The 72089-nt window shown below is 47.3% G+C and overlaps 1 protein-coding gene across 1 annotated transcript; it reads right to left on the bottom strand.

The window, feature by feature from the left end:
- Positions 1–32130: 32130 nt before the first annotated feature.
- On the bottom strand, positions 32131–38610 carry LOC119453568 (protein TsetseEP-like). Its single transcript, XM_037715616.2, has 3 exons — positions 38488–38610; positions 35638–35826; positions 32131–32366 (listed from the first exon to the last, which is right to left on the bottom strand). The coding sequence occupies exons 1-3, from the start codon at positions 38552–38554 to the stop codon at positions 32242–32244; spliced, it is 381 nt and encodes a 126-aa protein (XP_037571544.1). The 5' UTR covers positions 38555–38610; the 3' UTR covers positions 32131–32241.
- Positions 38611–72089: the final 33479 nt, after the last annotated feature.

The following is a 72089-nucleotide window of genomic DNA, read 5'->3' as shown; positions in this document are numbered from 1 at the left end:
CACGTTTACTGCGCTTGTAATTGCCAGTTCGGCTGAAGGTATGGCTGGTAAAGCTTGCCGAGCAATAGGCAACCGTAATATACTGTAGACATATTTCATCTTCAGTTGCACATATGTCAAATGGCTGGGGTATTCTGCTCCTGCGTCTTCCGCGAATGAACATAACCTATTTTCGACATGCCACTATGAGACAAGCATTGTCCTTGAAATATCAGTCAGCGTCACTTGGACTTGACCGGCCTGACAACGCAGCGCGATGGATAATGGACAACATATGTCACGAGTAATTCATTCACTGTCTACACAAAACGGGCGTGTGTGCTTTTATTTATTCACTTATTTCACTCGTTATGCCGCGTGTCTATTTATTCGAAATTTAAAGCCAGCAAATTTGGCTATCAGGCAACGGCAAGCGATAGCATATTGTGCTGTATGGCAGCTATAGAAGCTGATCATAAAGGCGCTCCACTAATCCACACCAGTTATCTCAGTGATTTACAATTCAGGAAATGGTTCTCCAGATTTATATTCTTGAGTAATAAGAGCATGCGAATTTTCCCCTTGTTACAATATGCAACACCGGTAATAGTGTGCTCACAAACCAAACTCCATAAAACACCGATTTGTGGCTTGCGCGTCATGTCCTGACGGGTTGACCCGCACAGAACGGGCCATAGCGATAGCACAAAATCTCATCCAATTTGCTGGGGTACCCCGATTTTTTTTAACTGTCGTCTCCACCGGCTGGATCCTACACTGAAGCTGCAGATTCTATCGAACTTCCCCCGCCGTGATGCAACTTTACTTTGCCGCCTCTGGTTTGGGGTGGCTTTTACGAACGCCTACTCATTCCAATACACCAATCTGTGACTCGTGCAACTGTGAGGAGACGATCGAACACGTGTAGTGTTTTTGTCATCTTTATGAAATCGAACGCGACATTCTTCGGACCTTGTTAAACCGATTAGAGAGCAGACCGTTTTCAGAGACAAAGATTCTTGGACCATGGCCCCATGCGTCGCAGGCGCACAAAGCGACGTGGGCATTGTTACAGTTCATGAAGTCGACTGGCCTCAGTGACCGATTGTGAAGTGTTGGACAACCGCACGCGTTCATACTGCGAGTACTTTCTTCCCTCTCTCTCTCTCCTTTCTTTCTTTTCTTTCGTTGAAACACCTTCCCCGTGTAGGGTAGCAAACCGGACGTTAGTCTAGTTAACCTTCCTGCCTTTCCTTTCTTCTTTTTCTTCCTCCTCAGCTGAAGTCGCCATGATATGCTTTGTATGTCGCGGCAAGTCGGTTGAGCTCTTTACCTTTCTGCCCAGACAAAGCTCATTGAATATATTAGTAAGGGCATCGCGCTGAGGGCGTCTGCATAAGTGAAAAACAACTGAAGGAACATCAAAGCAGAACGAACTCATGTGGATAAAGCACGGTATATTTCTCAAGAGCCAGCGAAAACGTTCACCTGAAGGGGCACAAAAGAGACAGTAAAACAGTTTGCACTAGCAAATAACACAAAATAACACATTCATAACTTTTTTTTCTTAATTGCGGGGAGAATGTTTATTACATAAGGAAGAAAGAGGCAGGAGGCCGTCCTTCCGAGCGTATCCTGTTTAGTCTGACTTCCTCTTTCTCTCCTTCATTACTCATTCCCCTACTCTGCCCTGTGAATTTCATGCTTACAATTAATACTTAAAAAACTTGGGGTACAACTTCTCTCTTTTTTAATATTTCGACGCTACCTCAGCGCTCGTACGTCGTTCTGTCGTGCACGGATTTCACTGTGTTTTCTTGTTGAGAGGAGTATTTCGGTTTTAAATAAATAAATTTTTTGAATGTCCCCAGGATCGGAACAGCCACCAAGAAAGCAATCTTCCCATTGTGTGAACCCCCTCTTCTTCCAAGTCGGTACTGTTGGCCGAATCACGCTCTACGGAAACGCGACGATCCTCTGCGTTGTCCATCGCCACTCTTGAAGGCTACGCCGCTGTCTGAACCTTCTATCTGTAGAGCACGCAACCCGCAAACAGCCCTATTCGAAAGCATTCGAATAGGAAAAAAAAAACACTGTTGAGATATCCCAAATATCAAAGCGTTTTCACGTTTTTCTGAAAGGTAGTCGCGATAAAACACCTACAGGGTAATATTACACAGCTATAAGAGCTTTCAGCAGCCTAATGAGAAGGCAAGGACGAAGCTACACATGACATACTATGTGTAATAATAGCGCACCTGTACATGTCACTGTGCATTTAGAAACACTCTGGTTAAAATTAGTTCGTTTATTTTTATTTTCTGAATCAACATAAAAAATGCACGAAATTTATCGGACCAATAACCGAAGGGTATAATCACCGTACCAGAGCAGAACAGCCGAAATATTTGTAGATGGAGCAAAAAAAAAAAAACAACGTTTTAAGCACCACTATAAATATGACATCAGCGAAAATAATTTTCTTAATTTGTAATGAATAACAATGTGGTGGGAGTCAAATTACATACAAATTGCAAGACTCTCTGACGACAACAAGGGGTCACTATGTGGCACACTGTAAAAGGTGTGTGCACGAAAAACGTTACGAGAAAATCAGGCAAGTTTTCACTCGGTCGCGCAAAGCTTAGACACAGCGTAGCTTACTGGCTGCTACTGTTAGGTATGAACTTCGTTGCTGCTAGGTCTTAAGTTGTTTTAACTTACCTACGCATGTAGGAATGTATTCTCGAGCAATCATTTTCGGAGGTAGCTTGCCTTTAGCGAAATTACGCGTAACCAGCGCTGGACGCGTGGGCTACTACGAGCGACAGAGCTCCTGGCATGCCAAAAACGCAGGCAGGCTAACCAAATTTGGTGCAATGCCAAGAACGCTGTCGCTTGCCGACGCCGAACGCGTTGGCGACATTTCGCGTAACTAGCGCTGGACGCGCGGGCTCCTACGAGCCACAGCCTTCCTGGCATGCCACAAACGCAGGCAGGCTGACCAAGGTTGGCACAAGAACGCTGCTGCTTGCTGATGCCGAACGCGTTGGAGGCTAGCCGCTCGATATCAATCGGCCAGCTTCACTGTGACTTGAGCTTTGCGCGGCCTAGTGCAAGCTTTCGCCTTTTTTTTTCTTCTGGCTCAGCGCGCCGCAGAGAGAAGAGAGGCAGGGGTCGGGAAGGCAGGCTGGCGAGGAGGAGACCGCGTGCGCATGCACGTGGTCTCCTCCTCCTCCTTTTCTGGCTTGCCATGGCTACCACGGCTACGCACCACAAATTACGGCTGGCTTAAGCAGTTTCGCTGTTAAAGAAAAAGACAATTATACCACTCAGAAATAGAGCCCAATAACCTATTTCTGGGCAAAACCACTGAAGTTTGTAGACTTTGTATTCTGGCGGAAAACACTTATTTGAGTACATGTTTTCCAGAATCATCCTCGCTCGGTGTCAGGTTGAAATTGCCATCAAGAAGAAATGTCATTTGCGGTTACGTGAAGAAAGTGTGGCATAAAATGAGCGGTTGTGTCTATGTCGTCTGCTCTTTTTGACATTGTCGTTTAACAAATCATGTGGTAGGGTCTGTAATTAATAAAAAAAGAGGCATGCAACTCTCCCTATAGTTCGAAGAAGTGATCATTCTTAGCGCTCATTTCTGTATTCGTCGAAGAGGATCTATGTATGTACTGTATGTAGAACCACAAGAAATAAAGCAATAGGTAAATTGCTATTGAAAAGAAAAGCCGAATAACAAATGCACAAGTAGTTCGAACCGAAATACTCTCCCGGATGTTATAAGATTCCATCGTGAGGCCTACACGTGCTAAACGTGTTAACGTTGTCAGATCGATGTAAGTGCGTATCAAAAAATGTCGCAGTTTTGCCCGAAAGGCGAAGCATCAGTTGCGATAGCAAATTAGTAGAGAGCTATTCGGAGTAGGGATAGTGGTTTTTTCGGCTGCATAAACATGGACAAATTCGCTTACTAACTGAATTAACAATCGTGGTGTCAGCGCGCACAAGCAAACATGAATAGATAACACTGAATGACCACAGGCAACGACTGTGAAAACGCTGGCAGCAAGCGCAGCCGCCGCAGCGGGCGAAGGTTCGTGTGGTCTGTCGCTTCAACGGAAACTGAGCGATGAATGCAGAGCGCATACAAAGGTCAGAGCCGTGTGGAGATGAGAGACGGTGCGGGCGATCGTCACCACAGCCAGTACAAGCGTAGTTGTGCGTTGCAACACTTCATTCAGACTACTGCATTTCTGCAGCGTCAGAGTCATGATATCAATACTCGAAACGTGGGAAAGTGGCTTATACCCCGTTTTCGTACCGACTATAAACACCAGTCTTTGAAACATAACCTTCCATATATTCTAAATAAACATAATGACTTAGAGAAACCCACAGTAAATATATTACGTGAAATGTTTCTGAATTACTAATTTATTTATTCATTCAATTATCTATCAAACACGGTCATTTGTTTCGTTCTTGTTACTTGCTATTGATATATAACTGATGTTATTTTGTCATATTGCAGTTAGTTCTTGTATTAGTGGTGTTATCATTTCTTTCTCTTAGTAAATGAGAGTGTTGTATACGTATTACTGTAGAATTGTGCTTTGTTAGTTGCTTGAAATAATGTTTGTTTTGTATTCTAACACAAATGCATTGTTTTTCTTTTTTTTTGCCCTACCAGTAAGAGTACAGGTTCTCAATGTGTAATCATGTCTACCATCTGCGTAAATAACTTGTTTATTTTTGTGTAATATGCTTTTAAACATCTGTTATCTGTTTACCTGTCACTTGTTGCCATGTATGTATGGTCTCCTGGGCCCCGTCAAGCTGTATTCTTGCAGCTTTTAGCCCAGGAGTCCAGCCAGAATAATTTCTGGTAAATAAAGAGAATTGAATTGAATTGAATTGAAAAGCTGCCCCCCTCCCTCCCGCGCTGCCTTCCCGCTTTCTTGCTTTTGCGTGGGAGATTGAGTGGCCAGATCCCCTTGCGGCCGGTTGCAAGATACGCATTTGGGGCCGTAGCACAGCGTCGGCCCACCTCCCTCCCTCCCATACCTCCACGGTCTTTCGCGCGACGGTCCCGTTTTCTATTCGCCGTGCGTTCGCTCTCCGTGATAGCGCGCGTCCCCCGCCCGCTTTCACTCACGCATACGGCGCGTGGCGACGATTTTATCGCCCTTGGACTTTATACGGAACCTCACGGCGACGGCGACGGCAGAAATCCGGTTGAAGTGTCCATTTAATTGCTATCGCAATAAAATTACGCGATCGTATTTATACGTATAAGTCTGCTCTATCAAACAATCATTATTCACAAGCTCTGCTCTCTCTGTGTCGATTTGATTAAGTCATGATTTGAATATGACATACTTAGTCTTGTTAGTGTCAATGGTGAGTTTTCCGCGATACACCATTCGAACATATTTCTAAACTCTGCATTAGCCTTATTCTTCAATTCTTACAATTACAATTAGGCCTGTATCCCCCGAAAAGCAAGAGTTTAAATTTGAGGCAAGTGCATATCAATAGCGAAAACGAAAAGGGATCCAATACCTTACCGAGTACTGGCTCAGTAAGGGATCGAATACCCAATACCGAGCCAGTACGAAAAGACTCTTTAGAAGAGCAAATTTCGTTTATTTATAACCAGTATTCGAGCATGATTTTTAGTATAACGGAAGAATAGTCTAAGGATCCTGTCTCGTGAACCGTACGATGTAAGTGTTTTAAGTCTATTATGGTCAAGCCTCCTTGAGATCTAAAAAGTGGTCGCAGTTTCACCTGAAAGGCGAAGCATCAATTGCGATAGCAAATTTGTAGAGAGCTATACGGAGTAATGATGTTAGCTTTATCAGCTGTATAAACTTGGACATGCAGCAGCATCGGCAACACGCAGAACTGTTGTCGACGCCATCGGCGTTTTGCCCGCGTTCGCTCAAAATGCGTGCGGCGTTGGTGACTGTTGCCGGAGCCTGTGATATAAATAGGCACTTGGTGCCGCAGCTAAACGTCGCCTCCCTTCCCTCCCCCTCCCCCACGGCTTCTCGCGCGTCGGAAGAAGGTGCGTTTGCTCTACATATATGGTGGTTGTAAAGGAGAAAAGAGACGCCTACTTCTGCAGCCCTTAAGCGAGCACGGCGCAGAACGCGCGTTTGTTCTCCGCCGTGCGTTCACTCCCCGTGAAAGACGCGCCCCTCGCGCCCTTTCACTCGCACATACAGCGTTCGGCGCGCGGCGACGATTTCTTCTCCAAATGACGTCATACGGAACCTCACGGCGACGGCGACGCCGACGGCAGAAATCTGCTTTTGAGTGTCCATATAATTGCTATCGCAATAAAATATTACTCCTACCAGCGGATTGTGTTTTAGCGCTGTGTTTATTTTCTGAGAGAAGATCAAGACGGCAGTATTAGGATAGCAAGTGACTTCATATGACTTCATATGAAACGTCATTCATTCTGTAGCCAAGAAAGGGTGTTGTACTTATGCAGAAAGTCAATGTTGATAAATAAATAGCTTACAAACATCGATAGTGTTGAGATATTTATCTGCGGAGGCCAAAAGTGTCCCATGAACACTGCACACTTTTATTGCGAAATGAGGCACTCTCCTTATTGTGCAACTGGGCTGGGTGTGGGGATAGTGAATTCTGTATGGCTGGACCAGTCGACATCTCCGCGTTCGTAAACTCCAATACCCCTAGCAGGCCCATGAGCCAGCCACATTTCAATAAAGCACCATCATCAATGCCATAATCATGAGGCCCATGTCGCCAAAGGATGCTCCGTTGAGATTTGGTCCGTACTGCGACAGCGAAAACTTTGAGAACTTGCTAACTTAGATGACAATGCATTTTTCCGCTAGTGTGCGTACTGAGGGATATATCGAAACTGGTGAGAAATGTCAGTAAGCGCATTCTTACTAAATGATCAGACCTTCAGCACAATTACGCTACTGACACCTGCGCACTCAAGCAAACTAGTTGTGATACCTAGATTTTCTTCCTTGATTATTGAGTTAATCAGTTATTAGCACATTTACTGGCATCCAACGACACTAGCAGTATGCTGTAAAAAATGATGTTGTCTCCTTTGGACTGTCTTTAACAATTTCGGTAGGTTCAGCGCCGACATAAAGGACAATCCTGCACAACTTGTCTAATACCTCTGTCACACGAGCACGCCAAAACTCTATTACACAAGCGGTCTTTTACGAAGCTGAAAGACTTTTGAATGAAGAGGTGTTGCGCAGCAGACACACGGCGCCGATGATCTTCTTTTAGTGTTTCCTTCTGGACACACTACCGAAAGCGTGGTGCTAACGTTCGAAACAATATCGGCCAAAAAAACCATTTATCTCAAAATATAAAGCGAAAACTTATTGTTTACACGTTTTTCAATTAAATTTAACATAAGAAACGTTAATATAAAGATTTATTATAGTAGTTTAAAGAGCGTCATCACGTGACATCCCCAGCCCGTTCGACCTGCTTACGATAGTATAGAAGAAAATGAGCATTACTGGGTTTACTACACCTTCTGCGAGACATAAAATTATTTTTTATGGTGAGCCTAGGCGAGAGAAAATTACGCATTCGATTATTTTGTTTAATATATGATAATTGTTCGTGCCCACTGGTTTCGAGGCTACTCCTTTTCGGCCGTAAAGGAGATCGGCGAACTCCTTTTCCAGAAAAGACCGCTTCTGAAAAAGAGATCGCTCCCTGTCGTGTGTCTGCAGGTGAAACTCTTTTTCGGGAGAAGTCTTTTTGCTCAAAAGACTTTCGAGTGCCCGTGTGACAGGGGTATTAATTTCGCAATGTTGGGAATAGCATAGTTACTATATTGAATTTGGACACACAACTCTCTATGGGTGTACTTTAAGTTCCACTTTATGGGTGGAATCGGGCATAACACATCTGTTATGCCCGATTGCTCACATTTTATCGACGAGAATTATATCTTGCAAAGGCGTCCTTATGTCACAGTCGTATTGGTCAATTGTTCATTGAGGGAAAATGAAGATTGCTACTCCTGACAACAACTGTACTGCGTGTTCTTAGGAAATCCCGATCATATCGACTACTCGTGTTTTCCACAGTGTTATCGCAACACCCCCTTGCTCGGCCCTGTGTTGAGCCAGTCGGCTGTTGATAGCATTATTGTAAACGAAGATACTCGCACCCGTGCCACTGGTACTATAAGTGCTCGCTGCCTTATCGTTATCGCTGCTTACTCTGTGGGGCAGAACAATGTATGCAGGTGTCATTCATGTAAAGATACCTATCAGGGGGAAATACAAAACGCTTTTGCGCGCTGATCACAAACAGTGAGCAATCAGCGCTCTTCAAGAAAAAAAAAGTACGCCACTTTTTGCCCTGCTGGCGGGAATGGAAAAGATTGAAAAAGTCTGGTCTCCAAGCTGTGACGGCAATGCGCGGACAATGTGGCAACTCTTTAGAGGTAGTGAGAATCTTCCCTACACCTTCGGATATCATGACGCATTGTCTCAGCGTACCATGTCCGCCTCCATTCGTGATTCGAGGCGTTACTGGCATTACTGCTTGCTTGTGCTTCTATGTACATAGTACTTTGTGTCTACGAGTCGATTAGGAATCGAAACCAAGGTAACCTGGCGAATTATTCGACCTTGCAAAAGAACAATTCCAATTCAAGCGATGTACAACTCTACACGAAGCGGCCGTGGTGTCCGGTGTGTCAGAACGGTTTCCCAGAAAAAAGGCGTTTCTTACTCCTGTGAAGGAAGAAATCAAGAGAAAGGCAGAAGGAAGGGAGGTTAATTACTCCTATGGATCTGTCTCTAAGTCCTTATACATCCTGCTCACCGCGCCCGTGTATGGGCCCAGGCACAGCTGTAGCGCTGTCAAAGTTGTACGCGCGACCACCTAAATTATCAATATCGAAATAACATTTTTTCCACAGAAACACAAGCTGTAAAATAACTTACACCCTCGATGATGAAAATTGCGGAAAAGGGCACTCCTAAGGGGTGTTTCCATTCGAGAAACACCTCATGAACAATTTCATTTGCGAAGCATTGGGGGGTTTTTGATGTCGAGTCATCCTCACACCCGCCCAACAAGTGCACTCATAAAAAGAAATTCGAGCATACAAGGGAACTTTCATGGATTTTTGTTTCAATAAGAAAGCTACAGCTCTCTGAAAAAAAAGAAAACAAATCCCATGCGATTACAAACCTCTATTTGGAGCAGTAGTACCACGCCATAGTCAGGTGTGTGTACAAATCTGAAATGACTTGCGCACAGTCCACGGAATGCAAAAGCGAGCACGGACTATTTGAATATCATATATTTGACCAAAGTGTGCCTTGCAGTATTTGGTGCCTCGAAAAAAGAAAGTGCTATAAACGTTTCAAGCGAAGGGAAATTTTCACAGCGCTTTCTTTTGGGAAATCAGAAGCACAGACGAATCGAACATCCGAGGTGACTGCATTCGCTGAGATACGCTGCGATTGCTCCTAAACGACGCAGGCGGGGTAATATCCTGACAAAAACGCAACAAGTTAGGCGCATTAAAAAATAGGGCACCTAAGTATGCGACATTATAGTAAATCTTGACGAAATCCCGATGCACTATATCGCTGCATCTAAGTTTTCGATTTTGTCTACCCAGTTTTAGTTTTACAGGTAACCCGCAGGTATATTTATGTTTGTTATTCGCCCAAAATCATTAAATATGCCTGATGACGTGGTATCGGGAGGTAATTCGAATATCTGTTTCGTAAACGTTCTCACTTCAAGCTTTTCAAAGTTCGCTGCGATTGCAATTCATGCCATCGTCCCCGCCGTGCAGTCCCGCTGTCGACGGCGCATGCGCAGCCCGTGCGTGGGTGGCTGCAGGGTCCACAGAGACGCGGATCGCGTTTGGCTGCAAGCACGACACGACGAAGCGGAAAGGACCACACCGTGAACATTCGGTGCAAATGGCTCGGGGTTTGGTTGACTTGGCCAGCGTTCAGCGGTTCGCTGCTGGCAGAAGCGTTATGCGCAAGCGCTATAAGCGCACTAGTTTGCCTGCCGAGTTGCTGTGTGTGTATGCACTCTTCTGAATGAACGAACAGTAAACGCCAAGCGGACGTTATCTAGTATTTCACTGAGCGCTGACTCATGCCGAAGTTTCCCTTCGGTCTGACCTCGTGCACAATCCAGGTGTGATATGCCTGCAACTCGACTAGCTGTACACGATTTCAACGTGGGTTTCGCATTAGTACATAATGGCACGGAATGACACTTGAAGATGTGCACAGCGTCGGCAAGACAGACAGCTGGACAAAATGGCGTGGATACTATAAAGCCTGCGTCCTCAGTCTCCACTTCCTCTTTTTCTGGGCCCGCATCTTGCAGAGCGCGCGTCCCCCTTGTAACGTCATTCTTAGCGGTGGCTCGTGACGAGTGTGAGCAAACACGTGTATGCGTGTGAGCGACTGCTTGTGAGTATTATTACTATTATTAAAGCGAAGCTGCTGAGGGCCCAGCCTTCGATGGTCGCGCCCGGATGTAGAAAAAAACTCTCATTGGCTGTATGCTGTATGTGCGAGTGAAAGCGCGAGTGAAAGGCTAGTGGGTGGCAGACTTGACTCCCACCCATTTTGGGTGGCCTGTCCTGGCAATCCCACGTAATGTGGGCTAGAGTTGGCCGGCCTCCTCACCACAGACAGTGAGTGCTGTACTGTGTAGGGTGGCCTCGACCGCGAACATGGCGCGGGAACAGGACGCGCTGGTCTGGATACTGCTTGAGTAGGTGGCGACGAATGAACAGACGAGCGTCATCAAGCTTGCACAAAATTTCAGGGCAAGCACTGTCGTTATGAGTCCAAGTTGAAGCCAGCCGATCAGCCTCTTCATTTCCGACGATCGCTACGTGTGAAGGTATCCATTGGGCAACGAGAGATAATCCACGTGATGAAATTTTTGTTGGCAGAGTCAGTAATGCTGAGCACAACTGGACAATCAATCTGACTGCGTTGTAATCTGCTAAATGCAGCGCGGGAGTTCGCAAAGGTGACAATCTTCGATGTGGTTAACTCCTGTTGCATGTATTTCAGTGCAACAATAATTGCTGCTAGCTCCGCAGTTGTTGACGAGGAAGGATGGGGCATTAAATATACGACGTACTTGAGTAGGAGGGCTGAAAAAACTGTCAGCCCTTCGACTGGGCTGGAGATGGTAGACCATTGAAGCTGTGCTATGGTGGGAATCATGTTTTTCCGATTATGACTATTAAGATGTGATGGTGTAATTGGTTATTTGAACTAATAAAGAATGAGAAATATACAGGGTGTCCCAGCTATCACGCAGCACGATTTAAAAAAATAGAGGAACGGTGTTGCGCAAAGCAAACCTAGTGCGTATTGTTGCCAGTACAGTGGAGTAGAAGCCAGTAATTTTTTCGTTGCTGATATTCAATTAGCTAATTGTAATTATTATCTAACTCGAGAAGTACTAACTCAAAGTGTCAATGAGAAAATTGTAGAGCAACATGAAAAACTACCGATACAGCTTTCTGTAGCTCAGTACGTGCTACATAAAAGTGTTTTTACGAGCATGAAAGAAGCCTGCGAATACACGCAAAGTGCCTCGAGCGTCTAGTCGCGCGGCAATTCTGCGTGTATTTGCGGGTTCCTTTCATGCTCGAAAGGACCATGGTGCAGACCAGCTTCTATACGGCCTGGGTGGCTTCCCCTGCGTGGTGGGTGCAATAGACGGCGCGCATGTAAGGATCCTGGCACCGGAGGATAAGGAGGAGGCGTATGTCAGTCGTCATTTCTACCATTCTATCAACGTTCAGCTCGTCGTCGACGCCAACTGCCGGATCCTTGACGTCGTCGCAAAATTATTGTCTGCCATTAGTATAGTATGCACAGTGCGCCATGTTCTGTCAGGGGGACAGGCCTGCCATATCAAAATTTCAAATATTGCTCATTATCATTGAATTATGACATGTTTCATGTTTGCGCAGCCATTGCATTTTATTAGCATTCTTTTCTTTTTTTCTAAATGACGTGTTCAGTATTAATTGCTTGATGGTCTTGCTTCTGTGCAAAATAAACTTTCCCGTTTCTGTGTATGCTAAAGGTGTCCTTATTTCATATGTGCTCTTTCATATGACCTATACTGTCCGAGTGCGCAAGATGTTGCTGTACGTGTGCTTACAGAGCACGGCAATTACAAGCAAGTTGTTATCTGTATATATTACTGTCTACACACATGCAAAGTAAGCACTTGATTAGGAAACGGTATTTGATTCTCGTGCTGCACGTCGCACTAGAGCGTTGTCTGCGCGACTGCTTGACATACCGTTATGACGCGTTCTGGAGGCGTCGTGCATATTTACCGTGGCGGTGATCGACGCGCTGAAGCCGCATTTATCACCGTTAGCGGTTCATCAATACTTCTTTTTGGGCGAGTTGGTACCTCTTGAAACTTTGGGTAACAGCGCAAACAGACGACCACAAGAAGGGAGACACGGACACACAGGCGCTGACTAACAACTGGTTTTATTGTGAAGGAAAGCACACCTTATATATGCCAGAGTGAAGCAAGGGAAAGGGGAAAACATAACAAGGGTAACATCGTGCCAACAACGCAAGCGCAAAACAGCCAACCAAGCGCAACAAGACGCAAACAATTATTTTTCTTTCTAATCTGAACCCCCGATAGCCGCATCCAGAAGATAAAATTCAGCGTCAAAGAGAGCAAGGGAAGGGGTGCTGAAGCACTTGCTACCGAACTTCCTGATGTGGTAGGCTTCCAAACTGATGCGCGCTGTCTTGTCACTACTCTTTCCTAGAATCGTCGTCTCCTTTAACCGGGCCACACAATCAGCGCACTTGCTAACGTGCGCAACTATATGTGCGTATTTGTCATCTCGTTTTTTCAGTTTTAGAGCGTGTTCCCCTAAACGGTCATTGACACAGCGACCAGTTTCGCCGACGTAAAACATCCCACAAGACATGGGAATGCAATACACCACTCCAGTGGAACATTTAACGAACGGCGGTTGGTGGTTCTTCTGGCATCCACGTTTACTGGTGTTGCAGATACGTGGGCACAACTTTCCCAGCTTGTTAGGGGCAGAAAAACATATTGGCACGCCGTGCCTACTTGCCACCTTCTTCAGATTGTGGGAGAGTTTATGGATGTAGGGGACCACCTCAGGTCTATGTGCCTTCCGGTGATCCTCCGCCGTTGTAGTTCCCGTTCCACGCTTGAATTTTTGAAGGAGGGTTTCAGAAACAGCAGTCAAGACCGAGACGGGAAACCCTGCAGCCAAAAGACGGCTTACCTGATTGTTAAAACTGAGCATCATCTGATGTGGGCACGATTTCTGGAGAGCCGATTCCATACACATCACCGCTATTCCTCTCTTAATTGTCTTGGAATGTGCCGAGTCATAGGGCAGTAGCTCCTTCTTAGCCCGTGGGTAGTATCCCCAGCAAACGTGTCCATCACAGAACGTGATTTTAAGGTCTAAAAACTGTAAAATTGAAGAGTCCGGAAGTTCATGGGTGAAACGGACCCACGTCCATGTTTGCTAAAAAAAGATAAAACTTCACCTACAGTAGAGGAGTAGGTGGAGGCAGGCTGCTTTTTTAAAAGCACTAAAAAATCGTCCACATACCTAAAAGTTTTTAAAACCGGCCCCCCATTAAACACCTGTTCTAGTGTGTCGTCCACCTTGGCCAGAAAAATGTCACAAAGAATAGGGGCTACGCAAGACCCTATGCAGATGCCATCACGCTGCAAAAAAGGCTGATCGTCAAATACAATAAAAGTAGAATTCAGGTAAAACTGCAGTAAAGACAGAAAATTATCAACGGACACGCCGGCGGTGTTCTGGAAGGATACGTCGCCGTTAGCTTCAATGCACTCTTTGACACACGCTAACAGTTGATTCTGCGGGACAGAATAAAACAAGTCCTGCACGTCAACAGAAAAACCAAAACCAACATGATCATTTCCCTCTAGAAACTGTGCTACTGCGGCTGAATTTTTGACCAGAAATGGGTCGTTCACAACAAGCGTCTTCAGTTTCTTTAACAAAAACTGGCTGACACACTTCTGCCACGATCCCTCTTCACTAACAATAGTCCTAAACGGAACTTCGGGCTTATGTGTCTTGGTTGTGAAAAAAACCCTCAAGCTGTTTCCCCTACTGTTGGAAATGTCCCTGGCAAGCCTGCCGAGGTCTAACTGCTTACAAAACTGGACAAACTTGGTTTTAACGCGCACTTCACATTTCTTCATGGGGACAAAGTTCTTATTTACCGCCGCTAAAGCTTTTTCATTGTAAAGTCCCTTGGGTAAAACGGCGAACCCCCCCTCTTTATCAGCTTGCGTAAGCATCAGGTTGTTGCGCTTGAAAAAAGATACTACGTCGTTCAACAAAATACTATGCTGCGAGTCCGTGGTTTTAGGAGCAAACTTTCGCAGGCAGTCAACACCTTCAAGAAGGCAGCGGTCCCGATTATCATCTGTAGCCTTATCGGCCACTTTTCGATTCATAGCAATGAGATCATGCGCGGGAACACCAGGTTGGACACCTGGTGTTCGTCTTCTGCAGAAAGGACCTAAATTCGGTGTCCAACCTGGTGTTCCCGCGCATGATCTCATTGCTATGAATCGAAAAGTGGCCGATAAGGCTACAGATGATAATCGGGACCGCTGCCTTCTTGAAGGTGTTGACTGCCTGCGAAAGTTTGCTCCTAAAACCACGGACTCGCAGCATAGTATTTTGTTGAACGACGTAGTATCTTTTTTCAAGCGCAACAACCTGATGCTTACGCAAGCTGATAAAGAGGGGGGGTTCACTGTTTTGCCCAAGGGACTTTACAATGAAAAAGCTTTGGCGGCGGTAAATAAGAACTTTGTCCCCATGAAGAAATGTGAAGTGCACGTTAAAACCAAGTTTGTCCAGTTTTGTAAGCAGTTAGACCTCGGCAGGCTTGCCAGGGACATTTCCAACAGTAGGGGAAACAGCTTGAGGGTTTTTTTCACAACCAAGACACATAAGCCCGAAGTTCCGTTTAGGACTATTGTTAGTGAAGAGGGATCGTGGCAGAAGTGTGTCAGCCAGTTTTTGTTAAAGAAACTGAAGACGCTTGTTGTGAACGACCCATTTCTGGTCAAAAATTCAGCCGCAGTAGCACAGTTTCTAGAGGGAAATGATCATGTTGGTTTTGGTTTTTCTGTTGACGTGCCGGACTTGTTTTATTCTGTCCCGCAGAATCAACTGTTAGCGTGTGTCAAAGAGTGCATTGAAGCTAACGGCGACGTATCCTTCCAGAACACCGCCGGCGTGTCCGTTGATAATTTTCTGTCTTTACTGCAGTTTTACCTGAATTCTACTTTTATTGTATTTGACGATCAGCCTTTTTTGCAGCATGATGGCATCTGCATTGGGTCTTGCGTAGCCCTTATTCTTTGTGACATTTTTCTGGCCAAGGTGGACGACACACTAGAACAGGTGTTTAATGGGGGGCCGGTTTTAAAAACTTTTAGGTATGTTGACGATTTTTTAGTGCTTTTAAAAAAGCAGCCTGCCTCCACCTACTCCTCTACTGTAGGTGAAGTTTTATCTTTTTTTAGCAAACATGGACGTGGGTTGCGTTTCACCCATGAACTTCCGGACTCTTCAATTTTACAGTTTTTAGACCTTAAAATCACGTTCTGTGATCGACACGTTTGCTGGGGATACTACCCACGGGCTAAGAAGGAGCTACTGCCCTATGACTCGGCACATTCCAAGACAATTAAGAGAGGAATAGCGGTGATGTGTATGGAATCGGCTCTCCAGAAATCGTGCCCACATCAGATGACGCTCAGTTTTAACAATCAGGTAAGCCGTCTTTTGGCTGCAGGGTTTCCCGTCTCGGTCTTGACTGCTGTTTCTGAAACCCTCCTTCAAAAATTCAAGCGTGGAACGGGAACTACAACGGCGGAGGATCACCGGAAGGCACATAGACCTGAGGTGGTCCCCTACATCCATAAACTCTCCCACAATCTGAAGAAGGTGGCAAGTAGGCACGGCGTGCCAATATGTTTTTCTGCCCCTAACAAGCTGGGAAAGTTGTGCCCACGTATCTGCAACACCAGTAAACGTGGATGCCAGAAGAACCACCAACCGCCGTTCGTTAAATGTTCCACTGGAGTGGTGTATTGCATTCCCATGTCTTGTGGGATGTTTTACGTCGGCGAAACTGGTCGCTGTGTCAATGACCGTTTAGGGGAACACGCTCTAAAACTGAAAAAACGAGATGACAAATACGCACATATAGTTGCGCACGTTAGCAAGTGCACTGATTGTGTGGCCCGGTTAAAGGAGACGACGATTCTAGGAAAGAGTAGTGACAAGACAGCGCGCATCAGTTTGGAAGCCTACCACATCAGGAAGTTCGGTAGCAAGTGCTTCAGCACCCCTTCCCTTGCTCTCTTTGACGCTGAATTTTATCTTCTGGATGCGGCTATCGGGGGTTCAGATTAGAAAGAAAAATAATTGTTTGCGTCTTGTTGCGCTTGGTTGGCTGTTTTGCGCTTGCGTTGTTGGCACGATGTTACCCTTGTTATGTTTTCCCCTTTCCTTTGCTTCACTCTGGCATATATAAGGTGTGCTTTCCTTCACAATAAAACCAGTTGTTAGTCAGCGCCTGTGTGTCCGTGTCTCCCTTCTTGTGGTCGTCTGTTTGCGCTGTTACCCATAGCGGTTCATGTTCCCGTGTGACGCAGGTGACGACGGACACGGGGAAAGGAGCGTGCTACAAGTAATCTGGCGACAAAAGCAATGAATATCAGACATACGTAGCTAGTGAGGACAGTTTGTATTGTAGCTGAACAGAAAAATAACACATTGCGTCTAGTCACGGTTTATTCACGGAGAAAGTTGACGAAAATTGCGGTGTTTTGCCGGATATTTACATCGAGCGACGGCCACCGATTGGTCAGTTCGAAGCGATATGGACATCGCGACCGAGTTCGGCGCGTTCCCCATATCATTCCCTGTCAGCGGAAAACATTACCGCCTAGGTACTAAAAGTACCTACCGGCTTCATTAAGTCTGGAATGTAATTCATTCTTGTCGGTTCGTGCAAGCGCACTACGGCGGCCTCGAAATCCAGTCTTTGTTTAGGTTAGGGTAAGACGGCATTAGGAATTAAGTCTAGACTTGAGGCTCGCGTTTGTGCAAGCGGGCCCAGTATTTTCAGTGGGGGCTTTGCTTAAACAATGCCTCCTTTACTAGATGCCTGCCGCGTGGTCCGGTAAACCCGGTTCCGTGCCCTCTCCCATTTCTCTTCTCCGCAAAAAGGCAACGCGCGCCGCTTGTGGCGCACGTCTGCAACTTAGATCACGTGCTGCGGCCTCTGAGATTACTGTAGCATCTGTTACCGTCTCGGAGTCGGCAGGCGTTATCGAAGCGCCGGCGGAAGTCTTCGACCGCCGCTGCCGCCGCCGCCAGAAGTTGAAAAGGCAACGAGCGCCGCCTCACGGAAGTTATGCTGAACTAAGGGAACCGCCGCCCCAATGGGAAAGCGAGCAACGCGATGGGCATCTAGTAAAGGAGGCATTGGCTTAAATCCATAGGGCCACTGTCCCTATATGGCCACGGAGAGCCAACCCTTGTCGCCCGGCAAAAAAAAAAAAAAAAGTTGTCGCAGTTTCACCTGAAAGGCGAAGCATCAATTGCGAAAGCAAATTTGTAGAGAGCCATACGGAGTAATGATATTAGCTTTATCAGCTGTATAAACTTGGACATGCAGCAGCACCGGCAACACGCAGAACTGTTGTCGACGCCGTCGGCGTTTTGCCCGCGTTCGCTCAAAATGCGTGCGGCGTTGGTGACTGTTGCCGGAGCCTCTGATATAAATAGGCACTTGGTGCCGCAGCTAAACGTCGCCTCCCTTCTCTCCCCCTCCCCCACGGCCTCTCGCGCGTCGGAAGAAGGCGCGTTTGCTCTACCATAGCCTCCACATATATGGTGATTGTAAAGGAGGAAAGAGACGCCTACTTCTGCAGCCCTTAAGCGAGCACGGCGCAGAACGCGCGTTTGTTCTCCGCCGTGCGTTCACTCCCCGTGAAAGCGCGCTCCCCTCGCGCCCTTTCACTCGCACATACAGCGTTCGGGCGCTGAGCCGTGCTCCCTCAAGGGCTGCAGAAGATAGCGCCAACCTTTCCCTTTCCCTCAAGAACCACTTATCATATCATCATCATCAGGCGACGATTTCATCTCCATTGACGTCATACGGAACCTCACGGCGACGGCGACGACGCCGGCGACGCCACGGCAGAAATCTGCTTTTGAGTGTCCATATAATTGCTATCGCAATAAAAAGAAAAAAAACTTTCTCAATAATAGGCCGTTAACTTTCTTCTGTTTACTCTGATTTTACTTTTTCTGCCCTGGTCCAGCTGATTGATCAGATTAGACACGCTTCCTGAAAATGTTGGGGAAAATTATCAGCTGCCAGCTGACAGTCACGGTGATATTTGGTATTTTCGTGTGTGTGGAAGACTGCGAGCGCGTGCTTCCATTTCTGGAATGGCTTGGACACGACGGCTCCAGTGCGCGCATGTTGGCCCAAGTTTATAGGAACATTAATTAAACCCATAAAGTTTCAGAGTTTAAAATCGAAAACATGCCTTTGGAAATGTCAGTGCGCCTTTCGCGTCAAAAGTTTATGATAACTTTATACCCATAAACTTCTGGAATTGAAATCCATGCGCTCCGCAAATTCTGCAGCCGCTGCGAGATGCAGCGACGCGCCCGCTCGCTATCGAAAAGCCCTTGAAACTTTGCGTTCGGATGGAACTCCTTGCGTTACGAGACTCCAGATGCTTGGGCGTTGCCATGAAATCCAGCCCGAGTTCGCAACGTTCGTGCCGAAATGTCTTTTCGAGCGTGAAAGAAGGCATTGTAGGCAAAATACAGAATGATTCCCGGTGCCAGTGGTTGTCTTGGTCGGAGGTGCATGGCAGCACGAAAAAAATTAGGTGGGGGGGGGGGGGGGGGCTTAAACCCAATCAGACGCCCCCCCCCCCCCCCCTCCCTGGCTACGTCCCTGATCATGCCTGAGAGTACATATGACTGGTACACCCGTAGTGCCGTTGTTTGGTCGCAGCCAGAGCCTCTAAACTCTAAAAACTATAGCAGTCAAGGCGGCCACATACTTAAGGTTGGATTGCGATTTGCGTCGTACTAAATTAACGGCAGGATACCAAGAGATGCGGTCATCTACAATTAAGCCCAAATAACGGTGTTGTCGCACCCTGCTTATCGGCGTTTCGTCAAGGTACAGTCAGCTCATTGTTCGACGAGCGCGTTGTTTAGGGTGGTATGCTATTGCAGCAGGTGATACCTGCAGGTCAACTTCACCTAAGTACTGCGAAGTCGTGTTCAGAGCTTTTTGCAAGTTTCCACGAAGCCGCGGGCCAAGGTGCGGAGGGCCGCTTAACCACAGAGCATAGATATCTATGCATAGATCATCTGCATAGATAGTTATGCTCACAGGGAAGTCACTGTTTCGAGGCAAGCGACTTCGAAGCGCGGTAACGTACGGTAAACAGAAGCGGCGATAAAACACTGCCCTTAGGGACACCGCACTTAACAGTGCGAGATTCACTTGTTATTCCTCCGACACGCGCTTTCATCCGGCGCTCCGATAGGAAATTGTGTACAAAGCGGAGCACACGACCCGAAATTCCCGCGGTTGCAAGGGCGAAAATAATCCCCGTATGCGGAACCATGTCGCAAGCCTGCTGTATGTCTAGGAAGAGCGTGTACGTAGGCGGAGTACTTGTTTCTTTTAGCCAATTCAAGCGCAGAAACAAGGTGTGAAATGCTGTCCAGAGCTGAACGACGGCGACGAAAACCACTCATCACATCAGGGAAAAAATTCAGCTTCTCTAGCGTGTCATCTAGGCGAAACAGGACCATTCGCTCCATTAACTTGATGACATTTGAGGTTAGGGAGATTGGTCAGTGGGCCTTGAGGTGTCTTGCAGGGCGCCCGGGCAATAAAATTGGTATTACCACGGACGATTTCCACTCAACAGAGACTACACCGGTATACGCTCATGAAAATTCTTATCAGTGTTCCTTAATGCTTGATAGGTCACACCGTCTTCACCTGGGGCAGTGCAGCTTTTGAAGAGGCTGAGCGCGTGTCGCAGCTACTCAAGAGTGAAGTCTCCCTCGTCTATGCTGGACCATAGGAAGCAGTTATAGTACTCTGACTTGTCAAAGAAGGTAGGTCGCCATTTGTGGTGTCACTGGACATAGGAGAGACGAAAAGGTCTGCAAATTCCTCCGCTAGAACTTTTGGTGACTGGCCAGTCGTTATGCACAATTCATCCGTAGGCTTCTTCCAAATTTCGGCAATGCGGAGAGCCTTCAGTATGCACTATACACTTCTAGAACCACTTCCAGCATGCAGCGAACTACATAGGGCTGTCCAGCTCTTGCGACGAAACTGTTTTGTATGCCGCCGTATGGTTGCATCAGTGCAATTATACATAGTCCAGTCGGTGCGTCGTTTAGAGCACTGTACCCGCCTATAAGCGTGGAGCCGCAAAAGTTTACGATCGGGTTTGATTTGCCGATACTCCCTCGTCCTTGTACTGTAGCTTCTCGTCAACACTCATTCACCAATATGAACAGACTGTCTTGAGATGGTGCCTCTGAAATCAGCTGACGGAACTTGTCCCATTTAGTCACAATATAGACGGCAGTCTGGCGGCTATGTGTAGGTGTTGACCAAATGGGCAGGTGATCTGACCCCACGGGTCAGCTTCACATGACCAGGCTAAGCACACATTTCTCGTTGAAATCGCAAGGTCTATATATGGAATGCTCCTTTCCTCTACCTATAAAGGTAAGTGAATCATAATTCAGTATTTGCACATCATTCTCGATAATAAGCTCGTTAATGTCTGGCCCATGGTTGTCTTGGGGACGGCTACACCATCGCGGATGGTGGGCATTAAAATCTCCGCATAACACAAACGATGCACCACACCGAGGCGCTAAGCACTCAAGTATAGTGAGGTACCTGAAGAACGTATAGGCCGGTTGTATATGCTTGCCACCGTCGTAGTCATACCCTATCTCTCGGAAGTGCAACACATTTCTTTAAAATATAGGCGCAGGTGTTATCTCAGAAAACCATTTCTACGTTTTTTGTGTATTTGAATAGGCGTTGTCGGAGTTTGGCCCGAGCTAAAGCTTCTTCTTAAAATAAAGCTTTACCTCCGAAGTTTCTACCTGAAGACATGGGAACTTAGGAATTGTTTTCATCGGCTTCAACTTCATCAAATTCGATTAGCTTTGTTAAGGGAAACTGAGACTTCCACCCAAATGTAGCAATTTGCTACAATGGAAACCCAACCGGGTTCCTCGAAAGAAAGCCTCGCAGTTGAAGAAAAATTCGTCCTGGTCGGTTCAGCTGCCCCGGAATTCGGCTGCCCCAGAAAGGCGGTGGTCCCGGGTTCGAGTCCCGGAACAGGACGAATTTTTCTTCAACTGCGAGGCTTTCTTTCGAGGAACCCGGTTGGGTTTCCATTGTAGCAAATTGCTACATTTGGGTGGAAGTCTCAGTTTCCCTTAATTACTTATCTCCACCTAGCGGATTTCCGCTGAACTATTACATCAAAGATTAGCTTTGTTGCATGTGAAATAAAAGTTAAGACATGCCCAGTGTACTGACTAGGTGCCGAATTTGCGCAATCAATAATTTACAGCCAAGTCGTAATGGCCAACCGATCGAATTTGCTACGGCCGTGCGTATACACGGTCGCGTCGACAAATCAAAATTTTCGTCCCCAGAGCTAGTGTAATTTTCAGCTTCCGCGTAAGAGAATTGTGTTTTCTGGTATGTTCAAATTACAATCCGATGCTAGTGTTACGGGGAGAAAATATATGTATTTAGAATATTGTACCGCCTTGGTTGAGACGAAAGGAAGAAGAGGAGGACGACGGATATTTTTGGGTGCGGAGCGCAGAACGAAACCGGTGCTGGACTGTTTTACTGAACTCTCATCCATCACCTGTAAATAAACACGCTTCATTCGTAACAGTTTGGTAGTGGAAGGTGCTGGGTACTCAACCACGCGACGCAACACGGTTCTGCAACCACCTGATCTGCGCCGAAGCCGCCGCCTTGCTGGACTGCCGCCCTTGCCGCTGGTGGTCGAGATGTCTCGCGGTGAAGACGGAACCCGGACTGTACCAGTTCCTACAGCTGCAGCCCCTGCCCTGGTTACAGCGGCCCCTTCGGTAACTGACATAAGAACCATCTTGAAATGCAGCGGAACGGGACGGCACAACAGAGAGGAAGACGAACACAGGCGCTAGCTAACAACGGATTTATTCAAGCCAGACCCACAGGTATATATGTCCACAAGCTGCGCAGGCGCATCGTTACAACGTATATGGAAGCCATCAAAAAAGAGGAATTGATTACACCAGGTGCGAAAGGAATTTCATTTCTGCATTGTATGGTGTAATCGATGTATCGCTTACACACTCTTGACCTGCTTTCCTGATAAAGAAAGCCTCTAACGTTTCACGAGCGGTTTTCTGCTTGCGTTTACCTAGGATTTTTACGCTATGGAAAAGTGGTTCACAAGTGGGACAGCTACTACAATGGTCAGCAAGATGCGTTTTCTCCTTATTAGCTAGATTTCTTGCATGCTCCCTGAGTCGGTCATTGATGCATCGCCCCGTATGGCCGATGTATACTTTACCGCAGGATAGGGGGATCTCGTACACGACATTGTTGGCACACTTAACAGGACGTTTTTCATGGTTCTTTTTGCAGCCCACATTTTTGTCTGCACAAGTGGTGCGACGGCTTAGCTGAGCAAGCTTCTTGGGGGCTGAAAAAACTAACGGCACGTTAAAAATTAAATTATGGGGTTTTACGTGCCAAAACCAGTTCTGATTATGAGGCACGCCGTAGTGGGGGACTCCGGAAATTTCGACCACCTGGGGTTCTTTAACGTGCACCTAAATCTAAGTACATGGGTGTTTTCGCATTTCGCCCCCATCGAAATGCGGCCGCCGTGGCCGGGATTCGATCCCGCGACCTCGTGCTCAGCAGCCCAACACCATAGCCACTGAGCAACCACGGCGGGTGACGGCACGTTAAACCGAGTAGCCACTTTTTTCAGGCAATGTGTGACCTTGTGCATGTACGGAACAAATTCTTTCTTCTGGGAGCCCAGCACGGTTTCCGCGGCATTCTTGCAAGAACGGCGCTTCATTTTTTTAGGAGCGTTTCAGCAACTGACACGACGACCAACTCAGGGAAGCCGGCTGAAAAAAGCCTTCCCAATTGCAAGTCAAAACTAGCTTGCACATTGTGAACACACGACTTCCGAAGCGCGGATTCCAAACACAGTGCTGCAATGCCTCTTTTAATTATCTTAGAGTGAGCTGATTTGTATGGGAGGAGCTCTTTTTGGGCCCGTGGGGAATATGCCCAGCACACGTGGCTTTCGCTGAAATTCAGGCGTAAATCTAAAAACTGCAGCTTTTCTTCTTCTGGAAGCTCATATGTAAAAGTCAGCTCTTTGCCATGATTATTGAAATCATCGAGAACACACTTTTGCGCATGCGGATACGAGATGGAGCATTTCTTGTTAAAAAGTATTAAGAAGTCGTCCATATAACGAAAAACTTTAAGGACAGCGTCATTGCTAGCATAAATAAAACGATCGTGTTAAGAGCGATCAATGGAAGATAAAAAGATGTGGCACAACACAGGCGCAATGCAGGAACCAATACAAATGCCTCTTTTTTGAGACCCCAGGATGGTGCAACAGGACCAAGCAAGGCACTTACTTCCAGTGGTGTAAAGCCCTTTCTGACACAGAATGTGATCATGTGATCATGTGATCAATGGGTCATGTGAAAAGACTGGTGAAAATTTTACGTTCCGAACTTTGGCGACAAGTACGTTTATACTTCGACTGGCTCAGGGTTACCACCTTTGCTCGGTACCCAAGATGGCTAGTGGAAAATCAATTCATCTCTCTGAAACGTGAAGCCACGCGTTTGACGGTACTCTGGTGGCTCTACAACCTAAGGTGGATCCTTGGAACTGTGGCGAAGACGAAGGATCCAAAATGTCGTAAGAGAAACCTAATTCTGATGGGTGGAGCTTCCATTCCCCCCAATATCTCGCATCTTCTAGACAAGGGTCCCAAGTTTGGACTGGAGCCTTCTGTTCCTCCCCATGAACTCGCGGCGTTGAATCGACGGATTGCTGCGAAGGCCCCGCAATAAGACCGTGAACCCTGTCTCTTCGAAGGGATTGACTGTCTCTCTAAGATTGTAAAAGAACCTGGTCCTATGTTTGCTAAAGACACTTTGGAAAATGTTGTGAAATTTTTTTAATGATAATGACCTTTGCATTCTGCAGGCAGATAAGGTAGGCGGGTTTGTCGCCTTGCCAAAACCATGTACAACGAAAAAGCTGTTTTGGCTGTCAACAAGAACTTTCTTCGTGTAAAAAAAGGTCAAACAAGAATTAAGAGTAAAGCAGTAAAACTATGCAAGCGTTTAGATTTACACAGGCTCGCAAGAGAGATAACAAATAGTGAAAGTGCCGCGTTGCCGGTTTTCTTCAGTGTTAAAACGCATAAACCCGATTCACCGTTTCGCACTATTGTGAACGAAAGGGGCACGTGGCAGCATTGTGTTAGTAAGTTTTTGTTGAATGTCTTAAATAACCTTAAGATTAGTGACCCATTCCTCACAAAAAGTTCTGATGATGTGCGTTTCCTTCAAGACAACAATGATATTGGTTTTGCCTTTTCTATTGATGTGGAAGAGCTCTTTTACGCTGTGCCTCATCGTGCACTGTTTGTTGCCGTTAGAGATTGCATTGATGAAAATGGTGCTGTTTCTTTACAAAATGCTGCAGGCATGTCGGTAGAGAACCTTTTAGCCCTTTTAGAATTTTACCTTCAGAGTACTTTTATCAAATTTGACGACCAGATGTATCTGCAAAAAAGAGGCATTTGTATTGGTTCCTGCATTGCGCCTGTGTTGTGCCACATCTTTTTATCTTCCATTGATCGCTCTTTACACGATCGTTTTATTCATGCTAGCAATGACGCTGTCCTTAATGTTTTTCGTTATATGGACGACTTCTTAATACTTTTTAACAAGAAATGCTCCATCTCGTATCCGCATGCGCAAAAGTGTGTTCTCGATGATTTCAATAATCATGGCAAAGGGCTGACTTTTACATATGAGCTTCCAGAAGAAGAAAAGCTGCAGTTTTTAGATTTACGCCTGAATTTCAGCGAAAGCCACGTGTGCTGGGCATATTCCCCACGGGCCCAAAAAGAGCTCCTCCCATACAAATCAGCTCACTCTAAGATAATTAAAAGAGGCATTGCAGCACTGTGTTTGGAATCCGCGCTTCGGAAGTCGTGTGTTCACAATGTGCAAGCTAGTTTTGACTTGCAATTGGGAAGGCTTTTTTCAGCCGGCTTCCCTGAGTTGGTCGTCGTGTCAGTTGCTGAAACGCTCCTAAAAAAATGAAGCGCCGTTCTTGCAAGAATTCCGCGGAAACCGTGCTGGGCTCCCAGAAGAAAGAAGTTGTTCCGTACATGCACAAGGTCACACATTGCCTGAAAAAAGTGGCTACTCGGTTTAACGTGCCGTCACCCGCCGTGGTTGCTCAGTGGCTATGGTGTTGGGCTGCTGAGCACGAGGTCGCGGGATCGAATCCCGGCCACGGCGGCCGCATTTCGATGGGGGCGAAATGCGAAAACACCCGTGTACTTAGATTTAGGTGCACGTTAAAGAACCCCAGGTGGTCGAAATTTCCGGAGTCCCCCACTACGGCGTGCCTCATAATCAGAACTGGTTTTGGCACGTAAAACCCCATAATTTAATTTTTAACGTGCCGTTAGTTTTTTCAGCCCCCAAGAAGCTTGCTCAGCTAAGCCGTCGCACCACTTGTGCAGACAAAAATGTGGGCTGCAAAAAGAACCATGAAAAACGTCCTGTTAAGTGTGCCAACAATGTCGTGTACGAGATCCCCCTATCCTGCGGTAAAGTATACATCGGCCATACGGGGCGATGCATCAATGACCGACTCAGGGAGCATGCAAGAAATCTAGCTAATAAGGAGAAAACGCATCTTGCTGACCATTGTAGTAGCTGTCCCACTTGTGAACCACTTTTCCATAGCGTAAAAATCCTAGGTAAACGCAAGCAGAAAACCGCTCGTGAAACGTTAGAGGCTTTCTTTATCAGGAAAGCAGGTCAAGAGTGTGTAAGCGATACATCGATTACACCATACAATGCAGAAATGAAATTCCTTTCGCACCTGGTGTAATCAATTCCTCTTTTTTGATGGCTTCCATATACGTTGTAACGATGCGCCTGCGCAGCTTGTGGACATATATACCTGTGGGTCTGGCTTGAATAAATATGTTGTTAGCTATCAGCTATCCTCGTCAGCCGGCCGCTACACACCAGGAGCCGTGTGAAGATGCATTTGTCCCACAGCGTCGCGGCAATGCTTTTCAGGACTACAACGCATATCGCCAACCTCCTGTGTGTTATTGTTGTGGTGCTACCGGACACATAGCTCGGTTCTGTCGTCGGCGCAGGGAAACATCCCGATACGATCCGCCATCAACGTTTCTTCGCGCCGGCAATGGTCACAACAACGATCCCTGGTCCGCCTATTCCAGGAGAACTTCACAAGAGAATCGGCGCAATAGTTTTCCCCGCTTCTGACCGTAGTTTGACACCTCCGTCCGCCCGACTGCGTCGCTTGCCTTCACCGCGACGGCGGCTATCACCACCGCCACCGCCGGGAAACTAACCGGCGCGACCGATGGAGGTGAGGTCGCACAAAATGACTTACCTCAGATGCCTCCGCCAGTTACGATGCTTAAGAACAAGATAAAGGTGTTAATAGATGGAGTATGTGCTACGGCTTTAGTGGACACTGGTGCAACCATTTCTGTTATGAGTCGTTCTTTCAAAGATCAAATTGGCCGCAAAGTTATGTTTTCTTGGCACGAATCTACAAGATTTCGTGGTGTCGGAGGAGAAATACTTCATCCCCTGGGAATTTGCGTCGTTAATGTCTTGTTGGCCGGAAAGGTATTCCCAACTGAATTCCTGGTTCTGCAGCGGTGTACACACTAAGTTATTCTCGGTATTGACTTTCTCCAAGAGTGTGGCGCTTTCGTCAACTGTGGCACCGGTGAACTTTCAGTCAGTTCATGCCCTCTCGTTCATGCCCCTGTGACGAGCTGCCACCCGCGGAAGACACACTGGTTGTTTCCGATGAACTGACAGTGCCACCATGGTCCATGTGGTTAGTGGCTGTGTTCGCTTCCGTCTCTCGTCTCTGCCGCATCTCCCTTTGATGACATCGTTCAACCTCTGACCGGTCAGTGTGCTAAGAAAAACATCTTAGTGCCTCGCTGTATTGTGTCGATTAGCAACCGAGCCACGTCTTTGTGGGCACTTAACTGTTCGCCAGTGCCTGTTATACTTCCTCGCGGAATGAAGCTCGCCATCTTTGATGGTGCCAACGGGAATTCTGTCGCTGCCGTTGACGACGAAGATCAAAAACGCTTGGCCGTTGGCGAATGCAGTTGCTCCTACGAGTCGCAGATTCTGAGCATGATTAGTAAAAACCTACGCTCACACGAGCGACAAGGATTGGTTGAGCTATTGGAAAGACATGCTTCTGTGTTTGACTTCTGTAAAAAGGAGAAGCTACCATCTTTACCATGTTCTCGAGCTCAGCACAGAATTGATACAAGCTCTGCTCATCCGGTCCGCCAAAAACCTTACCGAGTGTCGTCATCGGAGCGGAAAGTTATTGCCGAACACGTTCAGGATATGCTGCAGAAGGGCGTTATTGAAGAATCGTGCAGCCCTTGGGCAGCACCTGTAATTTTGGTTAAGAAGAAAGACGGTTTTTGGAGGTTTTGCGTTGATTATAGACGATTAAACGCCCTCACCAAAAAGATGTATATCCACTACCTCGGATCGACGATGTTATCGACTTTCTACATTCGGCTTCCTACTTTTCTTCACTAGATCTACGATCAGGGTATTGGCAAATCCCTATGCAACCTGCTGACAAGGAGAAGTCTGAATTCGTGACATCCGATGGACTGTATCAATTTAACGTTAAGCCGTTTGGGCTTTGCAATGCCCCCGCTACTTTCGAAAGATTTATGGACTCGATTCTGCGCGGTCTAAAATGGGAGGTATGTTTATGCTATCTAGATGACGTTGTCATTTTCGGACGTACTTTTGAAGAGCATAACACCCGTTTGAACCTCGTTTTAGACTGCGTCGAAAAGGCCAGCTTGGTTTTGAATTCTAAGAAGTGCCGGTTTGGCGAACGACAAGCGTTAGTTCTTGGTCACCTGGTTGACAAAGATGGTGTCAGGCCAGACCCCCGGAAAATAGAAGTAGTCAGTGCCTTTAAGCCACCTCTGTCACTAAAAGAACTCCGCAGCTTCTTGGGATTACGCTCCTACTTTCGACGGTTCGTGCCCAAGTTCGCGGACATTGTTTACCCATTGACAAGTCTCTTGCGAAAAGACAGGCCGTACGAGTGGACACCTGAATGCGACGCGGCATTCTCTCGACTCAAGTTTCTTCTAACATCAGAACCCATTCTTCGTCACTTCGATGCGTCTGCTTCTACTGAAGTGCACAGTGACGCCAGCGGAATCGGCATCGGTGGAGTGCTTGTTCAGCGCCATAATAATGAAGAGTATGTGGTGGCCTATGCGCGCTGTTCTCTCAGCAAGGCTGAACGAAACTACACTGTGACAGAGCAAGAATGCTTAGCGGCTGTATTTGCTGTTCCGAAGTTCCATTGCTACCTCTACGGGCGTCCATTTACAGTTGTGGCTGACCACCATTCCTTATGTTGGCTTGTTACCCTCCGTGATCCCTCCGGTCGTCTAGCACGCTGGGCTTTACGGGTCCAAGAATTTGATTTCAATGTTTCGTACAAAAGTGGAAGACGTCATGCCGACGCTGATTGCCTTTCTCGCCTTCCTCTGTCCACAACGGAGGATAACACGGACAGTCTCGACACCTGCTTTGCTGCTGTCTCTCACTCGCTTCCTGACGCCACCGTCTTCCAGCGGGAACAGCGCAATGACTTATGTTTGGACCCCTTGTTCGCCGATGCCTGCAGTCCCAAGGCCAGTGGTCGCTTTTGTCTTCGCGATGAACTGCTATATAAGGCAAATTACTCAGCAAGTGGCGCAGGGTATTTACTGGTTGTTGCGAAAGTCTGCATTGCGACGTTCTCCGTGTCATGCACGATGATCCGACATCAGGCCATCTTGGATTCATTCGCACCCTACATCGAATACAGGAGCGGTTTTACTGGCCTAAGATGCGACATTCTACTAAACAATACGTGTCGAGCTGCGACAAGTGCCAGCGTCACAAGCAACCTACAAGCGCTCCAGAAGGCCTTCTTCATCCTGTAGCGCTGCCTACTACACCTTTCGAGCAAGTTGGTATCGACCTGTTAGGACCGTTTCCACGGTCTTCGAACAACAACCGTTGGGTCATCGTCTGTGTCGATCACCTTACTAGATACGCGGAAACCGCTGCGATAGTTTCCTCCACCGCTGCCTGCGTCGCTGCCTTCTTGTTACGCTACGTAATTCTTCGCCACGGTCCGCCCCGCGTAATCATCAGCGACCGTGGTCGCCAATTCGTCGCCGATGCCCTGGAAGAATTGCTTAGACTCTACACTTCGCAGTTCCGCCACTCAACACCATATCATCCCCAGACGAATGGCCTTGTCGAACGTACGAACCGCACCCTGACCAACATGCTGGCTATGTATGTATCATCCAATCACAAGAACTGGGATGACATCTTGCCATTTATTACGTATGCCTACAATACAGCGAAGCACGAAACTACGGACTTCACACCTTTCTACCTACTCTATGCTCGGGCACCGCGCTGCTGTCTCGATACCATTTTCCCCTTTACCCTCCATGCAGAAGATTCAGTTGCCGAAACTTTGTGCCGTGCTGAGGAAGCCCGACAACTTGCTCGTCTGCGTACACTGGCATCACAAGATCGCTCCAAGGAGCGGTATGACTGCCGCGACGACTCAGTTTCATTCGAAAAAGGTGACTTGGTGTGGCTGTGGACCCCTAAGCGCAGACGCGGGTTATGCCAAAAGTTCTTGGCTCAGTATACCCGTCCCTTCACCATCATTGACCGCATTAGTGATTTAACATATGTGGTCACCCGTGTAAGGTCACCAGGACGCCGCTCTAGCGCTACTCAACTTGCGCATGTTACGCGCCTCAAGCGATACCTCACTATAACTCAACCCTAACTCGCATGATGGGCTTCGTCTGCGAAACGGGGAATGTAACGCCTTGGTTGAGACGACAGGAAGAAGAGGAGGACGACGGATCTTTTTGGGTGCGGAGCGCAGAACGAAACCGGTGCTGGACTGTTTTTCCTGAACTCTCATCCATCACCTGTAAATAAACACGCCTCATCCGTAACAATATATACAGTTAGAAGGTTGTAGCTCTGGGTACCACCATACACCGAGTTCCCAGACACTTCAGCCTCTTCTTCACCAACCATCGTCATTTTGTCCATAGCGGTAAAGAACTCGTACGTGACATTAACCCCCGGCGGCAGAAGCATCGTCTCGATGCTTCTTAGGGTGTCGAATCAGTGTGCGAGTAATAGGGCTTTAGTCGCGAAACGACCACGATATCAGTTCCTGGTGGTGTAGAAGACTTTGAAGTGACAGGTGATGTCTCATATGTGAGGCTGGTGACTTGGCGAAGAACTCGGTATGGTCCCACGTATCGCGGCAGCAGTTTTTCTCGAAGGCCGACGCGACGGGAGGGTAACCAAAGCAGGACAAGGGACCCAGGGCTGAAATGAGCGTCCCGACGACGACTGTCATAACGGTGCTTCTGGATAGTTTGAGATGCCAGAAGACGGTCACGGGCAATACGACGTGCTGTGGCCGCGAGAACAATGGCGTCGTGAGCATAGAACGTGGTGGTGGTGCATCAGAACGGAGCAGCGAGTCAAGAGGCAGAAGGGGTTCACGGCCATGTAGTAGATAGAACGGGGAATAACCAGTGATATCGTGACGTGACGAATTGTACGCAAACGTCACGAAAGGTAAGGTGCAGTCCCAATCCCTCACTATCATGTCTGCATGTTGTGTGTAAGTCGTCGTACTTTACAAATTTTGTGAGGCACTTTAGTTTGAGAAATTTAATTAATTCAATAACGCACTTGCGCGAGGTGGAGGGTCCACTAGAATGAGGAGATATGCTGCACTCCGGAACACCTGCGTGCGCTCGTGACGAACGTGTGCACACGATGTATCTGTCCTTGATGAGTGGGTGCTCTGTCCGTTGTATCGGTCACGCAGAGTGTGCTGTGACCGTAATCGACAAAAATTAGTGACGTTCACTTCGTCCTCGTTCACGGCCAAGCATGTCGACGTAGTGAACGTACACCGCGGCGTCGAAGCACCAACGGAAAGAGCGCTAACGAGGTCGTGGATGCTACACCGCCCCATGCTACGCCTTGTGGTGGTGGTGCGTGTGTAACCTAAGCAGCAGCTTCGCTTGACATTTCAGGGGGTGAAATGGAGGCAAACATTTTTTATGAGCAATTATTATTATTGTAATATGAAACTATTAAGAGTATCAAACTAAAAACGCCTATTCAGCAATAACAATTTCTTCACAATTTTTGTGAACTGCTTCTAGTTAGAAAAAAATCATAACTTCACTATTACACTGTTTTCTAAGACGCCACTGAATTGGGAGTCGCCACTGACAGGGGAATCCACACACTCGGAAATAGAAAAATACTTTCACGTAAACTACAAATGCCTGTCGTATTTGTTTGCGAGATCTGCGATATCAAATTGGTGGCAGCTAACTTATGCATTTTTGAACATTGTGCTACTGTTCCTTTCTTAAAGTATCAAATTTTCGCCAATTTTGGCATAAAAGACCCTTCCCATGGAAGGGTCCTTGATCAAACGAGCAAGTAGACAACACCCAAAATTCAGGAGACAAAGCGCATTTAACGCTTCTCTCAGCGTTTAATTGACTTTACTGGCGATCTGCTATTCGCGCTCATTAATCCCAAGGTCTGGGGAAAGGCCTGGGCCACGGCTAGCGCCCGGGACGAGGAAAGGGCCTGGGCCAGGGGCGGAGCCAAGGCCTAGGCTTAAAGATGATAGCTCGACGCTGCCTCGTCTTTGGCTCTTCCTCGGCGGAAATGTCCACTGCCTGCAGGTCTGCATAGAAAGAAGATTGACCGACACACGGACACTTCAGTTGACGCCGTGAAGAATGAATGAAACAGATAATGCTCGATATTTAGGTTCGCTGAATAATTAGCTACTTGGTTTGGATGTTCGAAAGCTGCAAGAGTGGCGTATGGGAGGCACCTGAGCCTAAATATAAGTGTTATAGTATACATCTGAGGCCCAGATATGGTGTTACAGGAGATTTAGGTACAAAGCCAAGAGTGACAAAGCAAAGTACAAAGTAAAAGTTACATTGAGCCACACATTTCTCTACAAAGCAATTACCAAACAGAACTCTAGCAGCAGCGTCAACGGGAGTTGCCAGCATGGCGGTTCAGCCAGAATTTATATGATAGGCTGTACATGGAATGCCTGGAATGTCCACAGAGTGCGGCCACAGTGTGGCCGCACTGAAGAGCAGAAAGACGACGTGTGCCCGCTTGATATAGCATCGCCATCTTGGCCTCCGTTGGCTTCCGTGTAAATAATTTTTTTACAGTACCTTACAGGCCTTCAAGAAGGCATTGGGTAAGGGGGATGTACATAGTCATATAAGCATAAAAAGTAATTAGTAGACAAAAGAAATGTCCAGACTGCGTAAATATATCAGAAATATTATAACACAAAGATAAACAGCAATAGCCCAAAAAACACAGGCAGCAAAAGTAAACAGAAATAGCTTAAAAAAGAAGGAAGGAAAATGTGATATTACGGTGACCACATCACATGATATTAACGCCACTAAGTGCACGTCTACATAATCCAAATTATTGCTTGAAATATTTAATAAGCACGAAGAAAAATTCAGGCGAGACAAGAAAGCAAAAATGTGTTATACGGCTGAAACGTCAGAAAAATGTTCGAATAGAAGATCATGAAATACACTGTGTTTTGAGTGGAGGTAATGTCGTCTAGTAGAGCGTTCTATAAAGGTATCGTATGAGGCAAAGCTGAAAAATTGAATGCGTATGTATTGCCATAAACTCGAGTGTAACTAAAGGTATTATGTAGCCGTTGTGACGTTGACGATGCTTTTTTTCAGGTTTGGTAATGACAGACCAGCGACGTGAATTAATTTTTGAAACAATTATAGCAGAGCAATGTCACGGCGAGTAGATAGTGGTTGCAAAGGAGGTCGAGCTTTATTTTGGTTACACTTGACAGAATGCTGTAGTTGCTTGTAATAAAACGGCTCGCTCTATTCTGGATGCCTTCCAGGAGGTGGACGAGATATTTTTGATGATGATTCCATATGGAAAAGGTGTACTCAATTTGCTGTCGGAATAAAGTTAAATAAGCTAGTTTTCGTAGTGTGGAAGGCACAACTCTTAAGTTTCGACGTAGAAATCCTAATGACCTGGAAGGGCGGTATGATATCGAAGTGATGTGACTTGTTCACGAGAGATTGTGCTTGAGAAAGACGCCTAAGTACTTGTATTCTTTGGTGTAGTCAACTATGTTAGTATCAAAATGATATGAAACGTGAGAGTTAACAGTTTTTGGGGAGAATGACGTTACCTTGCATTTTGAAACGTTCAGGGTCACGAGCCACTTAGCAAACCAATCACTGATACGTTCAAGATCAAATTGTAAATAGCCTTGGGCATCAGCTGCATGTAACAATATTTGGTGGAGGTGCAGGGTACCAACAATATAATGAATATCGTAATACAGTAATACTGCAATTAATACACGTAACAACGTAATTACTATCGCAATAAAAATAAATTCAGGCAGAACACATCTCACTGTCGGCGTTAATGCGAATAACATTCAAGCGAAAAACTATGTCGCTAGAAAATGTGTAACTGGAGACACCTTTAGTTAGAATCTGTGGTAGTCGGTCTGCGATTTCCGCTGCTTCCGCTTATGCGACATGTGCCGTCTCCGGTATCGGCCCACTCTGCTTAGACACTAGCTGGCCTGGGTTAGCCATGACCATGAAAGCATCACGATACCCGCCGTGGTAGCATAGTGGCTTTGGCATTGTGCTGCTAAGCCAAAGGTCACATGATTAAATCCCGGCGGCGGCCTCCGCATTGTGATGGGGGCGAATTGTTAAAACGCCTATGTACCGTGCATTGAGTGCACGTTAAGGAACCCCAGGTGGTCGAAATTAACCCTTAGTCCCCCGCTACAGCGTACCTCATAATCATATCGTCGTTTTCTCAAGTAAAACTCTATAAACCGCCACAAGAACAGCCCGACGATAATTATACGATGACGAGGCCTTAACGAAGAAGGAACGATGTGGACACTCAAATATACAAATATACTCAGAGTTCCTAAAGTACGCAAACAATGCTAATCACCTTAAAAATTCACTTCGCAGCTACCCCATTCTAAGCACCGGCTTATTCTGCTCTTCTTGAATTGATGGTGGGGCAGAGTTAGCTATTCATGCGTAAAACGCTACTAAGGAAAGCAGTTGAACCCTGACGAAGACACGTCCAGTTGTAACGTTTGCTCTAGCAACATTCCGTGTTCGAGTACTGGTCATCAATGCTTGAAGCTCCTTCAATATGTGGTCCTAAAGACTTATTCTTTCACAATGGCAACAATACAAGGAACAAGGTGGTTTTACTGTTGGCTGTTGTTCTGGAAGAAAGAATCCAAATAAAATTAAGGCAGCAGGAATTAAGGGCTGGGCATTTCGGGTGGTTGACAGATGAGCCCCAAGGTTGTGAAATTAATTGCGTTAACTTATTGAAATATGAGAGAATATTTTGAGAAAAACGTGACTCGAAATCCTGCTTCTCATTATGAAGTCTCGAAGGCCAAGAGTTAATCTCGTCGTCACGCTGGCATTGCGAGCGTATATATAAAAGCTAAAATGGCCTTATCAATGCTAAACTGACCCAAGCGAATAGGTGCCATATTTGCTAACAGGTAGTCCATGCCGCCGTTGCCAAGGTGCGACTTCAATTATTGGCAGCACGGCGGGACTTAATATAAATACAGACAAAATGAATTGAAACGGTGGGAAATTAGGGTCCAGGGACTCTATTTTGCAAAGCTTGATTTCATTTTTCGCTCTTTTCGTCTTTCGTCATCACCTTGGATCGCGCCGCTATCATCGCTAGGTTTTCGTCCATTCGGGGCTATACGTATATCATACGAATGGAAAATTAAACGGAACATTAGAAATATACGCCCAGACTTATTTACTTCGACTACCTGGCGTGCATGATCTTTTCGTGGTTCAATCGTTTAGGGCACATAACACGATGCACATAGCATGGCAGTTCCATCTATTTACCTTTCACCGTGAAATCCATCGGCTCAGGCAAAGGCCTGGGCTGAGGCCAAGGTAGAGGCTCAGGTTGTGGCCAAGGTTGTGGCCATGGCCGAGGAAGGGGATAGGGCCGGGGGTAGGGCCATGGCCGAGGAAGCCAAGGGGCCGGGTAGAGCTCGCGAATCTGGTTGACGTTTTCCGCGGGCTCGGCTGCTGCGTCATTAGATCAGTAACGAGGCTACATGCTGGATGCGTGTAAACTTCAACGTCGTGCGTGAGAATGCGCCTTGTTTATGTGGGTTTGTTGTTTACGGCTTATTGGCGCTTCTCGAAACAAACAACGACACCATTCTCGAAACAAAGATCGACGGCAAAACTAACCGACGTAGTTAAAAGATTGTGCTACTGCACGAATCATGCAAAAAATAACAAGAAATTAAAAAAACAGAAGCTGGCGAAACAGCGTGAAAAGGAACTCTGCAGGCTTTCCCTATCATGCAAATCAAGTGTGAAATGTGCTGAATGAACAGGTGCGGGTTTATTTTTTGTGCAGCAGAGCTTACTTGTATAAAGTATAACCTGCGCAATGAATACGAACACGAACAAACACAGATATGAGCATGTTAGTATTTTTCGCACCGGCTATACCGTGTCATTTGGGCACCAATACTCCCATTAACAGTCATTGATAGCAGAGCTGAGTTGCTCGCACGAAAACAGAAATGATTTTCAGAATCAACCATTTTATTTTTTAATACAATGTTTTCACTTATCAAGATATTCACTGGGCAATTCGTCCAAGTAAAAAGAATTTACGAACTATAGTCTGCTTTGTTTATTATTGCATCTACAGTATTTATTTATACATAACTGTGATGCATCAGTCATGTTTTGAAACGAAGATACCATATTCCTTTGCGTCTAGTGTTGACAATTCATTTTAGGTTGTCTTCTAGTGTCATGTGCATTGAGGGCTTGTACAGAACTACTCATTTCATCTTAGTTACAAACCGTTTGCTGCTGTCATTCAAGTGCACGCGGATAAACTTTGCTGATGTAAACATGCTATAAATTAGGAAGGAAGGAAGGAGGAATAGACGCAAAGACAGGGAGGTTAGCCAGTTCTCAGACCGGCCGGCTACCCTGTGCTGGGGAAAGGAAGCAAGGCACTGAAAGATAATAGAAAAAAAGATGCCGAAAAAAGTGTAAAGAAGAGCACAAAAATTGAAGAATACGGCACTGCTTAAAGTCTGTCTCTGACACCAATTCTCCGCAAGAAGCGTAAGAACGCGTTCAAAGCCTTCTGCGCTGAGGACGGTCTCGGCCAGTGTCTCAGGATCCTTTCATCTGACAAAGGGTATTTATCAAGTCCATTCAACACTATTAAAAGTTCATTCCTGGGCGCACTGAAGCGGGGACATTCAGAGAGAAGGTGGCATTTATATTAGAAGGACTAGCCTGTTTTCTAAACCTTGTAAGAAATTGCGGACGTAGGTTTCGAGCAATATTCGTTTACGTCTTGACTTCAGGAATATTCGCAAGAGTCTGATAACGTGTCATCATTAGCAATCATACTGGCCCCGCGCACCAGCTCTCGAGGGGTTTCCTCAGAGCAATGGTGTTGGCTCCGAAGTAGACGTCACAGCACAATAGTGACGTCGGCGGTTGACAAGCGGCGGTTGGCTCACGCGGCCGCCAGAAGAATATCATAATGAGCGAAAGAGAGGGAGAGAGAGGAAAGGGGAAAGGCAGGGAGGTTAACCAGATTGGACGATCTGGCTTGCTACCCTACGTTTGGGAGGGTGGGAGGAGGAGGTAAAGTGACAGGAAAGTACAGATAGAGAAAGGAGCACAGACGCACATCTAGATACATCTGATCAGGCTATAGCCACTTGTCCAAGTCTGTTGCCGTTAAAAAATGCAACAGTGCCCTCATCGCCCTCCGCTGCGATGGCTCGAGATGTCGGCATTCTAAAAGAAGCTCCTCTCTTCGATGCTTTTGGTCAAAGCGCGCTATCGCGATTGCGAGCGATCGTCTCTGTAAAATGTAGCGAGGATAGTCACAGAGAAACTGCCAGAAAAATGTCATACCGAGCCAGAAATTGAATAACGCGCACGGGCTGTTAGTGCCCGTACAACACAGCCGCAATTTAGCCTCATTTCTGAAGCATCTGGCTTGTACGCTGATATTTACGTCATCTCATCGGACTCAGCGCATTACTGTAAACACGACGTGGCGCTGGGATCGTTGGCGACCTTCAGAAATTAACATGTGCGCGGAATAGACATCGCCAAGAAGAGGTAAATCACAGAGCGCTGCCACCAACAAATTTTATTGCTGGTGCAGTACCAATATATATATATATATATATATATATATATATATATATGCAAGGAATCAAAACACGAGAAACTAAAAATCACCAAATGGCCAAATAGGACGCCTTCCTTGACATCGCATCGCACATGAACATCATTTCTGTGCCGCGTAGAACTACAGAAGAATCCCGGATGGACCAGCTTCCTGTTTCCTTGCTGAAGCGGGCATTCTAACAATTCTCTAGCCTTGACATAGAATTTGAGGATGTCTGTTAGCTTTGGTTCACATTTGCAAGATTCACAACGCGTAACTGGTTCTCCACCGCCCTTTTATGTCCGGCAGCTCTTCCATTTAGGCCGCGCCTAGTTTTTTTCTACTTACACTTTTACACGTCTGCGGAATTTGATAATAGAGTATTGATATTGACATTGCACTATTACTGCTAGACAAGCCGACGATGTTTGTAGCGAAGTTTGACGCAATACATTTGTTTTTTTTTCTTAGGCTCACAAAATGTAGTAACACAATCCGCGTGATATTACTGAAAAACTCACCTTGATCGGCAAAGTTGGACTGGGCGAGAAGCGCCAATGTGATGGCGATGACGGAAACGGACTTCATGGTCGCTCCGTTCAGCCTGCGTCTGCTGCTGTGGGTTACTTTCGCAGTCTTTAAGTACGCAGCGTTTTCTTATCGGATCGTGGTGATCCGGTAACACTGCGGACCGCCACCAACGCAAATATGAAATGTCCCTATACTGTCAATAACAGAAATTTATCTCCAGTAATGGGAGATGGCTCCACACGTGCTGCCGACAATGGGCCATTGTCTCGGCCCATTATTAGCGTCTGGGATTCCCGGTGACCGCGCGTGGGCGATATGGGGCTCGTGTAGTGTTTTCCGGAGAACCATCGAAAATCCTACTTGGCCACCCTAGAAAATTTAGAGACGTTTCTGCCTAAAGACATGTAGAAGCGTGTATTTCACTGGCTGTTCACAGACTGATCGAGTCAATCATCTGCAGACGTATATAATTCTTTCCACCAACTTCATTCTATGCAATTTATGTATGTTATGCAGTGTTCGAACTTTAAAAAAAGCCTCACAGGACTATTACAGATGTTTACTGTGAATGTTTAAGCGTGAGCTGTGATGCGAGCTCGACGTTCTCTCTCCCGATATCGAGCTCGCCGAATCGCTTTGGTGGTTTGGAGGTCCGGCTTCTTCAATGACATTTCAGTGCAAAGGTTGAAGTACGTGGTGATCATTTTTTTAGTTGTTTTCAGGAAATTTTTAAAGTCGCCGGTTCCAGATAACCTAATTCCAGTCCATGAGCTGAATTATTGCGAGAGATGGATATGCTTGCTCGGGAAATCGAAACACACATTCCACTAATTAAAAACATCACTAATTAACTTCTCCATTATTCACTGTACAACACATATTGCACCCTAAGTGTTGTAAACAGTGATTTTGCGAGACTTATCTACTTTGAATTAATTTCCAGAATATTTGGGTAATTAGAATAATATGTGTATCAATTTCTCGTGCTTGTAATGTCCGCCGCTTCGAAGAATCCAGCTCAGGAACAAGAATTATGCCATCTCCCGTAAAATGTTTTTGAAAATTCTGTAAAATGTAAAAATGATCACCCTGTATAGCATTCTAGATTAAAATGCTACGACCCGCCGTGGTTGCTTAGTGGCTATGGTGTTGGGCTGCTATGCACGAGGTCGTGGGATCGAATAGGCCGTTTCACATGGCGCGATTTTCACACAGCGACACAGCGAATTCCGTCGCTCAGCGACCGCCGCGACGGGATTCCAACATGTTGGAATTTCCGTCGCTGAGTCGCAGCGATCGGCGCGATGTGGGCGGAGCAACGTGACGTAACAGCAAGCGCCGTCGAAATAGGCACTTTCCTGTTTTACCGCGTGTTGGAAGCAATGTCGCGCACCAGTTTCAATGATGTTTTAACAGAGCGTACCCACCAGCGCCTGTGGCTCAGGAGCTTCGTGAACAATTTTTGTTTCTCCAGCTCGCACAATTCATTTAAAAGGAGAAGCTGCATGCTATCCAAGTCGGGAGCTGACGCCGCCTTCAACATACGGCACGTATCCTCACGATCGTCGCCGTCGTCAACGTCTTCATTGCTACAAATTGTGCCAGGCACTTGCACACTTAATGGTAGCTTCTTCTTTTGGAGAGGCAAATACTCCTCCAGAAGAAGAGCTGTGGCTTCCATCGTACCGCAACAACACAACTAGAGTGTACAAAACAAAACCACCCCACCACGCCGCACGCTTATGCGGTTTGTGCAGCATTTTCACTAGCCGCAACTGCGGACTAAGCGATCGCAGTCTCAAAGCGTTTAAAGGCTAAAAAATTGCGTGCTATTCTATTTTCAAAGAAATAATATGAAATTGTAATATTTGACTAGTTTTCATGTTGTTTTTATTTAACGATGCAGGCATGGATACTTTGTGAGCAGGGGCAACCTTGGCCGTCGCTGCGACGGAAATCGCACGGTCAAAGAAGCATGTGAAAGCTGCCAGAGAAAATCTCTCTGCGACGTGCGCGACAGAACGATTTTTTTCGCCCCAATCGCGCCATGTGAAACGGCCTAATCCCGGCCACGGCGGCCGCATTTCGATGGGGGCGAAATGCGAAAGCACCCGTGTACATAGATTTAGGTGCACGTTAAAGAGCCCCAGGTGGTCGAAATTTTCCCGAGTCCCTCACTACGGCGTGCCTCATAATCAGATCGTGGTCCTGGTACGTAAAACCACATAATTAACAAATGCTACGCTCATTTATATGGTGATCGAACACTCACCAGCTTTCTCAGCATACACTGGAGCAGCCGAAGACGCTATGACATCACAGCATGAGAATGGGGCGACGATTCTGAAATGATGAAGACAGCATCAAGATGACAGCTTGAGGCGACCGCATGAGGACAATAGGATGACGATGCCTGTATGACAACGACTGTACGACGGCAAGGTCGTGTCGACGACGGTAAGACAAGAATCATATGACGAAGCTGGAGTGACGACGATCGAACGACTACGGCGGCATAATAACGATGATATGACAACATTCCATACGGTACAAAACCCCGCATTCTCCTAACTCCTATATCCCATAACATCATATCACATATGGGATGTACTGCATGTACTGAACGGCTTGCTTCTTCTTTGAAGGGCACCTGGCAATACGCTTAGCATTTTCCTTCCTTGGCAACCACATACATCCGGAGGCGTCATCAATGATCACGTCAACAGGCGGCTTGGAAGAGTGCAAAAGGGTCGTTTGCCGATTCACTAACCGATAGTCTTTCGAAAACGAAACGATTCGTCTTCTTTTGGAACTGTTGTGATGGGTAATGGCAAAAGTTGTTGTCGATGGTCAGATTATCTGGGAGTTTATCATTTGCTACAGTTCCCCTTTTAGCGAGGTTTTCTTCTCACGTGTTATGCTATGTCTTTTTTTCTGACCAGCGTATGGTCACAAAGAAAATAACAAAAACCTGCCATGTCAACAGTTGCGGACAGGTACGTCTGGATGCAAAGAAGCTTACGATATAAAGATGGCATATCGCTTGCATCAGTGACAATCCTAGATAACTGAAAAATATTATCCTCATGCTGTAGTGTCACTTCGTGTACCGCATATATATATATATATATATATATATATATATATATTGTACATGAAGTGACAACTCAGCTTTCATGCCCAAAGCATCTATCTCAATGCTTTTTGTTTGCAACACCATGCTTATTACGAGAGTGCATTTCCTGATTCTTTTTGCCGGTTGTATCCCTTGATGAATAAAAGAAAATGCAAATCAAGAACTTCAAATCATTTAGTGTATAAATTATTTGAAATAACTTTTCGGTTCCCACCTGGGAGCCTTGCTCACAATAAATATAGACATCCTTCAAATCATTCTTATCACTAAATATCTTTTTTCAGTTCTTGGTCGGCGGCGTTCGCTTTTATTCACGATACCTCTTGCCGACCAGGCTTAGGATTTCCTAGGCCAAGTACTGGTTCATAATAATGTTACGGGAAGGAAGAAACGTACTGGTTTTACAGATGGGTTTTAATGGCTGCGCAGAGAAGCGAAAACCCAGAATCTTCTTTGTCGTCTCCCAGGGCACCAACCATGTCCTCTTCTTTCCACCTTACGCACTGTGACATTACCCCCGTCAGAAGAAGCACCTTATACTGGTGCGACTCACTGGTTCCAGAAAGGAACGGTTTGAGGCGGCTGAAGTGGACGACGTCAGATGGAGGTGAAGGCACGGTAGCATCCAGTGGAGACACTTCATATGTGACAGGCGTCACCTGGCGGAGGATGCGATAAGGGCCGTAGTATCGCGAGAGGAGTTTCTCCGAAAGACCGACACGTCGAGATGGAGACCAAACTAGCACAAGAGCACCTGTTTCGTATACGACATCGCGGTGGCACTGATCGTAACGGCACTTCTGACGTGTCTGTGAAGCAGAGAGACGAAGACGGGCAATCTGGCGGGCCTGGGTCGCTGTGGTTATGACATCACGAGCGTACTCCGTCGGCGAGTCGATTGTGGTCGAAAGAAGAGTCTCGAAAGGCATGGTCGGTTCACGGCCATATAAAAGTAAAAGGGCGAATAACCAGCTGTGTCGTGGCGCGAGGAATTGTACGCAAACGTGACAAATGGTAAAGCAGTGTCCCAGTCGCGATGATCGGAGGAAACATACATCGCGAGCATGTCAGTCATTGTCCGGTTCAGGCGTTCAGTAAGACCGTTAGTTTGAGGATGGTAGGCTGTAGTAAGCTTGTGTTTAGTAGCACAGGATCGAAGTAAGTCGTCGATGACTTTGGCAAGAAAGTATCGCCCGCGATCGGTGAGAAGTTGACGAGGTGCGCCGTGGTGTAAGATAACGTCGTGAAGCAAGAAGTCAGCGACGTCTGTAGCGCAACTGGTGGGAAGGGCTCTTGTAATGGCATAGCGGGTGGTATAGTCCGTAGCGACGGCAATCCACTTATTTCCGTCGTTTGATATATGGAATGGTCCGAGAAGATCAACGCCAACGCGAAAAAAAGGGTCGGTCGGTATATCCAGAGGCTGCAGCAGACCAGCGGGATGTACAGCTGGTCGTTTTCGGCGTTGACACGACTCACACCCGGCGACATAGCGACGGACGGAGCGGTTGAGACGGGGCCAGAAAAATCGTCGCCGAATTCGGTCATAGGTCCGAGAGACGCCAAGGTGTCCAGCAGTGGGAATGTCGTGCAGTTGCTGGAGTACAGTCTGCTGAAGATGAGACGGAATGACGATTAGCAGCTCGGGCCCGTCTGGGTGCATGTTGCGGCGATACAGGGTGTCATTTTGTAGTACGAACATGTGAAGGGATGGGTCAGACGGGTCAGAGAGCAGGCGTTCGATAAGCTGCCGTAACGATTCATCGTGTCGCTGTTCAGCCCCTATGTCGTTCAAGGCGGAAAGCGAGAGAGCGCAGATCGGTGTGGCATCCACTAAATCGTTCGGTGCATCGACGGGGTGACGAGACAGGCAGTCGGCGTCCTGATGTAAACGACCCGACTTGTAGACTACAGTGTATGTGTATTCCTGAAGGCGTAGGGCCCAGCGACCGAGGCGTCCGGTGGGATCCTTGAGGGAAGAAAGCCAACAAAGGGCGTGGTGATCGGTTATAACCGTAAATGGTCGACCATATATGTAAGGTCGGAACTTGCACACAGCCCAAACGAGGGCGAGACATTCCCGCTCAGTGATCGAATAATTGCGCTCAGACTGGGGAAAGGAGGCGGCTGGCGTAGGCGATAATGCGGTTGTGCCCACGTTGGCGTTGGGCTAAAATTGCGCCGATGCCGTATCCACTGACGTCAGTGCGAATTTCTGTCGGAGCAGAAGCGTCAAAATGGGCGAGAACAGGTGGTGTGCTGAGTAGCGTGATGAGGCGCGAGTAAGAAGTCGCTTGTTCAGAGCCCCATCAGAAAGGAACGTCTTTCTTGAGGAGGTCAGTCAGGGGACGAGCAACATGCGCGAAATTTTGCACAAACCAGCGGAAGTAAGAACAAAGACCGATAAAGCTGCGAACATCTTTGGCAGAGGTCGGTACAGGGAAATTCTGCACTGCACGAACTTTAGCGGGATCGGGGCGAATGCCTGACGAATCGACGAGATGTCCGAGCATGGTTATTTGGCGGTGACCGAAGTGGCACTTGGACGAGTTGAGCTGCAGGCCAGCGGCGCGAAAAACGGAAAGCACAGATGAAAGTCGTTCAAGATGGGCCGCAAAAGTTGGAGAGAATACGATAACGTCATCCAAGTAACACAAGCAGATGGACCATTTCAATCCACGCAAAAGCATGTCCATCATACGTTCAAAGGTCGCCGGGGCATTGCACAAGCCGAAAGGCATTACCCTAAACTGATAGAGGCCGTCAGGTGTAACGAATGCAGTCTTCTCACGGTCCATTTCATCCACGGCGATTTGCCAATATCCGGAGCGAAGGTCTATTGTTGAAAAATAAGTGGCACCGTGAAGACAGTCCAGAGCATCGTCGATCCGTGGAAGCGGATAGACATCTTTCTTGGTGATCTGGTTTAGATGACGATAGTCCACGCAGAATCGCCAGCTGTTGTCCTTCTTTTTGACGAGCACAACAGGGGAAGCCCACGGACTGGAAGAGTGTTCAATAATCCCTTTGGCAAGCATTTTGTCAACTTCGCTCTGGATAACTTGTCGCTCAGAGGGCGACACCCGGTATGGGCGTCGGCGAACAGGTGCCGCATTACCGGTATTTATACGATGCTTCACAACCGTAGTTTGACCCAAAGAGCGATCGTTCAGGTCGAAAATGTCGGCGAAGGACTCGAGGACGTCATGGCGCTCTGCTGCGGATTGGGGGTCGAGGTCCGGCGCAATCATCTTTGCAATGTCGTCGGCCGGGGCAGATGCAGAAGGCGCAGAACGAGCACTGGTCGAAGGTGTCGCAACAGATAGTGCTGAAATATAGCACTCGCGCGACGGTGACAACGTGGCAAGTGACATCCCTCGGGGAAGTACCTGAGGGCACTGGCCGAAATTGAGGATGGGAAGACAGGTCTGATTGGCCGCTACAGAAATGACGGTGTGTGGGAAGGAGACATTGTGGGAAAGCAGGACTGAAGTCGCGGGAGTGAGGACATAGTCTCCGTCTGGAACAGGTGGAGAGGCGAAAACGGTGATGCAGGTTGCTGCTTGGGGAAGAAGACGAATAAAATCCGCAGAACAAAGCTGAGTTGGGGCTTGAGCAGGAAGATCAATGGAAAGGGGTAGGTCAAGTTGGACAACACCGGCTGAGCAGTCAATCAGAGCATAATGGGTGGTCAAAAAGTCGAGGCCGAGGATCACATCGTGGGGGCAGCGTTCGAGCACACTAAGCAAAACGGACGTGTGGCGTCCGGCGACACTGACACGTGCAGCACTCATTCCGAGCACAGCCGGAGTTCCACCGTCGGCGACCTGTAGCAGTCGAGTCGGAGCAGGAGTAAGGACTTTCTTCAGGCGCGTTCGAAGGTCAGCACTCATGATGGAAACTTGCGCTCCAGTGTCGATGAGTGCTGTAACAGGCAAACCATCCACATCCACGTCCAAAAGGTTCCGATCAGTAGGCAGGGTCAACAGAGGAATTTCAGGCCGGGGTGCTAGAGCAGTGTCACCTCCCGGAGCTGCCCCAGTCAGTTTCCTGTCGGAGAGCGGCGACGGTAAGCAGAGGACGGGGAACGACGCAGTTGGGGTGAACGGGAGTGGCTACTGTGCGGTGATGATGAGTGGTTAGTCGCAGTGACTCGGGTGTTGTCAGGTGACTCTTCGAACTCGGTGGGGGGCGCAGGCGGGCGAGGATTCAGTGGGGAGCGGCGGTAGGCGGGAAAGCTTGGTCGAGAGAGGGCCGGCCAGGAACTTCGGCAATGGCGAGAGATGTGGCTCACACGTCCACAATAGAAGCAGATGGGTCGATAATGATGTGTGCGCCATTCGGCCGGGTTGCGATAGCTCGGGTAAGGACCACTCTGGTTCAGGTAAACAGGGGCAGAGGCAGCAGACGAAGCGAAGTCAGGACGGTTGGCGGAGCAGATGGATTGCAGACCCACATTGGAAAGTTCTTGGCGAACGACCGATTTAATGAGGGACACGAGCGGCCGGGAATCATCAAAGCACTGCGTCACTTGTGTGGCAGGAGACACTGCTTCAATTTCTCGCCGGACTATACGTACGACGTTCTCGGAGGGAGTGGGCTCACGCGGAAGACAAGGGTCTTCACACGTCGATGAAGCAGCGGTGTTGGGTAGGCGCGTGAACTGCTGAATTATGTGGCGGCTTTTCGCTTCTTCAAAGCGACGACATTCGTTAATGATCTCATTGACTGTTGTGATGTTCTTATACACGAGAAGGTTAAACGCGTCGTCCGCTATGCCTTTTAAAACGTGACTGACTTTGTCTGCCTCTGTCATGGTTTAGCCACCTTGCGGCAAAGAGCCAAGACGTCCTGGATGTACGCCACGTAAGATTTAGTGGACGTCTGTGCACGGGTCCCAAGGTCCTTCTGAGCAGCACGTTGGCGGCCGATGGGCTTGCCGAACAAATCACGGAGCTTCTGTTTGCATTGCTTCCAACTGGTAATCTCTTCTTTATGTGTCTCGAACCAGACTCGTGCCGTTTTTTTTTTTTGAGGTAGTATATTACGTTGGCCAGCATAAGCGTGTTATCCCAGCTGTTGCTGGCGCAGACCCGTTCGTAATTTGCCAACCAGTCATTGACGTCAACGTTGTCAATCCCAGAAAACATGCCAGCGTCGCGGGGCTGGGTTAGGATGACCGTCCGTGGCGTCGACGGGGCCGCGGTTGAAGACTCCCCTTCGGATGACATGGCAGCCAGGTTACGTCCGCTGCGGAGCTCCGTCTTGCGCAAGTGAGTACCCCGCACGTCCTCCAATAATGTTACGGGAAGGAAGAGATGTACTGGTTTTACAGATGGGTTTTAATGGCTGCGCAGAAAAGCGAAAACCCAGAATCTTCTTTGTCGTCTCCCAGGGCACCAACCATGTCCTCTTCTTTCCACCTACGCACTGTGACAATATTAACAGAAGTTCCCGCATCTATTAGTACCATGAAACTTTGCGTCATTAATCAGCATAGCGAGCATTATATTAGATGTTATCAAATGCACTGTCACAATTGGAGTTGAAAAGACATCGGGGTAGCTTGCACTAGTGGCGCAAGGCTAAAGACACCGCGGAGCTGATTGGTTCCTAGCTGGTCCTGGCTATACGAAGTGATGCTAAGTTATACGAAGTAATGCAAAGTGATGCTAAGTTATACGAACTGTATAAGCATTTCCTCGTGGTCAGTGGCATCGGGGAACGCCTCGCGGAGCACTTAGAGTCCGAGCACACGTACGGTAAGTGGGGCGAAAGCTATGCAGTGTACGGGCGGCGCGTAGCAGACGACAAGCTGGGACGAGATCCGGGCGCCTGCGTAGTAGCGCACAGTTGTGGGAGCTTGTGGGAGCTCGGCCGAGCCGCCGCCAGAGGCGCCTGCCTGCTGCAGTCACGGACACCGGGAGCGTTCGGCGCTAATGCGGGAAAACGGCGAAGCGCGGAGGGCGTCGGCAGCACTAGAGCACTGCACGGGCCTGATTTTTTGGCCCGAGCCCGGCCCGGGCCCGCTTTACGAGGCCTGAGCCCATCCCGGGCCCGTAATACAAAGCCCGAGCCCGGCCCGGGCCCGGGCATACATGACCGAGACCAGCCCGGGCCCGGCCCGAGCCCGTGTTACTGAGCCCGGGCCCGGCCCGGGCCCGGGCCTTCATTACTAAGCTTTGCTAGCGCCCGCGTGTGCATGACCAGGCCCGGCTCGTAAGAAATGTTATTTTTAGGGGCGAAGCTCCTTAGAGTGTGGGTCGTTCCCTCCTCTGTAGTAGTAGTAGTAGTAGTAGTAGTAGTAGTAGTAGTAGTAGTAGTAGTAGTATGTAGCCACCTCTAGTTTATGAATTGCTCAATAGATGGCGCTGTGTGTCCGTACGTGAAAGAGACGCCGCATGTAGTTTTATGAAGTGTTCATTCACTAAAAGTCCGTAGCTCTGGTTGGCATGGAGACCGCTATGCATGTATGTATACGCATATATACATATATATGTATATGTATAGTATAACCAGAAGCCGACTTCCGCTTCCGTTTCCACTTTCGGTTCCACTTCTGGTTCCGCTTCCGTTTTCACTTCCGGTTCTGCTTCCGGTTCCGGAAGCCAGCTTCCGGCTTCCGGAGAACTGCTTCCGGCGTTTTTCTCTCTCGTCCGTAGCTAGGTGCGCTGCGGTATACAAGGGCGTTCGTTCCCGACGCGCGTTCTATTTCTCTCGTGCCCGACGCGCGCTCTTTCTTTCTCGTCCGTAGCTAGGGGCGCTGCGGTGCACAAGGGCGTACAGTTAGGGCGTTCGTTCCCGACGCGCGCTCTCTTTATCTCTCGTCCGTAGCTGTGGTTTACCCGAATGATCCCCCGGTGCTTCGCCCACTCATCATCATTCACTTCGTGGATATGCTGTGATTTTTTTTACTTACAGATTGTACCGTATCTGTCAGCCTCACCTTCTGGAGGTTTAATCAGCTGCAGAATATAAGCCATAAAAGGCCGAAATCTTTGTTTCTCCCACGGGAACATCAGTAATCCGGCCCATAGCCTGTGATGCTATGGTGTGCATGCACTTACCTTGATTTTGTACGATATGGTTCTATTATGTCATTTAGCATGACAGTACATGACAATACAGGGTGTTTCATTTTAGCTGAACCAAATTTTTAAAGATTGCCTGTGGCAGATAGCACAATTATATTCCTTGATCTAAACTACTCGATGAAGCGGTGGGCCATTACTTGCACGAGAAATCAAAACGCCTAATGGAAGAATTAGCATAATTATGCTAATTAACGTTTTAATTAATTATTTTACGGCACATCTTTCAATCTACGAATTATAGCCACCGAGTTCGCAAGGTATATCCACTTGGAACGAATTCTCAGGACTAAACCAGTTTCAAAATAATAATTTTCAAAGTGTCCGACGAAATCAATCAAATCAATTTATTCTACAGTTTACATGCTGGACGGTAATTTTGGACTAAAACCTACATATGTAGCTTGACGTGACCCAAAAGTGCAGGCAAGGCTATAGTACAGCAAACAGTGTGCGCACATGCACAATAATTCACATATATTTCCAGCTGTCGCTGGAATTCCTCATAGACGAAATAGCTATGAACGGAAAGAAAAAGAATATTTGCGTCACGGCGAGTTAACAGAATTGGAAAAAGTTTTAACAGAATGCATTTTAAACAACACTACAATAACAATACTAGCTATACAAAACAACGCAACACCAGCTATACAACATAGCATGAGACTCAATTTTACAAGATTAAAATTTGCTAAGAAAACGAAACAGGATTTACATTATATACTCAGAACCATACACAAACGCAGAATAATAATCACATAAGATACATTACAAGCGACCAAAGTATGAGCTGAGTTCTTTCTTACTGAAATTACCGCCATTTTTGTATCTGTTCAAAGTGAATGGTACGTAATGTATTAATGACTGATGCTTATAGAGTGTTCTGAAGTATGTAATTGACCATATCTCAGAATTTATTGTGTTCGCATTAATGCGACGACGCTCTAAGGAGGCTAATTGTTTTATGTAGTTGCAAGTTAATTCTGACATGGATGGCCTACTATAGATGGTCAAAACGCCTAATTGAATATTTTACATAATTACGCGAATTAACATTTTAAAATAATTATTTTACGGCACATCTTTCAATCTACAAATTATAGCCGCTGAGTTCGCAAGGCGTATCCACTTGGAACGAATTTTCAGGACTGAACCAGTTTCGAGATGTTAATTTTCAAAGTGTACGACGAAATGCATGGGCGTTCCAGTTAACTTTTTGAGGAAAGCGCTGTTGTATGCATTGAAGCACAAAAGTAACTGGCTTTAGCGCTAAAATAATGCCATAGTATCGACACTGGTAATAATGCTATCGCAAAAGCGGTAACATGGAAATGGTTTGAGGAGTGGTTCTTTGTATAATTTATTTTTCCTTACGCGGAAACAATGTTTGTTTTTGCAGAAAAGACAAAAAAATTAGCGTAGCTTGCACTGGAGGCGCAATGCTAAAGAGGCAGCGGAGATGATGGGCACCTAGCTAGTCCTGGCTTTTGGGCTACACTAAGCACTACCAAGTCATCCCCAGCATTTCCCGGAATTTATTTATTATTCATTGACTATCGATTAGCTATTGATTGGCTATCGGTTGTCTATTGCAAAATATTCGCCACGTATTTGGGATAAGCTAAGCACTACCAAGTTATCCGAATTTATTGATTACTGATCCATTATCGATTAGCTATTGATTGGCTGTCGATTGGCTATCGCAAGGTATTGGCCACGTATTTGGGCTAGGCTAAGCACTACCAAAATTGGGTTGGAGTGCATACGGCAGGCAGTGCCAAATCCTGACTGGGAGCTTACCACTGTCGTTGAAAAGAAAAGTGTACAATCATTGCATTCTACCTGTGCTAAAATATGGGGCAGAAACTCGGAGGTTAACAAAGAAGCTCGAGAACAAGTTAAGGACCGCACAAAGAGCGATGGAACGAAAAATCTTAGGACTAACGTTAAGAGACAGGAAGAGAGCGGTGTGGATCAGAGAACAAACGGGAATAGCCGATATTCTAGTTGACATTAAGCGGAAGAAATGGAGCTGGGCAGGCCATGTAATGCGTAGGATGGATAACCGGTGGACCATTATGGTTACAGAATGGATACCAAGAGAAGGGAAGCGCAGTCGAGGTCGGCAGAAAACCAGATGGGATGATGGAGTTAGGAAATTCGCAGGCGCAAGTTGGAATACGCTAGCGCAAGACAGGGGTAATTGGAGATCACAGGGAGAGGCCTTCGTCCTGCAGTGGACATGAATATAGGATGATGATGATGATGAAGATGAAGCACTACCAAGTCATCCCCAGCACTTTCGGGAATTTATTGATTATTGATTGATTATCGACCAGCTATTGATTGGCTATCAATTGCCTATCGATAGGCAATTAGTCCCCACCATTCTTAGCTAGACTTATTCAGGCTCAGCTTCGCTAGTTGACAGGTGTATGTGCCATTGCTCTTGGACCCTTTCTGCACTGCTGCCAGGATCGACCCACATTTTTGGATGCAGCGGACACATTAGACCCGGATGAAACAGCTTCGCTGTTAAAAAGGAGAACTTCATCTGTTTTACTATTTTCTTTGATAAGATATAGTCATCTGATAAGATATACAGTCAAGAAAGCGGTGTGGATCTGAGAACAAACGGGGATAACTGATATTCTAGTTGACATTAAGCGGAAAAAATGTAGCTGGGCAGGCCATGTAATGCGTAGGATGGATAACCTATGGACCATTAGGGCCACAGAATAGATACCAAGAGAAGGGAAGCGCAGTCCAGGACGGCAGAAAACTAGGTGGGGTGATGAAGTTTCAAAATTCGCAGGCGCAAATTGGAATCAGCTAGCGCAAGGCAGGGTTAATTGGAGATCGCAGGGAGAGGCCTTCGTCCTGCAGGGGACATAAATATAGGCTGATGATGATGATGACAGTCATCTTGCACGTATGGCACTTGGCACAGAATGCACTGAACCATGCAATGCATAACGGTCGCGTGTGCTCGAACGCCTACTTAGGCCCTTCATGAGCGGGCCCGAGTCTGGCCCGGGCCCGTGGCTTCAAGCCCGAGCCCGGCCCGGGCCCGCGGCTTTAAGCCCGGGCCCGGCCCGAGCCCGCCGACAAACGTTTCGGACGGCCCAGCCCGGCCCGCGGTGCGGGCCGGGCCCGTGCAGTGCTCTAGCCGCAGCACCTCTGCGCGTTGCCTCGTTGGTGCTGCTACAATATTTAGGGGCGAAGCTCCTTAGGGTGTTGTCGTTCCCTCCTCTGTAGTAGTAGTAGTAGTAGTAGTAGTAGTAGTAGTAGTATGTAGCCACCTCTAGTTTATGAATTGCTCAGTAGATGGCGTTGTGTGTCCGTACGTGAAAGAGACGCCGCATCTAGTTTTATGAAGCGTTCACTAGAAGTCCATAGCTCTGGTTGGCATGGAGACCGCTAAGTATGTATGTATACGCATATATACATATATATGTATATGTATAGTATAAATGGAAGCCAACTTCCGCTTCCGTTTCCACTTCCGGTTCCGCTTCCGGTTCCGGAAGCCAGCTTCCGGCTTCCGGAGAACGCTTCCGGCGTTTTTCTCTCTCGTCCGTAGCTAGGTGCGCTGCGGTGCACAAGGGCGTTCGTTTCCCGACGCGCGCTCTCTTTCTCGTCCATAGCTAGGGGCGCTGCATTGCACAAGGGCGTTCGTTCCCGACGCGCGCTCTCTTTATCTCTCGTCCGTAGCTGTGGTTTACCCGAATGAGCCCCGGAGCTTCGCCCCACTCATCATCATTCACCCCGTGGATATGCTGTGATCTTTTAGGGGCGAAGCTCCTTAGGGCGTGGGTTTGTCCCTCCTCTGTAGTATGTAGTAGTAGTAGGTAGCCACGTCTACTTTTATGAAAAAAAATTCCGGAAGTTGTGTCCGTAGCGCGGAATCAAACCAGGGACCCCTCGCTTCTGAACGCGCGGCGCTAACCACTACGCCACGAAGCGCACATGGACACACGCACCACGATGACAATAAATACCCAAGATTAACGAAAGACTGCGCGTTTCTAACGCGTTTGTGCTAGCGCGTTACGGAGCGTGTAAGAAGCTGGTGTAAGACGCTGTGGCCTCTCCGCCTTACGCCCGTATTCATAAACGCTCCTCGACTTGAACTTGACTTGCCACCGCCTTGGGCAGCGCGTTCGAAACGCGTTGAAGGCGGTGGCAAGTCAAGTGCAAATCGAGGAGCGTTTATGAATACGGGGGTTATGCTCTCTCAGCAGTCATGTGATGGCGTCGGCAAACGCGGTGCACGTTCCGGCACGTGTAAACGGCTGCGTAAGACGCTGTGGCCTCTCCCCCTTACTAGAGAGTACTGCACGTTTCTAACACGTTTGTGCTAGCGTCCCCTTAAGCGGGAGATGGTGCAATTATAATGAAGGGCGCTGTTATAAACTAGGAATGACGTCACATATGGCGCGTGTCATTGGTGGAAGTCAATCGTTCGATTTAGCGCGGCGAGACTGGGCGAATTACACGGAACATTCACGGTTTACCGATGATTCCCTCAGGAGCTTCGCCCACTCATCATCATTCACCCCGTGGATATGCGGTGTTTTTTTTCCTCTCTCTCACTAGCTCTCATTTTCTCTTTCTGTCTCCCGAGGATAACGCGCGGCGCGCGCACTCTCTCACTGGCTCTCATTTTCTCTTTCTCTCTCCCGAGCATAGCGCGCGACGCTCCGCGGGGTGGTTATAGTCAACGCAGTGGCAGGCGGCACACATTACGGCCGGCTTAAACAGCTCTACCATTAAAAATGACTCGATTACTTCACTCTTGGTGCGTGCTATTCGATGGGAAGAGGGAAGCCTATGACTCGCGCACCTATTATGTTACCGACACAGGTGGTGTGTTCAATGGAGAATGGCGGATTTCTTGTTCTAGCTACCCAGTAGTGTCAGGTAAACGTGAGTTGCCCACATAAACGGTACTTTTGCAAATGCCTGGCTTCGTCGAATGAACCAGGGGCTATCGCTTGAACTTGTTTTCCTTCCTCTCGCATTATTCAATATAGAACTAAGGTGGCAACCGACGATTCTAAGATATCGGGTTATGCAAGTTGTAATAATTTGCTCTTTCCATTGAAGTATTCAATGAAACACTGCCTGATTGGTGCTGGGAGAATAACGCCTTTTTCCACCGCTTGACTTTGTTGGTCTCAAATGCCGTCGTGAAAATTAGGCGCCACGCACTCCAAGGATCGCTTGCATGTTGACTGAAACAGAACTCGTTCCACTTCGGCACATTTACTTTTAAGTCCAACTGCAAGTTTTTCACGTTATCTTCATCATTTTGTCATGCATTATTTTTCTAACAATATTCGTAGAATCTTATGCAAGGTATTGCGGAGGTGGACTCGCCAGCGAAACAATCCGGTGGTGCAATCACCTTGCCCTTTCTTCGTAAATCATCAATCGTCGCACTGGACAGTTTCATAAGATGCGCCTGCTGTTGCATCTGAGTTGCCTGTAAGCGTAGCACCTCTTTTACTGCGCTTGTAATGGCCGATTCGGTTGAAGGTAAAGCTGGTAAAGCTTTCCGAGCATATAGGCAACCGTAATATACTGTATAAATATTTTATCTTCATTTACACATATGTCAAACGGCTGAGGTATTCTGCTCCTGTGTCTGCAGCAAATGAACATCGCCTATTTTCGACATGCCACTACGGTACAAGCATTGTCCTTGAAATGTCAATCAGCGTCGCTTGGACTTGACCGGCCTGACAACGCAGCGCGATGGATAATATACAGCATATGTCACGAGTCATTCATTCAAAATCTACACAAAACGGGCGTGTGTGCTTTTATCTTATTTATTCACTCATTATGCCCCGTGTCTATTTATTCGAAATTTAAAATCAGCAAATTAGTCTATCGGGGAACGGCAAGCGCTAGCGTATTGTGCGGCATGGCAGCTAGAGAAGCTGATAATAAAGGAGCTCGACTAATCCACACCAGTTATTTCGGGGATTTACAATTCCAGAAAGGGTTCTCCAGATTTATATTTCGGAGTAATAAGCGGATGGGAATTTTCCTCTTGTGACAATATGCAACACCGGTGATAGCACGCTCACAAACCAAACTCCATAAAGCACATATTTGTCACTTGCGCGTGGTGTCCCAACGGGTTGACTCGCGCAGAGCGGGTCCTTGCGATAGTACAAAATGTCAGCTAATGTCGCAATGATATGCTATGTATGTCGCGGCAAGTCGGTTGAGCTCATTGCCTTTCTCATTAACTTTCTGGCCAGACAAAGCTCATTGAATATATTAGTAAGGACATCGCGCTGAGGGCGTCTGCATAAGTGAAAAACAACTGAAGGAACATCAAAGCGGAACGAACTCAAATGGATAAAGCCCGGTATATTTCTCGACAATCTGCGAAAATCTTAACCTGAAGGGGCATGAAAGAGACACAGTAAATCAGTGTGCACTAGAAAATAGCACATTCGAAACATTAGTATTTTTTTCTTGGAGGGAGAATGTTTGTTACATCACGAAGAAAGAGGCAGGAGGCCGTCCTTCCGAGCGTATCCTGTTTACTCTGACTTCCTCTTTCTCTCTTTCATTACTCATCCCCTACTCTGCCCTGTGAATTTCGTGCTTACAATTAATACTTAAAAATTTCAGGTATAACTTCTCTTTTTTTAATATTTCGACGCTACCTGAGCGCTTGTACGTTGTTCTGTCGTGCAGGGATTTCATTGTGTTTTCTCGTTGAGATGCGTATTTCGGTTTCAAGTAAATAAACTTTTTGAATGTCCCCAGGAACTGAACAGCCACCAAGAACGCAATTACGCCCAATACCGGTTTCATTTTTCATTGTGTGAACCCCCTCTTCTTTCAAGCCGGTATTGTTGGTCAAACCAAGCTCTACGGAAACTCGATGACCCTTTGCGTTGTGAGTCACCGCTCTTAACGGTACTCCGCTGGGTGTACGTTATTTCTGCAGAGCACGCAACGCACCAATAACCTTAATCGAAAGGACTCCAATAGGAAACAACCATGCTGAGATATCGAAAATAGAAAACATCTTCATGTTTTTTTGTACGGTAGTATCGATAAAACACCTAAAGGCTAATATTGAACAACTATGAGAGCTTTAAGTGATCAGCCGAATGGGAAGCCGAGGACGAAGCGACACGTGACATACTGTGTGTATTAACAGTGCGCCTGCACGTGTCAATGCGCAATGAAAAACACTGTTGATAAACTTCATTCTTTCATTTTTTTATTTTCGGAATTAACGTTTAAATAAATGCTACGTAATTATAGAATACAATAGAATAGAGGGTTTATTTCTCTTTCACGCAGTACGACGCAGTACAGGGAATAGGGGGCACTGGGCAAAAAGCTGCTAAAACAGCTTGAGGGACCACCCAGTGCCCCAGGTACACATGAGCAGCAATGGGTGGGCATATACAAGATCTACAAGAATAACCTACGGCTAGTTAATCACCCGACGAGAACAGAGCAGCCAGAATGTTTGTAGGTGGGACAGAAAAAAAAAAGAAGTAAAGCCCCACTATAAAAATTAGATCAGCTAGAAGAATTTTCTCAATTTGTAATTAATAACAATGTGGTGGAAGTAAAATAGCATGCAAATGGCAACACTCTCCGGCGACAAGAAAACGTCACTACGTGAAACACTGTAACAGTTGTGTGCGCGAAACAAGTGAAAAAAAAAGGGCCATGATACCGCTCAGAAATTGAGCACAATAACCAATTTCTGGACAAAAGCACTGAAGTTTGTAGACTTTGTATTCTGGCGGAAAACAATTATTTGGCTACATGTTTTCCAGAATGGTTCTTGCTCGGTGTTAAGGTTCAAATTGCCGTGAAGAACACATCATGTCATTTGCGGTTACGTGAAGGAAGCGTGGCGTAAAATGAGCGGTTGTGTCTATACCGTTTGCTCTTTTCGACATTGTTTTTTAACAAATCATGTGGTAGGATGTGCAATTGATAAAGAAAGTGGCATGCAACTCTCCCTGTAGTTAGAAGAAGTGATCATTCTTAGCGCTCATTTCTGTATTTGTCGAAGAGGATCTATATATGTGCCGTATGTAGAGCCTCAAGAAATAATGAAATAGGTAAATTGCTTATTTAAAAGAAAAGCCGAATAACAAATGCACAAGACGCCAGCCCCGAAATGCTCTCCCGCATGTTATGAGATGTAACATAGTGACGCCTACACGTGCTATTCGTGTTAATGTTGTTAGATCGATTTAAGTGCGTATCAAAAGTTATGTAATCTTATTTATACGAATAAGTCTGTTCCATCAAAGAATCATTATTCACAAGCTCTGCTATCTCTGTGTTGACTTGATTAAGTCATGATTAGAATATGACATACTTAGTCTTGTAAGGGTCAATGGTGAGTTTTTCGTGGTACACCATCCGAACATTTTTACTAAACTCTGCATTAGCCTTATTCTTCAATTCTTACAATTACAATTAGACATGTATCCCCTGAAAAGCAAGAGTTTCAATTTGAGGCAAGTCATTACCAATAGCGAAAACGACAAGGGATCCAATACCTCACCGAGCTAGCACTGGCTCGGTAAGGGATCCAAAACCCAATATCGAGCCAGTACGACAACACCTTTTAGAAGAGCAAATTTTATTTATTTATAACCACTATTCGAGCATTATTTTTGATATAACGGCAGAATAGTCTAAAGATCACGCCTCGTAAACTGTACGATGTAAGTTTGTTTTAAGTCCATTATGGTCAAGCCTCATAGAGATCTAAAAATATTACTCCTACCAGCGTATTGTGTTGTATACCGCTGTGTTTAGTTTCTGAGAAACGATCAAGATGGCGGTATTAGGATAGCAAGTGACTTCATATGACTTCATATGAAACGTAATTCATTTTGTAGCCCAGAAAGGGTGTTGTACTTATGCATAAAGTTGGTGTAAATAAATAAATAGCTTAAATACCTCGATAGTGTTGAGATATTTGTCTGCGGATGTTAAAAGTGTCCTACGAACATAGTATACTTTCACTGCGAAACGTAGCACCCTCCTTATTGTATAACTGTGCAGGGCGTGGGGAGAGTCAATTCTATATTTCTGGGCCAGTCAACAGCTCCGCATTCGCAAACTCCACTACACCTAGCAGGCCCAGGAGCCAGCCACATTTCAATAAAGCATCATTATTGTTACCATAATCATCTGGACCACGTTGCCAAAGAATGTTTCGTTTAGATTTGGTTCGCATTGCGATAGGCGAAAGCTTTTGAAAACTCGCTAACTTAGATACGACAATGCAATTGTATGCGCACTGAGGGACACACCAAAACCTGGTGCGAAGTGTCGGTTAGCCCATTCCTACTAAGGGATTAGGCCTTTAGCACAATTAGGTACTGACACCTGCGCACTACAGAAAACTAGTAGTGATACTTGGATTTTTAACAGCGGAGCTGTTTAAGCTGGCCGTAATGTGTGCCGCCTGCCACTTCGTTGCCTAGCAACCACCTCGCGGAGCATCAGGCACTATGCTCGGGAGAGAGAAAGAGAAAATGAGACAGAGAGAGAGAGTGTGCGCGTCGCGCGCTATGCTCGAAAGAGAGAGAAATAGAAAATGAGAGCAAGAGAGAGAGAAACAAATTGTAGCAGCACCAACGAGGCAAAGCGCACAGGTGCTGCCGTCGCCATCCGCGCTTTTCTGTTTCCCCGCATTAGCGCCGAACGCTCGCGGTGTCCGTGACTGCAGCAGGCGCCTCTAGCGGCGGCTCGACTGAGCTCCCGCCAGCTGCGCGCTACTGCGCATGCGCCGTGACATCATCCTGGCGTTTCGTCTGGTACATTTACCGGCATCCACCGCCGCTAGCAGTGTGGTGTCAAAAATGATGTCGTCTCTATTGCACTGTCGTTAACAGCTTTGGTATGTTCAGTGCCGGCATCAAGACAATCATGAACAACTTGTCTTAATTTCACAATGCTTTGAGTTGTATCGTTATTATATTGAAGTTAGACACTCCCTATGGGTGTACTTTAATTTACATTACATGAGTATGACGAAAACATGTTTTCACACTTTACCGACAAGAATTATATCTTGAGCTTCTTGCAAAAGAGCCCTTATGTCACAATCATCTTAATCAAATGTTCGTTGATGAGAAAATGAAGATTGCTACCCCTGACAACAGCTGTACTGCGTGTTCTCAGGAAATACCCAACATCGACTACTTGTGTTTTCCATAGCGTTATCGCGACACCCACTCGTTCCGGACTGTCTCGAGCCAGTCGGCTACTGATAGCATTATCGTAAATAAAGATACTGGCACATATATGCCGCTGGTACTATAAGTGCGCGCTGCCTTGCCTTTATCGAGGCTTACTCTGTCGGGCAGAATAATGTGCAGGCAGGCGTTCACTCATCTAAAGATACCTACCAGGGGAAATACCAAACGCCTTGTGAACAATCAGCTTTCTATTGAAAAAAAAAGAAAAAGAAAAACAAAAAACGCCACTCTTTTCACTGCTGGCGCGGATGGAGAATATTGAAAAAGTTTGGCCTCCAAGGTTTGATGGCAAGATGGCAATGCGCAGACAACGTGGCAACGGTTTAGAAGTTGTGGCAATCTTCCCTACACCTTCGGGTATGTTGACTCATTGTCTGAGTGTATAAAGGTCACCTCCATATGAGTCGAGGCGTTACTGGCATTACTGCCTGTTTGCTATTCTATGTACATTGTACATTGTGAGCACGTGTCGATTAGGAATTGAAACCAAGATAACCCGGCAAAGCATTCGACATTAGAAAAGAACAATTTCAATTACAGCGAAGCACGACTCGGCACAAAGAGGCCGCGGCGCCCGGCCTGTCAAAGCGTTTCCCAGGAAAATAGGCGTTTCCGACTTCTGTGGACCTTTCTTGAAGTCCTGGTGCACCCTGCTCACCGCGCCCGTGTGTGGGACCAGCCACAGCTGTTGCGCTTGCGAAGTTGGACGCACTACCACCTATAATTATCAATATCTAAATAACATTTCTTTTCAGAAACACAAGCTATAAGATGATTTGCACCAACGATGACAGAAATTACCCGCCGTGGTTGCTCAGTGGCTATGGTGTCGGGCTGCTGAGCACGAGGTCGCGGGATTGAATCCCGGCCATGGCGGCCGCATTTCGATGGGGATGAAATGCGAAAACACCCGTGTACTTAGATTTAGGTGCACGTTAAAGAACCCCAGGTGGTCCTAATTTCCGGAGTCCCCCCTACTATGGCATGCCTGATAATCAGATCGTGGTTTTGGCACGTAAAACCACACGATTTAATTTTAAATGATGAAATTCGGGAGAAGAGCATTCCTAAAGGATGTTTTCATTCGAGCAATACCTCACTTACAAAAAGAATTTGGTGCCTCGGGAAAAAGTGCTGTAATGGTTTCAAGCGAAGGGAAATTCTCACAGCTCTTACTTTTGGAAAAACAGGGGCCGAATTCATAATTTCACCCTTAAGTGTTATTTGCCATTCGCTGGTCCACTTCCCTAATAATATGTCCAGTATCCGGATTGGCTGGAATTTTCTCGTACGGACAATTCCAGCATACGAACGTTTTATGAATACGGCCCCAGAAGCCCAGCCAAACTGAACATTCAAAGTGACTGCATTCGTTTTGATACGCTGTGATTGCTTCGAAGCAACGTAGCCAACAAATGCAACGAATGCAACAGGTCAGGTGCATAAAAAAGACCGCACCTAAGTATGCTATATTACCGCGATAGCGTGAAGGGCCCCTGTCGCCGAAAATCCGGCGTCGGCGTTGACGCGGCCGCACCGCCGTCGTTGGCGGAAATAAATATCCCGAACTACCCCGACCGCGCGGGCCCTCCGGGTGGCGCAAGACGTTAGTGAACAAAATTGAATTTCTCAAAATAAAATTCGTCAGAAAAATCGGGAAGTACGACTTTCTCACACCCTACAGACGTGATAGCATCGGATTGTAATTTGAATCTACGAGAAAACATAATTAAGTTGACGGGAAGCCTGATAACCAGCCAGGGACCTTTGAATGCTATCGCGTTCCACTCTTCAGGGCGAAGCTTAAGCGTCCTACAAAATTTTATAGAAAATTTCGACGAAATGTACATATGTCACGGCAACTAAGTTTTCAATTTTGTATGCAGGGTATACAATTTTGTATACAAGTGCGATAAAATTAGGAACATTAGTAAAAATGAGTTGGTATTTGGCAGGTGTATTCTGGCGCGACTAACGACCAACACGTGGTAACATGCTACTGCAACGAAGAAGAAAACGATAGAAAGAGTGAAATGTCGGGGTTTTGCGTGCGCAATTCATGTGGTGTTTATGAGGAACGTCGTCCTGGAGGATTCTGCAAATGTTTTCGCCACCCGGGGTTCTTTAACATACGCCCAGAACGCGGTTCAAGAGCGATTTCGCATTTAGCCCCCATAGACATGCGACACCACTGCTGAGGTCTAACCTGCTATCAGCAGCGCAACGCCCACTCACTAGAGTACCACGGCTGGTACAAAAAAGAAAGAAGCAGCGTTGGTGCAAAAATGGCAAAAATGCAAAAAAAGCTCCTTAGGGTGTGGGTCGTTCCCTCCTCTGTAGTAGTAGTAGTAGTAGTATTAGTAGTAGTAGTATGTGGCCACCTCTAGTTTATGAATTGCTGAATAGATGGCGCTGTGTGTCCGTACGTGAAAGAGACGCCGCATGTAGTTTTATGAAGTGTTCATTAGAAGTCCGTAGCTCTGGTTGGCATGGAGACCGCTATGCATGTATGTATGCGCATATATACATATATATGTATATGTATAGCATAACCGGAAGCCGACTTCCGCTTCCGTTCCCACTTCCGGTTCCGGTTCCGGAAGCCAGCTTTCGGCTTCCGGAGAACGCTTCCGGCGTTTTTCTCTCTCGTCCGTAGCTAGGTGCGCTGCGGTGCACAAGGGCGTTCGTTCCCGACGCGCGTTCTCTTTCTCTCGTTCCCGACGCGCGCTCTCTTTGTTTCTCGTCCGTAGCTGTGGTTTACCCGAATGATCCCCCGGTGCTTCGCCCACTCATCATCATTCACTTCGTGGATATGCTGTGATTTTTTCGACATGCACAACGTCACAGCAGCGATCTATGATGCATCTTTTGAGTAGTGAATCTGTGAAACCAAATAAATTTCATCGCAGGATGAAGACGCAGTACGGTGATTCATGTTTGTGAAGTAAAGTAGGAAGTTTGAAAGCGGCTTAGCTCCTGTGTGATGACGCCTCGCGACCAGGCCAAGCACACTGTGTACTGACTATTGAAAATAAGGATGCGGGGCACGGGTTTGGGCGAAGCGCGACATAGAAGAGGACAAAGTAGGAGAAGGAAGTAGCCCCCGTTTGCATTAAAGTCCGCAGACGCTGGACGAAGTAAGCTGGATCATGAACAGGCAGCCTGGGAGAGGCGGCGCCGAGATCACCCGCGGCAAGCGTAGGGTGCAGCCGTAAACCATCTCGGTTACTGAACAGAAGAGCTGGGGTCGGAGGGTAGATTTAAGGCCAAACAGCAGGTTGGCAGGTGTGAAACCCAATCGTCAGCGCAAGGCTGAGCAGCAAGGGCTGCTTTCCACTGCCGGGGCAGCCTCTCGATGATACCGTTGGATGCCGGGTGATAAGCAGTCGTGCGAGAGCGCACACGGCCCAGAAGAGATGTTAGGGATGTGAAAAGGGCGGACTCGAACTGTCCGCTTGGTCAGTAGTCACCGTCGACGGCACAAAAAAAACGGCTGACCCAGGTAGATATGAAAGTATGGGCAACTGTGTCCGCCGTGACGTCAAGCATGTGAGGCGCTTCAGGCCACAGGGTGTACCCATCAAGACACGTAAGCAAGTACGTATATAACAACGGGATTGTGGCAACGATCCGATGATGTCCAGATGAATGGTGTCAAAACGCGTATCGGGGAGCGGAAATTGTCCTCCTGGAGGCTTGGTGTGTCGTTTCACCTTGAAACGCTGGCAGGCTGTGCAAGCACGAGCCCAGTCGCGCACGTGGGCGCGTATGCGAAGCCAGAACTAGCCCTCGGTGAAAAAAGTCATGCGTGGCGCGTACGCCTGGATGGGAGAGCGAGTGCATCGAATCAAAAACAGCACGACGAAGAAGAGAAAGAACATAGTACTGGTAGGTGAAACACCGCGCCAGAGTGTGACGCCATGATTGGGGAAGGGTGATGTTAGCTGTAGCTCCTATCACACTCGCGGAAGCTCCAGAATCGGTTTCAAAAATGGTACGGACGGACTTGCTGGCGTCTGTTGGTTCCCTGTTGATTCATTGCAGGTCGTGTTTGATAACGGGTCAACAGTAACTGTGGTTTACTAAGTACAGGTAAAAACTTCGTGGCTTTATTTCAGCGGTTGTAGTAGTAATAGTAGTAGTAGTAGTAGCAGCAGCAGTATTAGTAATTTCTTGAGAAATTTCAGTCGTTGCGAGTGACCTAAGCGCATATCTAGCCGGTGACCATTCCTCTTCCGCTTTCATCTTGCCTATATTCGCACCAGCTAACGTGATTGACGAGGGTGGCGTCAGGAGAAGGAATATGGCCACAAGGTGATTACGGGAAAACTTTCTGCATTCTGTACCGCTAAAATTCTGTGCCGAAAAATAATTATGTATTCTGTACCACTGAAAAAGAGAAGGGTACCCATGATACCGCATTAGAGCTCTCGACTCCTGAAGCAAGAACACGCCATGCAAAACACCTTTTCTTGCTTTTCCGAATTTCGGTCGGAAGTACGGGAAGAAAGCAAGCAAGGACAGACATCATCGCAAACCTGCCGCACGAACACAGAGGCTGACAACCGCTGCACAGTATCAAGATGCGCACCTACCATTCCATTGGCGTCTGCTCTAGCAGCGACAGAATCCACATAGCCACGCACTCCTTCTTGCCCCCTGTGTAACAGTGGCGCACACAGAATTGCATAATGCACCGCCAACATCCCCATCTACGAGAAATGAAACAGGTTACGCAATGCTGGTTGCTGCTGTCGCTGCGGAACGCAGTCATGTCGATCGATTTCGCAGTTTTTCCCCTGGCCTCGCGTGCAATAAGTGCCAACGCCGACACCTAACAACACTTTGCGAGTCGTCAAGGGACGGCGGAGGCAACGTTAGGATGGAAAACTTGGCGTGTTGGTTTAGCATATTCTTGGTGAAGAGCGCGTTACAGCGAGATACACACAAAAGGCGCCAAATGCACCGATATTTATTCGTGAGAAACCGACACTATATTTGTGCGCAGAGCGCTGTCAATTTCATCAGTGCGCAGTCGCGTTAGGGTAAAGCAGCTCGTCAGGCGATAATAAAACTGATGCCACACTCACGCAACTGTCGCCTTCTTCGATGATTATTTTCGCCTCTGTTAGACATCTCACCCATTTGCCATGGCTTCTGACAACCACAAAGCCTGCACTTACAATCTCCACAATGAATTTCGAGGTGAGCCGTTGCTCTTGCGATGTTGTCGCAGCATATAATCATTGCCTCAGGTTGGCCCACGCATTTTCTACCGCACGACAAGCGTATTTCATTCACCGCTTCAGTGACAGCTGACAATTGACGTACTTGCTTTCGTGTGTTACGACGCAAGCCGACGCGTTGCGGATACAAGTGTTTGTCATTCTGAAGGGCCTAGAAAGTTCCATCGTGGCAGAGAAGACCACCTTTACATCCGCTCACTCAGCGAACTTTTTGAAATTATGCGACACGCGGTGTAGATGTGATATCGCGGCTACTTTTTTTTTTCTTATCTCGAAGTTGCTCCTCATTAGGTTGGCGAGTTCGCCACTTCTTCAGAATTGTTTTCTGCTACAGAAACAAGAACGCGCTGCGGGTAGCCTGCCTCCTGTAAAGGGTCAATCTGTTTGTGAAAACAATTATGCACTCCATGTGGACAGGACTTAACAACATTGAAAAGGTACTTGTTGGCAATGCTACGTTTGAGAAGCTTTGAATGGGAATAGCTAAAACGTAGCAGTGGTTGTTTGTTTGCCCGAGGCTCGCATTGCCAACAGACATGCTTACTATATAAAAATCATCTAAGATCTAAAAACATAATGGTGGCCTCGACTAAAAATAAATCAATTAACACTGAAGCTATACACGAACCGATGCAAACTCCGTTCTTCTGCACGTAAAAATGACTCTCCCATTCAACGTAAGTGGCAGGGGCGTAGCCAGAAATTTTTTTCGGGGGGGGGGGGGGGGTTCACCGGCCCGACCGGGGGGGGGGGGGGGGCAAGCTTCTGCTGTCCTCTACGTCACGTGATCGATAATAAATATCGGTAGTTTAAGCAAACGCTATACATTTATATCAAAGACATGGGACCGCCCCCCCCCCCCCCCCCCCGTCCCCCTTTCACGTGTGTGTGTGCTTGTGAAGAACTGAAGTAAAAAGTAAAGTAAGCTCAGTACATGCAGTAAGGACGACAGGTGCAGTGGGCGTTTGGAGCACCGGTCTCTCATCGCGCCACTGAATGGGCCAGTCTTCGAAAACGCATCATTGAGACGACCCGTGTGATCGGAGAAGACATCATTAATTGTTAATTTCCGTTAAGCATAGATGGCGTCGTCCTCGTCGGGGCGAAGTGCATTTCACAAGTCAAGGACGGCTATACGCGTGAAAATGCACGTGTGACCAGGCTATACCTACTCCCATAGCAATAGCTTGTTCACTGCGTCTTTTCGCTAGAAAACTTAAATACGCGCAAAAACGCGTAAGGATGTTTTTTTTTCGAAGCTTTCGTCGCCCTGCTCCCTCATACGAGAGGGTTGCATTTCCTGCGGCAAGTGCATGGGCCGCTGTGTCTTCCGCTTTGTGCGAGCGTGCAGCCGTCATTGCCTTTACGTCAACAGATTCATAATTGTACAGAATATTTCACCGCACAGCATAGATATGGCACGTGTACGCATTTTAAGTAGTGCGTGCAACTCATTTCTGCTTCACTTACGTCGGTGCAAACAGGAAGCGGCCTTGTACCTCACAGAATCTCGACTGATTGGTGTACTAGTGATGCTGGAATGAACTCCGGTCTTGTTCAGTGCATATATAGTGCACATAATCAATTTCTGAGGACGCGGTAATTCCGACGAGAACTGTCAGCGCCTGCAACAAGAATTTACTCACGGTGTACTGCGCACAGCAGTAATTCATGCTTGTCGGCTGTCTGTTTCGTGCATTCTGTTGCGAGTCGGTGGAATTTCACTGCTGTCATCAACCCCTTCGTGTGTACATTGCTGGTTTGGGATTCCACAACAAAACAGCAGCTACCAGCCTTCCGTAGGGGCGCAATCGCAAACAAGAGACGTTTCTCGCGCAGACTAAGCCTACGTTCACACTTGGGAAGCGGCAAGCGGGCGGAAAGGCCAAAGCGGCCGGAAATTTTTTTCCGTGCCTGTCCAAGTTGTTCACATTTGTTTTGCTACCGCCGCGGCCGCCGCTGCCGTTTTCGTCCAGATCCATCTAGTCTGCGTACGTTTGTCGGCGTGGTGGCGCTCATTATCGCATTATTTCGAGCGGTATGTTCATTCATTGACCCACGTACCGTCATCAAAAGTGATCATTTTACGCAACTTCGCGTGTCATCTGCGACCTTCGGTAAATTCCTCGTTGGCGTTCCGTAATTCTCCTCACACGGGCGCGGTAGCGCTGAGTCACAGGTTGGTGCCTAGGCGTGATAATATTTCTTTAATAGCTTTTATTTACAAGTTGTAATAACATTTAATCATTTCGTATTGTCGGTGCCTCCAGGACACCAAAGGGGCAACGGGAACACCACAGCTAAAACCCGGGCTGGCCCTTGTGTTGGGGCTCGCCAAAGCCTGCGCGTCCTACGTGAGACCTACGCTCTCAATCTATCGTCGCGACGAGAAAAGCACCCCGCGACTTCTGCAACATACCGTACACGTGCGAGGAGAATTATGGAGCGCCAACGAGGAATCTGCCTAACTATTGTCTGCCATGGAAGTGGAAGAATAAATGGCTTTTATACTTCTACCTACTTGTTTTCTAGAAATGGACAATGAATAAACGGAAGACGCGGACACCTCGGAAACGGCAGTGGTCGGTTCGCCTGGCTTTGCAAAAGCGCGAGAAGTTGGGTCACGCCAAGGCTTCGTGGCCGCACCTCCAGTCGCGTGACGTTGAATACTATCGCGAGTATTGCTGACAGTACGTTTTAGTGCCACTCTTGTCGTAGAGCAAGGGCTGGTTCTTGATCACGTCGATCAGCATTACAGCCTACACTTTTGGTGCCATGTTCAATTTTACGACCGGTTGTTTACATGCTAGTGTAGCTTCCAGTGAAGCAGAACGACTTTCCGCCGCGTTTCCGCTTCGCCATGGCGAAAAAATCGGCCCGAGACCAATTTGGCTCGCAGCCTGTTTTTCTGCCTGTTTTGCCACCTAGGCGGGCGGATTATTGCAAGATTTTGCCCCTTCCGACAGCTTCGAGACCAAGTGTGAACGTAGCCTAAGATCCTGCGCGAGCGCGGCCTAACCGGCACCTGAAAGGAAGCGGCGGAAATGTATACTGGAGATTTTGACCACCTGGGGTCTTTAACGTGCATCTAAATCTAAGTAAACGGGCCTCGAGCGTTCTCGCCATCATCTAAAATGCGGCTGCCGCATTTGTTGCTTCATTTGTTGCGCATTTGTTGCTTCGGAATGCGGCCGCCACATTCTCGCCCAAAACTTCACAGAGTGTCAAAGCCTTAACAAACACTGTTACAGTTTTTTTCATATTCAGACATGATTCGCTGTAAATTACCAACCCAAACGGAAGCGCCCAGGAATGAAGTTGTGATAGTAGCACCGGTTTCTTGAATTACGTCAGCGGGAAGCGACGAGAAAAAAGGGTGGGTAAGTGGGGGGGCGGGCGGGGGGGGGGTTGCGAAAAAAATTTCGGGGGAAGTTGAACCCCCCCAACCCCCCCCCCCCTCCCTGGCTACGCCCCTGGTAAGTGTCATTAAGACAAAGTTCAAGCATTGCCATACATTCATCTTCCGGGATCCCCGCGTCAGTCAGAAAATACAGGGAGCTGTAACTGTCTCTGCTATCCTGGATGCACTGAATCAACTCATGCCTTGGCATAGAATAATATAAATCCTTTAAATCTATAGAAAATGCTTCTAAGGTTGTCTCTTATTGCTCTGAAAGGAAGTACACTAATTCGAAAGAATCTTGGAACGCCTAAGTGTCATCAATCGTGAGAAGCTTAAGTTTATCTTGCAGCAAGAGAGCGTGACACTTTTGTCACGTTTTGCACTCAGACACAGTTACTCTTGAAGGCAGCTTACTTTGTGCGTTATGGCACTGAAAAAGCCGTCAGTGCCTGGTCTGAGTGTAAAACGTGGCAAAGGTGTCTCGCTCTCTTGCTGCAAGGTAAACTTAAGCTTCTCGCGACTAAATCATCATGCTTTCATGCACTTTAACATGCCCTTAAGTTTTTTACATGTATAACTAAGTTTACATCAATCATCATACTACTTTTGCCATTTGTATGTATTGACAGTACATTTATGTACTATAGGACTGTATACTATAAATTGTGTTTCATTTGTTTGAGTGTTTTTATTGTATTATACGCTATTGTGTTTGTTTTACCTAGCTTGCTGATCTTTCATATCTCCATATTTTTATTATGAACCGAGGGTCCCGTTGCAGTCTTTGACATTGCGACCCTCGTCTGCAAATTATCTCATACCCTTTCATTGTATATAAAGAATAATAAACTGAAAGTGAAAACTCGAACTGAATGCACACTGACGAACTGTGATTGCAGTCTGCGTATAAATAGTGCCTGTTTCTCGGAATAAATTTTGGTGGAAGTGGCGCCTTGTGTGTGCGTCTCACTAATGTGTGTCGTACTCTATGCGCATTTGCCCTCAGAATATTCGATAAGCAAGGCACGACCTCCTCTTCACCATCCACCACCATGGAGCGTCCCCTAATAACAACTTATATTAATAATAACTTTACTCAATAATTTTCAGTCATGCACTAAGAATGCCTCGCCTTAGGGCGCTTATGAATTTGCTTTTCGATCTAAGCAAAGTAAATTATTATTTGCACATGTCGTGGTTGTTTAGTGGCTATGGTGTTGGGCTGCTCAGCACGAAGTCACGGGATCGAATGCGGGTCACGACGGCCGCATTTCGATGGGGCGGAATGCGAAAACACCCGTGTACTTATATTTAGGTGGACGTTCAAGAACCCCAGGTGGTCCAAATTATTCCGGAGTCCCCTACTACGGCGTGCCTCACAATCAGATCGTGGTTCTGGCACGTAAAACCCCATAATTTAATTTTTGATTTGAAATAACATTTGTGCATTTAAAAACACCAGCGGTGCTGTAAAGTGTTAGACTTGGCCCCGTCAGCATCGCATGACATGCTGTTCTTGTGTTTCAGTACTGTCACTGTCATTGGGCGGTTTATACGATCATCTCTCTGCTTTTCCTCATTTGCAAGCGCCTCATTTAACTGGAAGCCTAGTTGTGAGTGGCATTACATATACCACATGAAGTAAATGACTGCCTTTTCTTGCTTTCCACTCAAATGGGTTAATACTCGGTATTCGACTTGGTATTCGAATGCCGATTTTGTCGTATTCGATGCGGCTATTACGCATTCGTATTCTATGCGGCTATTACGCCTTTCGAACTCTCGTGGGAAATACCCGTACCTCTCACGCGAGGTACGGGGATCGATGCCCCACACCTTCACCAAAGATGTTACGGGAAGATGTCAACATGGGTTTATATACACAAGTGACAGCGAGTGCCGCCACAACAACAAAGATGGCGGGCCGGGATACAGCTCGTCCTCTTTCTCGTCTTCTATGCCCCTTCTATTTCGCCCGCAAGATAGGTGCATGGCTCATAACAATATTGCCACGAGACAGTGAAGGGGCCGCTACTGTCGGTCGGACGAAGACGACGGCGACGAAGTGGCCAGAGGCCTTGCATCCGTCGCTGCTGCTTGTCCCAAACCTTGTATATAGCCATACTCAATCCCTAAATAAACGTTATCCCCGTAACATCTTTGGTGGAGGTGCTGGGTAAACCTGTCAACGTGCCGGCTCCGTCAACCAAGCACGGAACTTCGAAGCGGTCGCCGTCTTGGTTGCTCCGCGATGACCAGTGAAGTGTCGACGGTGCAGCAGCCACCGGCTCCTGTGATTCTTTTGCACCCACAAGACCCGGGAACCTTTTCTGGCACAGATGGTTTGGATGTCGAAGACTGGATCGACATGTACGAACGCGTCAGCAACCGCAACAGGTGGGACCCTACGGTTATGCTAGCCCACGCGATATTCTATCTGAAAGGGACGGCACGCGTGTGGTACCGGACGCATGAAGAAGATCTTACAAGTTGGGACGCTTGCAAGGCGAAGCTGCGTGAGTTGTTCGGCATATCATTTGACCGACAGCAGGCCGCTAAAAAGGAGTTGGGATCTCGTATCCAGACGACCACTGAATCGTACATTTCGTACATACAGGACGTCCTGGGCCTTTGTCGAAAAGTTGACGCACAAATGGCCGAAGATGACAAGATATCGCATATTTTGAAAGGAATAGCCGACGACGCGTTTAATCTACTGGTGTGTAAGGACTGTACGACGGTCGACGCCATAGTTAAGGAATGCCAGCGCTTTGAACAAGCCAAGAGTCGCCGCATCACCCGCCAGTTCCTTCGGCTACCTAACACTGCCGCCACATCATCATGCGAAGACCCACCGATGCCTGTACCGGCTACAGCGTCAGAAGATGTAACGCGTATTGTCCGCCGCGAACTTGAAGCTCTAGCTCCTGCGGCCGTTCTTCCAGACGATCAGTCAGCCAACCTGCCCACCGTGTCACTCATAAAAGCAGTCGTCCGCCTGGAGTTCGCGAACATGAGATTATCATCGGCCGTCTGTTCCATTCCTACATCCGAACGTACCTCTGCAAATGTCACCCAGAACCAGGTCTACCCTTCGCGCTACAGAAACCCGGCTGACTGGAGGACGGCAGACGACCGACCCATATGTTTCAACTGCTCTCGCGTTGGACACATTGCCCGTCACTGCCGCAGTAGCTGGTCGTCGCCTTCAAACTGGAGCACTAGATCTTGGCGTCTTCCTGGAGGCAACATTCGACGGTTTTCCCCTCGCTCTGATCCACACGCTTCCGATGCTTCCGATGCCGCCGCTCCACACTCCAGGTTTAGCCGCTCACCGTCCCCACAAGGCCGTCGATCTCGATCGCCGCGACCATACCGGTCATCGTCCCCTGCACGGCCTGGCACCTACGCTCCGGAAAACTAAGCCGTGCAGCTCCCGGAGGTGACGCTGCATCAGTGACCCTATATACAAATTCTCTGTTGACTGTACCTACGCGCCGAAACCTTCTGGACATTCAAGTGAACGACGTCACCGTTACGGCCCTCATAGACACCGGAGCGCAGATTTCAATAATGAGCGCTGCTCTCCGTACTTTGCCGTACGTTACTTTCGCCTACAACTCGTCCCGACATGACACTCCTGGCTACTCCCCGTTTTATCTCCTGTATGGACGCGAACCTTCTCTGCCTCTCGATACTTTACTTCCTGTCAGCTCAACCACCACGTACGTTCACGACGCCCTAGCGCGCGCCGACACAGCTCGCCAAATCGCTCGTGAACGGCTCACAGTGTCTCAGGCTTCCCAAAAAGCCCTGTATCATAGTCGCCACAGAGACGTTTCTTACTCCCCAGGCGCTCTCGTGCTACTGTGGTCTCCGTCCCGCCGCATCGGTCTCTCCGAAAAGCTATTGTCCCGCTACGATGGTCCTTACAGGGTGCTACGTCAAGTCGACGTTACGTATGAGATCGAGCCAGTCACCGCACCAGCGCCGTCTACGCCCCCACCCTCTGCTATCGTGCACGTTGCGAGACTTAAGCCGTACGTAACTGGACCCTCTGGTCCGTCGTAGCAAGCACCGGGTCGGCGCTCTCGCCCCGGGGGGGTAGTGCCACGAGACAGTGAAGGGGCTGCTACTGTCGGTCGGACGAAGACGACGGTGACGAAGTGGCCAGAGGCGCGCGACAGCATTGCATCCGTCGCTGCTGCTTGTCCAAACCTTGTATATAACCGTACTCACTCCCTAAATAAACGTTATCCCCGTAACAATATCAATAACGTGTCGCACAGTTTATTTGTGTGTAGAGAGTGGCACGGTGCCATTGATGTCGGGCGTGTCGACGAACTGTACGTAGCAGTCTGTAGAGTCCTGCCCGCACGGCGCTTGTTCCAGTTCGATGATGTCGAGCAAGTTTTGTTCCTTGAACAATACTGCCGGCA

Source organism: Dermacentor silvarum, chromosome 5 (genome assembly GCF_013339745.2).
Source record: "Dermacentor silvarum isolate Dsil-2018 chromosome 5, BIME_Dsil_1.4, whole genome shotgun sequence".
Classification (NCBI taxonomy): Eukaryota; Metazoa; Arthropoda; class Arachnida; order Ixodida; family Ixodidae; genus Dermacentor; species Dermacentor silvarum.
The sequence above is the reverse complement of the archived record's forward strand: the minus strand, read 5'-3'. Positions and strand labels throughout refer to the sequence as shown.

Bases quoted from the DNA above. Each gene is read 5' to 3' on its own strand.
- LOC119453568 (XM_037715616.2), bottom strand. From the start codon at position 38,554: ATGAAGTCCGTTTCCGTCATCGCCATCACATTGGCGCTTCTCGCCCAG. The intron at 35,827-38,487 runs GTGAGTTTTTCA...CTAATGACGCAG, and splicing joins GTCCAACTTTGCCGATCAAG to CAGCCGAGCCCGCGGAAAAC. The intron at 32,367-35,637 runs GTAAATAGATGG...CTTTCTATGCAG, and splicing joins GATGGATTTCACGGTGAAAG to ACCTGCAGGCAGTGGACATT.